The sequence below is a fragment of the Eucyclogobius newberryi genome, unplaced genomic scaffold (assembly GCF_026437365.1).
Source record: "Eucyclogobius newberryi isolate DKJ021-1_F unplaced genomic scaffold, fEucNew1.0.hap1 SCAF_14, whole genome shotgun sequence".
Taxonomy (NCBI): domain Eukaryota; kingdom Metazoa; phylum Chordata; class Actinopteri; order Gobiiformes; family Gobiidae; genus Eucyclogobius; species Eucyclogobius newberryi.
Window position 1 is genome coordinate 26974687 of NW_027315768.1, and position 72089 is coordinate 27046775.

Consider the following 72089-nt stretch of genomic DNA (forward strand, 5'->3'; position numbering starts at 1 on the left):
ATCGTACGGATCACACCGGATCGTACGGATCACACCGGATCGTACGGATCACACCGGATCGTACGGATCACACTGGATCGTACGGATCACACCGGATCGTACAGATCACGCCGGATCGTACGGATCACACTGGATCGTACGGATCACACTGGATCGTACGAATCACACTGGATCGTACGGATCACACTGGATCGTACGAATCACACTGGATCGTACGGATCACAGTGTTTGGATCACATTGTTTTAAATTGAACACCTTTGTGTCCTGAGTAGGACGTTAAAACTAAAGTGGTTTAGTTGAACTTGGTTTAGTTCTGGGCTGGTCCTGGTCTAATGCAGCAGGATTTACACAGGATCCACAAACTGTGGGAAAGATTCAATCTATCGTGCTCCGCGCACCTCCGAGCACCTCACACCACTAAAGCACCTCACACCACTAAAGCACCTCATACCACTAAAGCACCTCACACCACTAAAGCACCTCACACCACTAAAGCACCTCACACCGCTAAAGCACCTCACACCACTAAAGCACCTCACACCGCTAAAGCACCTCACATCACTAAAGCACCTCATACCACTAAAGCACCTCATACCACTAAAGCACCTCACATCACTAAAGCACCTCATACCACTAAAGCACCTCACATCACTAAAGCACCTCATACCACTAAAGCACCTCACATCACTAAAGCACCTCATACCACTAAAGCACCTCATACCACTAAAGCACCTCACACCACTAAAGCACCTCACACCACTAAAGCACCTCACACCGCTAAAGCACCTCACACCACTAAAGCACCTCACACCGCTAAAGCACCTCACATCACTAAAGCACCTCATACCACTAAAGCACCTCACATCACTAAAGCACCTCATACCACTAAAGCACCTCACACCACTAAAGCACCTCATACCACTAAAGCACCTCACACCACTAAAGCACCTCACACCACTAAAGCACCTCATACCACTAAAGCACCTCACACCACTAAAGCACCTCATACCACTAAAGCACCTCACACCGCTAAAGCACCTCACACCACTAAAGCACCTCACACCGCTAAAGCACCTCACATCACTAAAGCACCTCATACCACTAAAGCACCTCATACCACTAAAGCACCTCACATCACTAAAGCACCTCATACCACTAAAGCACCTCACATCACTAAAGCACCTCATACCACTAAAGCACCTCACATCACTAAAGCACCTCATACCACTAAAGCACCTCATACCACTAAAGCACCTCACACCACTAAAGCACCTCATACCACTAAAGCACCTCACACCGCTAAAGCACCTCACACCACTAAAGCACCTCACACCGCTAAAGCACCTCACATCACTAAAGCACCTCATACCACTAAAGCACCTCACATCACTAAAGCACCTCATACCACTAAAGCACCTCACACCACTAAAGCACCTCATACCACTAAAGCACCTCACACCACTAAAGCACCTCACACCACTAAAGCACCTCATACCACTAAAGCACCTCACACCACTAAAGCACCTCACACCACTAAAGCACCTCATACCACTAAAGCACCTCACACCACTAAAGCACCTCATACCACTAAAGCACCTCATACCACTAAAGCACCTCACATCACTAAAGCACCTCACACCACTAAAGCACCTCATACCACTAAAGCACCTCATACCACTAAAGCACCTCACATCACTAAAGCACCTCACACCACTAAAGCACCTCACACCACTAAAGCACCTCACACCACTAAAGCACCTCACACCACTAAAGCACCTCACACCACTAAAGCACCTCACATCACTAAAGCACCTCACACCACTAAAGCACCTCATACCACTAAAGCACCTCACACCACTAAAGCACCTCATACCACTAAAGCACCTCATACCGCTAAAGCACCTCACACCGCTAAAGCACCTCATACCGCTAAAGCACCTCATACCACTAAAGCACCTCACACCACTAAAGCACCTCACACCACTAAAGCACCTCATACCACTAAAGCACCTCATACCACTAAAGCACCTCACACCACTAAAGCACCTCACACCACTAAAGCACCTCATACCACTAAAGCACCTCACACCACTAAAGCACCTCATACCACTAAAGCACCTCATACCACTAAAGCACCTCATACCACTAAAGCACCTCACACCACTAAAGCACCTCACACCACTAAAGCACCTCACACCACTAAAGCACCTCACATCACTAAAGCACCTCATACCACTAAAGCACCTCATACCACTAAAGCACCTCACACCACTAAAGCACCTCACACCGCTAAAGCACCTCACACCACTAAAGCACCTCACACCACTAAAGCACCTCACACCACTAAAGCACCTCACACCACTAAAGCACCTCATACCACTAAAGCACCTCACACCACTAAAGCACCTCACACCACTAAAGCACCTCATACCACTAAAGCACCTCACACCACTAAAGCACCTCACACCACTAAAGCACCTCACACCACTAAAGCACCTCACACCACTAAAGCACCTCATACCACTAAAGCACCTCACACCACTAAAGCACCTCACACCACTAAAGCACCTCATACCACTAAAGCACCTCACACCACTAAAGCACCTCACACCACTAAAGCACCTCATACCACTAAAGCACCTCATACCACTAAAGCACCTCATACCACTAAAGCACCTCACACCGCTAAAGCACCTCATACCGCTAAAGCACCTCATACCACTAAAGCACCTCACACCACTAAAGCACCTCACACCACTAAAGCACCTCACACCACTAAAGCACCTCACACCACTAAAGCACCTCATACCACTAAAGCACCTCATACCACTAAAGCACCTCATACCACTAAAGCACCTCATACCACTAAAGCACCTCACACCACTAAAGCACCTCACACCACTAAAGCACCTCATACCACTAAAGCACCTCACACCACTAAAGCACCTCATACCACTAAAGCACCTCATACCACTAAAGCACCTCATACCACTAAAGCACCTCACACCACTAAAGCACCTCACATCACTAAAGCACCTCACACCACTAAAGCACCTCATACCACTAAAGCACCTCACACCACTAAAGCACCTCATACCACTAAAGCACCTCATACCACTAAAGCACCTCATACCACTAAAGCACCTCACACCACTAAAGCACCTCACACCACTAAAGCACCTCACACCACTAAAGCACCTCACACCACTAAAGCACCTCACACCACTAAAGCACCTCACACCACTAAAGCACCTCATACCACTAAAGCACCTCACACCACTAAAGCACCTCACACCACTAAAGCACCTCACACCACTAAAGCACCTCACACCACTAAAGCACCTCACACCACTAAAGCACCTCACACCACTAAAGCACCTCACACCACTAAAGCACCTCATACCACTAAAGCACCTCATACCACTAAAGCACCTCACACCACTAAAGCACCTCACACCACTAAAGCACCTCACACCACTAAAGCACCTCACACCACTAAAGCACCTCATAGCGCTCCCCGCTCCCTCATCTGAGCCCAGCAGCTCTGGTTCAGGCATCTGTGTTTGGACCTCGTCCCACTGTAGGACTTTGTCCCACTGTAGGACTGCGTGCCACTGTAGGACCGTGTCCCACTGTAGGGCTGCGTCACACTCTAGGACCTCGTCCCACTGTAGGACCGCGTCCCACTGTAGGACCGCGTCCCACTGTAGGACCGCGTCCCACTCACTGTAGGACCGCGTCCCACTGTAGGACCGCGTCCCACTCACTGTAGGACCGCGTCCAACTGTAGGACCGTGTCCCACTGTAGGACCGTGTCCCACTGTAGGACCGCGTCCCACTGTAGGACCGCGTCCCACTCACTGTAGGACCGCGTCCCACTGTAGGACCGCGTCCCACTCACTGTAGGACCGCGTCCAACTGTAGGACCGTGTCCCACTGTAGGACCGTGTCCCACTGTAGGACCGCGTCCCACTGTAGGACCGCGTCCCACTCACTGTAGGACCGCGTCCCACTGTAGGACCGCGTCCCACTCACTGTAGGACCGCGTCCCACTGTAGGACCTCGTCCCACTGTAGGACCGCGTCCTACTGTCACATCCTGTTGATGTTGATTAAGCCCTAAAAATAAAAATAAAAATAATTTCAAAGCAAATGTAGAATATATTTTTGGATTCATACTTTTTCTTTTGATTTGAACTAGGCCTACGGTTCATTTTCAGATAAACGCTGCCTTTTGCCACATTCCGTGCGTCTTAACTCCCGTGGGGGAGGACACTTGAAACATTCAGATTTTAGGGCATTTTATTCAAATGAGGCTGATTTTAATCCACCACATTTATCTCCAGAGCACACACCACTCAAATATGATATATATATGAAGTAGGTTCATATGTGTGAAATGTTCAAGTCAAAAATGCACCAATTCCCCGGGTGAGTTTTGGTGCCTGTGGAACTCATTTTCTTTTGTGATCTGAAGCCGGATGTAAAATAATACAGCAGATGTCCTCGCTCGTACAAAGTAATCACTATGTGGCTGTTAATATCACAAAAAAACGTTTGCATTAAGAATGTTTGATTTCATAAAGCTAATCACATACTCTTATACAAACCGTTCATTTTAATGTAGAAAAGCTGCTCCATCACCCACTGTTCAAGTCTATTTATTACTCGTCATATACATAAACACACAGTACAATATCTAATGACGTAACATACAAACTCATTCATACAGTATCAACAACTACAATATGTACCAAACACAGATATGAAGACAATAAAGATGTCCAATGGCACAAATTTGTAGAAAAATGTAAGTCTGCTAATGGTAACTACACGCTACATGCTACTGCAATGCTGTGTCAACAAAATATGTCAAGGCTAAATTATGACTCAAATTAGTTGTTGAATGAGTTGTGCTTGTAATACATAATGGGATAAACCTCGTGCACACTGTATATCATCAACCTCGTCACATGCTTAAAATATGCTCACACTTAAACACATCTTGTCCAAATAAAATCGTCGCACAGCACGACCCAAAAAGCTGTGAACTGTAATGATGTGTTTTAGAGCGCTCGGTGGGAACACTCTGGCAGCTGATACACTGTGGAGTCTGGTGTTACTTTGAGATGAACTTAATGACAACCTCACTCGCTTCACTCCTGTCTCACTTCTGCTCTCATTTCAGCTCAGGGAAATGTTTCAGTGTGGAAGGTGCAGACAGGGACAACGTGACGAAAGGATCGTTAAATATATCAGACTAAACTTCTGAAGATCAACCGCTGATAGGACCAGAATCACATTCTCCTCCTGTGACAATGATCATAAAAAGTACAAAAAACCTCATTAGTATCTGTAGAAATACAAAGCATGAAGAACTGAAATACATACAGGAAGTGGCGACTCATTCATTGTATTTGTATTTTTCTAACATTTTAGAGACTACGAAGTGACTGGAGTGTCAAAGTGTTAAAGTGTTTTATAAACATGGTGCACTGGTACAAATCTATTCTTTCACGATTGACTGTGTTGCCTCAGTGCAGAGCTCAGTGCAGAGCTCAGAGCTCAGTGAGCTCAGAGCTAAGAGCTCTGCCAAAGGAGGTTCCAGACGTTTGGAGAAATGTGAAATGCACATTATGTGTGACAGACGTGTTTTAAAAAGGCCCAGTGCCAACACGAGGTTCATCTCTAAAAAGGAGAAGAGAGGGTCAGCCTCTGTTTCCCCCTTAAACACGTTTGTCACGGGTTTAGAACATGTCACTGAATGCGGAATATGTGCTCTGTCCCTTAGTGCACCTCTGTCCCTCCTCTGTCCCTTAGTGCACCTCTGTCCCTCCTCTGTCCCTCAGTGCACCTCTGTCCCTCCTCTGTCCCTCAGTGCACCTCTGTCCCTCCTCTGTCCCTCGTCTGTCCTTTCTCTTTCCCTCCTCTGTCCCTCTTCTGTCCTTCCTCTGTCCCTCCTCTGTCCCTCCTCTTTCCCTCCTCTGTCCCTCGTCTGTCCCACCTCTGTCCCTCCTCTGTCCCTCTTCTGTCCCTCTTCTGTCCTTCCTCTTTCCCTCCTCTGTCCCTCCTTTGTCCCTCCTCTGTCCTTCCTCTGTCCCTCTTCTGTCCCTCTTCTGTCCTTCCTCTGTCCCTCCTCTGTCCCTCCTCTGTCCCTCTTCTGTCTTTCCTCTGTCCTTCCTCTGTCCCTCTTCTGTCTTTCCTCTGTCCTTCCTCTGTCACTCCTCTGTCCCTCCTCTGTCACTCCTCTGTCCCTCCTCTGTCCCTCCTCTGTCCCTCCTCTGTCCCTCCTCTGTCACTCCTTGCAACCCTCCACTGGCCCCATCCTTCAGAAGACTTCAGGAGCAGTGGACTTGGGGACACGTCTCCCGGTCTTTGTGCCTTCTTGGTCAGGACATGAGCTGGAGGACTTTACCTGGTGCATGTTTTGGTTTGAGACACAGAGAGAGACAAACTTCACACAGAAAGACCCGCGAGTCGAATAAATATGTGTCAATTTGTACAACATGATTTGGTCGAGGCTGTGCACAAAGTGTTAAGCACTTTGTGGGCTTCTGTGTCAGTACATTATAACTAACAAAATGTCAATTAAAGAGTGCTTTATTAATTACAGTTATTATTTATCATTGTGTCATGTGTCATGTGTCATGTGTCATGTGTCATGTGTCATGTGACATGTGTCATGTGTCATGTGTCATGTGACATGTGTCATGTGTCATGTGTCATGTGACATGTGTCATGTGACATGTGTCATGTGACATGTGTCATGTGTCATGTGTCATGTGACATGTGTCATGTGTCATGTGACATGTGTCATGTGACATGTGACATGTGTCATGTGACATGTGTCATGTGACATGTGACATGTGACATGTGTCATGTGACATGTGTCATGTGTCATGTGTCATGTGACATGTGTCATGTGTCATGTGTCATGTGACATGTGACATGTGTCATGTGTCATGTGACATGTGTCATGTGACATGTGACATGTGACATGTGTCATGTGTCATGTGACTTGTGTCATGTGACTTGTGTCATGTGTCATGTTTCATGTGACTTGTGTCATGTGTCATGTGCCATGTGCCATGTGCCATGTGCCATGTGTCATGTGCCATGTGCCATGTGCCATGTGCCATGTGCCATGTGACATGTGTCATGTGTCATGTGTCATGTGACATGTGTCATGTGTCATGTGACATGTGTCATGTGACATGTGTCATGTGTCATGTGTCATGTGTCATGTGTCATGTGTCATGTGACATGTGTCATGTGACATGTGTCATGTGACATGTGACATGTGACATGTGTCATGTGACATGTGACATGTGTCACGTGTCATGTGACATGTGTCATGTGACATGTGACATGTGTCATGTGTCATGTGACATGTATCATGTGACATGTGACATGTGTCATGTGACATGTGACTTGTGTCATGTGACTTGTGTCATGTGTCATGTGTCATGTGACTTGTGTCATGTGTCATGTGCCATGTGACTTGTGTCATGTGACTTGTGTCATGTGTCATGTGTCATGTGTCATGTGACATGTGTCATGTGACATGTGTCATGTGACATGTGACATGTGACATGTGACATGTGTCATGTGTCATGTGACATGTGACATGTGACATGTGTCATGTGTCATGTGACATGTGTCATGTGACATGTGACATGTGACTTGTGTCATGTGACATGTGTCATGTGTCATGTGACTTGTGTCATGTGACTTGTGTCATGTGACTTGTGTCATGTGTCATGTGTCATGTGACTTGTGTCATGTGCCATGTGCCATGTGCCATGTGCCATGTGTCATGTGCCATGTGCCATGTGCCATGTGACATGTGTCATGTGTCATGTGTCATGTGTCATGTGACATGTGTCATGTGTCATGTGTCATGTGTCATGTGACATGTGTCATGTGTCATGTGTCATGTGACATGTGTCATGTGTCATGTGACATGTGTCATGTGACATGTGACATGTGTCATGTGACATGTGTCATGTGACATGTGACATGTGACATGTGTCATGTGACATGTGACATGTGTCATGTGTCATGTGTCATGTGTCATGTGTCATGTGACATGTGACATGTGTCATGTGTCATGTGACATGTGACATGTGTCATGTGACATGTGACTTGTGTCATGTGACATGTGTCATGTGTCATGTGACTTGGTCATGTGACTTGTGTCATGTGTCATGTGACTTGTGTCATGTGTCATGTGTCATGTGCCATGTGACTTGTGTCATGTGTCATGTGACTTGTGTCATGTGTCATGTGACTTGTGTCATGTGTCATGTGCCATGTGCCATGTGCCATGTGCCATGTGACATGTGACATGTGTCATGTGTCATGTGTCATGTGTCATGTGACATGTGTCATGTGTCCTGTGACATGTGTCATGTGTCATGTGTCATGTGACATGTGTCATGTGTCATGTGACATGTGACATGTGTCATGTGTCATGTGACATGTGACATGTGACATGTGACATGTGTCATGTGTCATGTGACATGTGACATGTGACATGTGACATGTGTCATGTGTCATGTGTCATGTGACATGTGACATGTGTCATGTGACATGTGACATGTGTCATGTGACATGTGTCATGTGACATGTGACATGTGACATGTGACATGTGACATGTGTCATGTGACATGTGACATGTGTCATGTGTCATGTGACATGTGTCATGTGACATGTGTCATGTGACATGTGACATGTGTCATGTGACATGTGTCATGTGACTTGTGTCATGTGACTTGTGTCATGTGACTTGTGTCATGTGTCATGTGACTTGTGTCATGTGTCATGTGACATGTGTCATGTGCCATGTGTCATGTGACATGTGACATGTGTCATGTGTCATGTGACATGTGTCATGTGTCATGTGACATGTGTCATGTGACATGTGTCATGTGTCATGTGTCATGTGACATGTGACATGTGTCATGTGTCATGTGACATGTGTCATGTGTCATGTGTCATGTGACATGTGTCATGTGTCATGTGACATGTGTCATGTGTCATGTGACATGTGTCATGTGACATGTGTCATGTGTCATGTGACATGTGTCATGTGACATGTGACATGTGTCATGTGTCATGTGTCATGTGACATGTGTCATGTGTCATGTGTCATGTGACATGTGTCATGTGACATGTGACATGTGTCATGTGACATGTGACTTGTGTCATGTGACATGTGTCATGTGTCATGTGACTTGTGTCATGTGACTTGTGTCATGTGTCATGTGTCATGTGTCATGTGACATGTGCCATGTGCCATGTGTCATGTGACATGTGTCATGTGACATGTGACATGTGTCATGTGTCATGTGTCATGTGTCATGTGTCATGTGCCATGTGACATGTGACATGTGACATGTGTCATGTGACATGTGACATGTGACATGTGACATGTGTCATGTGTCATGTGTCATGTGTCATGTGACATGTGCCATGTGTCATGTGACATGTGACATGTGACATGTGTCATGTGTCATGTGTCATGTGACATGTGTCATGTGTCATGTGACATGTGTCATGTGTCATGTGACATGTGTCATGTGTCATGTGTCACGTGGCGGTCCTGTTCCTTCTCTGATTAGATCAGACATGAGAGGAGGGTGAGGCTGTTCTGATGATCAGCACTAGTCCAGACTCTCTTTGGCCCCGGGGCCCATCACTGTCTGAGAGCTCTGTAAATGATAGGCCCTAAAAGCAGAACTCCAGGAGGAGGGCGTGTCTCTGTGGGAGCGGAGATGCTTGTTCTAGTGATGGCTGAATACTGTGAACAGAGATAATGGTGCAAAGGACTATTCAAGCTAAACTAACCATTTTCTACAACTGGTTATATGAAGGAAAAAAAAACGAAAAGAAAAAAAATATGAACAATGAAAGAACCAGAGAATTCTGTGAATATTATACTTTGAGTCTAAATAATTGCAAATCTTAAGCTACATTGAATATTAACAAAATGTTATGACTCTGGTCTCAGTATTTTAAGATATGTGTCTGAGACAAGATGTCAATGTTTGTCTATTGTTCAGTTCAGAAATAATGATTGTAAAGTCACAGACACAAACAAAAAGACCCAAAACAACAGTTAAAGCAATGTTTAAAAAAAACTGCATATGCCTAATTACAGTGAATGTGAAGTTTAAAAGTAAAATGGCAGAGGAAATAAAGTAATTGGTAAATGGATTTGTTTTCCTTCTGGGGCCAAGGTAGCGCCCCCCAGAGGGCAACAAGGAGAATCTCTCCTTAAAGGTGCCATAACATGCTTTTTTTCACGTTTCGTAGTCTATCCTAAGTGTATAATTGATAATAATAAGGGTTGAGCAACACCCTTAAAGGCGCAATGGACGATTTTTCGGCGATTTGAGAACTCAGGTGGAAGTGCACATGCCACTCCCCCGTGTGGACTGATACAACACACACGTGCGTTTGTTTATTAGCGCAACGGATCGCATCGCATCTCTCGTCTCCCGTAGATTTCTGTCCACTTCTGAGTCAGCTCGAACTGTCTTTCTCCGTCTTCATTTTGCCCCGTACACTGAGGGAACTATATTATGATAGATCCATGTGCTTAGACACGCGGAAACGTGGGACGAGCCACACGAGGCTGCAGGTGAGAGATAGGTGCGTTTTATGATTGATACGTGGCAGGACTAATGGGCCGTCCACACCACGAGGAAATAAGACTTAGATTTGTGCCAAAAAAATTGTCCATTCAACCTTTAACATAATAGTTAAGAAATATCACCCAGACCTTGGACCCCCTCACCAACCCGGAAATGCAAACGGCTTGGTTTGATATTCGCCCCCACCCTTGTGAAGAGCGATCTGGCTCCCCCGCCCAACCCGTGACGTAGTCTCAGAGAGAGCGTGTGTGCCCCGCCCCCGGGTGAGGGGGGATGATGACGCGTGCTTGCCCTTATGACGCGGTCTTGCCCCACCCCCCGTCAGTTTGGAGATTGGAGGAAAGGAGGTAGTCTGTACTATAGCTAAACACTGTGGGAATCAATCAAAAAAACACTCTGGGTACATATATCAAGCACAAATAGCAATGTAAGAAGGTTAAAAGCTCTGAAAAGTTGATTTTGCATGTTATGGGACCTTTAAGGGAGATATTCTGCCAAATCAAACTTTTTGGAGCTTTCTACAAACGATCCTGGGTTTTGTACAGGTGACAGTCATGGATCTATTCAAACACCTGTCAGAACTCACAGAACAGACAGTGGGAGCAGTGCAGTGGTTATTTAAACTACTTTTCTTTTTGGCTCTTTATTGACAAATGTGTCCGGACAGAAAGTACATTTGGATGACCAGAAGGCACGGTTTTTCCACTCTTCCCAGAGACGAGGATCATGAGTTTAGTACTATTATTTATAAATAGTTATTTTACTCAAATTTACTATTTTTACTTTGCCACACCTTTTAATCCATTCATTGCTAGGACCAAGAATTTCTGTAAGTGGACTTCAGCCCTCGTTACCCTCCATCTGTACTGACCATCACTGACCTATAGAAACCCAGAAATAACTAAAACACAGACTCTAAAGAAGAAGTCCAGTGAGTAATATTAGTAACTGTGAGTCCTGTCCCAGTGGTGAGCTACAGCACGCAAAGAAGTCATTCTCGGGGTCTTGGGTCTTGGGTCATTTCCCATCTCTCAATGCATTTTTGGTACATTTGGGGGCGCTGACGCGCCAATTTTTTTAATTTTAGAAAAGGGAAATAGCCAGAATGTAGAGAGGCACGATTTTTAGAGGTGTGCAAATTTTTGTGACTTTTCGTCAATGTTCACTGGGTGAAAAATGGGGGGGTTGGTCCCGAGAAGAAGAAGAAGAAGAAGAAGAAGAAGAAGAAGAAGAAGAAGAAGAAGAAGAAGAAGAAGAAGAAGAAGAAGAAGAAGAAGAAGAAGAAGAAGAAGAAGAAGAAGAAGAAGAAGAAGAAGAAGAAGAAGAAGAAGAAGAAGAAGAAGAAGAAGAAAGAATAATATTCCGATGCGAAAACAATGTTTCCCATTTGCGAGCGCTTTCCTACCTCATGGTGTGGGTCCCTGGTCACTGACGGGTACTTTCGATAATTTTGAGTGGGCTCCGCCCACTTTGTGTTTTTGGCCCTCCATACAGTAATAATGTTCGCGGTCGTCATCTCAATGTAAAATGCTCGTTTAGTGCGCACTTTTGCACGGGCTTCGCCCGTTTACAACGGTAATGTTCCATTTTCCTACTACTAATTAGTATGCACGGGGCGTGCATGAGTGAAGGAGTGCGTTAGTGAGTGTTTGGAAGTGGCCGAGCGCTTCGCACGGCCTTACGAGATTAATAGGCCTCTCGCCAGCTTGTGGCGCTCGGGCCTAATAAAAAAAATAATAATAATATTTTTAGCAAAAACAATATAGCCGTTTCCACTATAACAACAAATGATACATCGTTTGAAAGCTCTAAGCCTTCCCGATGCCGCCATGGGGTGGAATCATCATTACGAGCGCTTACGCGCTCGTCACTCCCTATTCCGTCGGGATGCCCCGCCCACTCCCCATAGACTTCCATTGATTTGAGCAGATACAAGCATGGCCCATGCCTGCGGCATGGATTCTCGCGTACGGGACGATGCCAGGAGGGTTTTTGGAGGAATGCAGCGCTTCGCGCTGCTGTAGTCAACAATTAGTGAATGGGCTACGCCCATTCACTAATTGTTGACTATTTCTGTCATAGCAGGAGTAAGTATGCATGATCCATGCCTTCGGCATGGGCTAGTTCACTGTACTTGCCAGGGGCGACGGGGCAAACAGCGTTGCAACTGTTTGACGGGTCAAACAGTTGCGGGAGCAATAGGCCCTCCGCCCTGCTGGGGCTCGGGCCTAATAATATTCCGATGCGAAAACAATGTTTCCCATTTTTCAAATATCATAAACTATACATTTTCGCGCTTTCCTACCTCATGGTGTGGGTCCCTGGTCACTGACGGGTACTTTCGTTAATTTTGAGTGGGCTCCGCCCACTTTGTGTTTTTGGCCCTCTATACAGTAATAATGTTCAATTTTTGCATTACATGCTTATATGCATGGAACATGCAAGAGATGGGGAACGTATTCGTGAGCTACTTAGCGCAAATGAGTGCTTTATAAAGTGCTCGTTTAGTGCGAACTTTTGCACGGGCTTCGCCCGTTTACAACGGTAATGTTCCATTTTCCTACAACTAATTAGTATGCACGGGGCGTGCATGAGTGAAGGAGTGCATTAGTGAGTGTTTGGAAGTGGGCGAGCGCTTCGCGCTCGATTTCGTGCGCACTACGTGCGCACTCTCGCAGCCGTGCTTCGCACGGCCTTACGAGATTAATAGGCCTCTCGCCAGCTTGTGGCGCTCGGGCCTAATAAAACAAAATAAAGTAAAGTAAAAATAGCTAGCATGAGACTAAAAATACTAATACTAATGGTAAGTAAGTAAACAAAACACTCTAATTTACATCAGTTGTATCAGTTGTACAATGTCATTAAGACTATTTTCTTTGATTGACAAACCATGAAACCAACAGATTTGAATAAAAACACTTCAATTATTGCAGACGTTTCGAATAGCCGGAACTTAAAGTGCTCTTTAACTACTTTAAGTACCACAGAACAACCTTATCCTGACTATCATATAATCAGAGTTGTACTTCATGTTTAGCAGTGGTACTGAGTCCACGGCTGCTGTCCCACACGAGACGTATCACCAAATGCCTCTGCTGTAACAGGGCGCCGTCATTTCCACCAAATGTCCAGATTTGCTGTTCGCCGGAAAGGCATCAGGTTAATGAAGCCTCGGACACAGAAAATTAGCGGCCAAACGAATTGCACCACTAAAGCGAGGTCGATTTGCACAAATAAATCCATGAAGAACGCCGGGCGCAGCGTGGAGTGTGGTGCGCTGCACTGATGAGCAGGTTAATTACCCATTCTGTTTATTGTGGGAACCAAGGCTGAAAAGCAATTTGCCCCCAGACGCATATCACGACCTTATGTACCGGAACAACATAGACAATAGAGTAAATGCAAATGTAGACAAAGAAAGTAGAGATGACCAGTTGAAACAGGTAGAAGGTATGAAAATGGAAATTGTTGCTTGCTGTGGTGTATTTTTTATAATAAAAACGATTGAATTGAAAAGCTCACAAAAAGAGCTGGAGAGATGAAACGTATTATGTCGTCTTCCAAACAATAAGTGATATATCTGTTCATTTTTGGTCCATTTTGTACTATACTTGAACCTCAGCTATTGCCAAGAAATTGACTGAATCTCATCATCGGGATTATCCAAAAGTATTTATATACTCATTCACAGTCAATATTGCCCGCCCTAATGGTAGCTGTAATATTAGTGTAATTACAAATGACAAAATAGCAACTGAGTATTTGTTATACATGGAATACATTGTTATATTATGAAGTTTAAAGGTGCTGTACCTGATTTACTGTTTTAAAACATGAGCAACAGTTCATTTTAAAGTCTTTGCCGCATCTGGACATCCTAAATATTCATTAAGTTTAAAAGTTCTTTTCACAACTTTCAGAGAGAGCGAGCAAACAAAGCTAACAAACATTAGCATGCTAATAGCACAAGAATAAAACGCTCTATAATTAGATGCAGACAGACTCATTTCAAATAGATGCTTTTATAATACATCTGTACTGGGGAAAAACAGATTTGACTTCATTACATGAAGTTAAATTAAAGTTAAAATAATAATTTCATTGTTGATGTTATTATAAATTTTACAGTACTTTATTTTGAATTTGCAACACATTTTACTATTTATAGTAGACTCTAATCCTCATATATTGACCCATATTTGTTAACATGTTATAGTTGTTGCTTTTAACCTTCAATGTTATTGTTTTTTTGCACATTTATTTGATTATGAGGTTTGTAGTAAATCATAACCTTGGCTGATTATAATGATGAGCCTTTTATAACAACATCACTGCTCAACGTATTACGCCACATTTGTTTACACGTATTACTTTTGCATTTAATCAAATCTTTGTTTGTTTGTTGCTGCATTCTTCCTGGCGTACGGCGTTGTATTGCACCAACTCCCGGGCTGATTCTAAAGATCCCATCTAGTCTTTATAACCCCATCACCGCTGAACGCATTTTAACTACATTTTTACAGATGAACTGGATGCCAGATGTCAGTTGCTTCCTAATAACTTTCCAGAGGCTAGTTGTGGTCGCCGTGGCAATTACCTTCCCGTCAGGTCTGAGAAAGATGTGTGCGCCCGCGGGACGGCAGACAGACGCTCTGATTGGCTCTTTACAGATGGACGTCCAGCCTGAGCCGTCCTAGTGCGGCGCTCGACTAAGAACTCCAGACTGTGAACGGTCGGACAGATGCCACGTCGAGGATTCGGTTATAAAGCGGTACAAGGATTTACAGATGACAAGGAACTAGAAATCACTTTTACATTCATTTGCAACAATAAACGACATGGTACGATTATGAGATTTCACAATAATGACAATATCGCTCGATCAACGCCGCCCGCCGCCATGTTGGTTCCGGTTGCTAACGTGAACAAGTGTAAACTCCAAAGAAAACGTGCACTAACGGCTCAAATTATCTGTATTTAATCAGTTTGTGGTGATTTTTGAGGTTTCAGTTTGTGGGTTATTAACCGTCTCTCGTCAAAGTACAAAAAAACATGGAAAAGCCGTTATATAGAGCGGTTTGTTGGCAGAAACTGATAAATGATAAATGCCACAATGTGTTTTGGGTGTTTAATATAGGTTTATTTTACATGAGAGGAGATCTTTTTCATATTTTTTGTAGCACACTATAACATTAATCACATAAGTAACTTCCCTGATTCCTTACAGACAGACATTTAATTATTTGTGCTTTTAACAGTATTGTACGTTTCAATGAGGGTTTACTGGAATCATTTTTGCTTTTGGTTTATTTTGTCATTGTGGCATCATTTAGTTATTATTTTTTCATATTATTCCTTATCGAAACATTTTCTAAAACAGTATATCAAACCTCAAGATGTATTACTGTTGTGTTGTTAATAAAGCCCAATTGGAGAAGTTTAGTTTATACATCATTAGTATATTGATCTAATTATTAGTTATTAAAGGTGTATTATGTAACTTTTATAGGTTACATGTTGCTTTGCCTGGAACATTCACCAGTGTTAAACTTTTAATTCTAGTTCTTTAATTTATGTTTTTATAGCTTTAAAAAAACTCGCATTCTTACGCATCTGTAACTTGGGCATCACCCGCTTGTTTCCACGGCGACAGACATGTTTAATATCATACTGTGGGACATTTTTCATGGACACGTCCTCCATCAGAAAGGTTACACGGTGTGTCTTTACATTTCTGGATATAATAATCACAATAACAGAACCACATTGGAAGCTTTGCATGCCACACCACAAGCCCCAATGTTTCCTCCAAAGAAAAAGACAAACACTTTAAAAGAAACATCACTTTCTCTAACAGCCTTGTTTACTTCAAAGCTGTACTTATTTTGTTTTTTTATGCTGTACAAACGCCTCCAATTCAGGGCACTTTTAGGAGAGGACATTGCATTTTGAATAATAATATTTTCCAGTTTGATTCACACAGAGAGAGAGAGAGAAAGTGAGCCGTGAATGCACTTTTAACACCGGCACAACAAAGTAATGCTATAATTGTTGATGTATGATGAAAGGCTGGAAATACGGTGTTTTTTCCAGATCTACCTGTGAGTTTGTCTGAGCACAAGAGGAGGAAGTACGGACAGTACCAGACCATACGTACAAGGCGGGTTCTGTGCTTTTGAGCCGTGTAAAGATCTGGGGGATTGTGTTGTAGTGATTGTTGTCGTCTGAAGAGCTGGAGCTTGTGCGTTTGTTGTGTTGATTTTGCGACATTTTCAAATCAAGTCAACAATCAGCATTTGGTATGAAGAGTTCAAACATTTGAGGAGTAAACTGAGTATTTGTTGTGTTTATTAAATTGAATGTTGCCGTCTACTCTTTATTTGTCTTTAATGCGACAGTATAAATAGATAAAGATATAGATATAGATATAGATAAAGCACAATGTTGCAATTTTCTTTTGTCGTTAGTGATGATTACTTGTCATTACGCATAATATATGATTCAGACTGACTGAATCATATAATATAAACCCAACGTCTTGTACTGAGAATATTATATTATAACAATATTATATATTATATTATAATATTCTCAGTACAAGATGTTGGGTTTGCAAGAAATACAAAGCAGTACAAAAATGACCTCTTTGCAGTACAAAAACTTTTATTTATCTTCTTCTGCTTATTATCGCAGTGACTTTGGGCCTTAGGCGAGGCACACCCTGGACCTCATCGCAGGGTTAACACAGAGACTGAGACACACAGATGAACGTTTCCTCTCACATTCATTCACTAAGGTTAATTTACAGTTTCCAGTCTACCAAACACACCCATGATCTCCTTATGGTAAGGCTAGAGCTCTAACCACTCTGCCACCGTGCACACCAGCCTTGCTAAAAGGTGAAGGAGTTACCTGTATGTACAGCCTTCATTTTTGGAATCAGGAAAAGCTTTATTGCCATTAAAGCAGCACTAAGTATAATTGTCACCTTTCTGAACCTCTTTGTAAGTCCTGTGATTGATGAATATGTGTCTTTGGGGCGTTTGAAGTGGCAGTCGTCGTCGCCCCCTGCTGTCTCTGGGTGGAAAATGTTTGCCGACATCGACTAAAAGACAACTCTCCTGAGAAACCCTGACTCTTTTTTTTTTTGGCAATGCTAAATGTTTTTGTGTGTGACTCGACTGTCTTATTATGATTTGAAAAAAAGTAAAAAAAAAAAAAAGATTTTACATCTATTTCCTGACCATGTGAGCTGCAGGGGGAGGAGCTCTTTTGTCACAGTCACTTAGTGCTGCTTTAACAAAATTCATTCATTAATAACAAACTATTATCAATATTCTATGGCTGTTTAATGCAGATAATAATAAAATGTGGGTGAACTGACTCTGAATTGAATCATATAGAGAAAGCTGCATTCTATACACAACTCCAGTAATTAACCTTTCTTACACCATGTATTTGAATGGTTTGAAGTATAAAAGTAGACAATAAGTATCAAGGACAAAAGAAAACCTTCGTTCAAATTCAAAATGTAGTATAAGTGCAGAAATAACATTTAAATGGACAAATCCACCACTCATATAGGCCATTTCTTCTTGGCTTTGTTTTTTTTTTGATGCAAATATGAGTTCCAAATCCTGTAGTTTTGTACGTGTAAAAGTGCTAGAATATTTATTGAGTTTTTACAAGTGGATTAAGTCTCTGTCAGCACAGAGACAGATGTGTGAAGCAGTGTGGAGCAGCACCACACCTGTCAGCACCGAGCCAACCACTCTGATTTATTAGCACCCCAAAAGGTATTAACTCATGTAATTTAGATTTATTAGACAATCAACTACAAGTGTTTGTCATTTAGAGGAGAGACGTGATTAAGGAAGCAACAGATTTACTCTCATTTACACATATGTTCAAGACTGTCAAGTACCATCTCAGAAAGTGTTTGGCTTTAAAGCAGAAAGGACTAACAATACACCAGGAGTGAAGCAGGAAATATGGCTTTTAATAAAAACAGGACCGCAGTAGTACAACTGGATACTTTACATAAGTGGCTAAGTTTATAAGCTAGATTTGGATATGTTTTGTTGTCCTTTTGGTTCCGGACGAAGCTCTCAGCAGCAGTTAAATGAGCCACACGTAGGTAAAAGAACCAACGCAACACTAAATAAGACCAGCGTGTTTGCATAAGCCTGACTTGGTTTCATTCATTTAAGCTGGATTTTGTCTTTGAACTTGAATTACAAATCTAAACACATTTTCCAGAATGATCTAACCCCATGGATGAATTAAAATCCTCAAAACAGTGACATTAACAGTCAGTTTTGGCACAGATTTTTCTTTGTATTGGTCCAAACTTAATTTCCCCAACATTTTCCTCACATCCTAATTGTGGATTTTTTGTTTTATTATTTTGAAAAGAATCTTTACAAAAACACATCTTTATATTACATTTTCTAATTTTATACAGGAAATGTTACATACATTGCTGCAAATGGAATAATCACTCACTATAAAAGCCAATTCAGACACATTCTAGATTTTTTTTTTTTTTTTTTAAACATTCAGAACCAAAACTCTAATAACATGTTATCGATTTATAAAGAATTCAATTCTTTCATTTGAATTATTCAATGCCCTTAAACTATACCATAGGTCAGTGTATTTAAAATGTTCTTCCTATAATTATTATATTTTTTAGAGTGTGTAATTATATTTGATTTATTGTATCTTTGTATTTGGATATGAATTGATAACACTTCTCGGGTTTAGTCCCAATTATGATGTAGTGAATGAGCAAGTGTATATATAAAAACACATTTAAACTGAATACACAGGGGGAAATGGGTTCACCCTTTTTAAAACGAATAAATCACACAGTGTTGCCAGCCCGGTACCGCAGTTTGAGAACCCCTGCTGTACTCTGAGCACTGTGGCTGTGCTTTGGGATATTTTGATGTTGGACTAAGAGGAGTAGAAACAAACCCGCACCCGTCGTCTCTTTGCCAGGCGCTGGTGGAATGAGCTCCATAAGTCTGCAGTTATTATCATAATAACGTCTTGTTTCAAGTCGCCCTGAAACGCCTCCAGCACAGCAGCCGCGATTAGGAAATCTTAATTAAGCTTTTGTAGATTCTCCTTCATCAGACCTTGCCTCATTTCTCCACACACTTGTTTTGTACTAAACTCACTGGTTTTGGAGCCACAGCCTCCTGTACATTTGCAGACAGTAGTTTCACATTTGTGCATCGGAGATTTATTAGAAAATGTCGGATTATAAAAGATTTAGTGGGAAATCTGTAATAGTCTGTTATCTGGAATAGGGATGGACGGAATTTACAAAAATGAATATCATTTTTTTGTCTTGATAACTATATTCAGGTGATATTTTAAAGAAGCTTCCAGAATGTGCTAAACATGTGCCTGTAAATGTCTCGATTTAAGTTCAAGTCTTGCTCAAAATGTGAATAGACCATAAAATGTGTTAAAAAAGGGCAAAGATGTCACGTCATACACTTTTTTGAGAATTTACACTTTTAGTTTTTTTTTTTAGGTTAATTATCTCCAAAACAACAATTCTGAAATGACACTTTTTTGAGATTTCAGTCCCGTCTAATCTGAAAGGTTTTCATTGTTTAAGGATTGTTTTACATTGAATCTGCTTTTTAAAAACGCTGTTATACAGATTTTCTGACTTCAATATGTGCCATTCTCAAATATCACTTTACAAAATGTTTAAAGTTGCCGTGGGTAACTGGCCATAGAAATGTCTCTGCTTTGTTTACCAAAACATGTATCTTGAGTTGTTTACTATATTCAATAATTATTAAGTGTATGGCTGTGCAATGAATCAGATTTCATTTGTTATTCGAAATAATGCTCCAATCATCTACAAAAACAAATAACTAACAAATGAATGTATGACCATCGTTCAGGCCAGACCTTCATCTACACTGACTTGTAAAACAAGAATCACTAAAAATGACCAGAGGATCATTTTAAGTCGATGCATCCTTTGCAGCTTATTGTTTAAGAGTGAATAAATGTTTGAAATAGCAGTGATAATAGTAGTTTGAGGTAAAGCGACTGTACAAATATGAGCACTGGCCTCAATCCTCTTCTGGTACTGCTAAGACGCAGAAACAGTAGTATAAGCGGCTAAAGTCGCGTGCCTTGTAGGAGCTTTCAAGTCCCCAGTGCGTCGCATTAGATCCTGGTATGAGCCCCTTGTTGTCACGGCAATTTCCCGAGTTGCTCATCACGCTTAAACTTCTCATTTCCATTACAATGGCTACATGCTAGGCTCACCTGAGATCCGCTCAGAGGACACAAGCCTGTGCGCTGGGGCTTTGCTGGTCTGAAGCGGCGCGGGATGACAGCACGTGGAGAGAACATAAAGCTTTAGGGCAGAGCAGGGAGAGAGGGCCATGTTAGCATTAAAGTTATGGCACTGAAATCTAATTAACACACACGTACGTACAGCTACGCACCGTGAGATGTGTGTTAAGTACACAGTGATTAGAGCTCCCATCAAAGGAGGCTGAGAAAAGATTTAAGAAGAGATTGAATTGCTTTGGGATCTTTTTCTGTGTAGTTTTCTTGAAAAATGTGTGAATTAAGTGAAAGCGTTTGATCAGTAAAGTTTGATTGATTGAAAGGTCAGACACATGTTTGTTTCACGGAGCGTTTCGCATTATGACATTAAAGTGCTCCATCTTTCAATTATTCAATTACAGTTTTTCACTCAAACAATACACGGAAAAACATGGATTCTCTCCATATGTGACCTGTAATTCTCCAAAGAAAAACCTTCAAATAATTTACCGTATTTTCTGGACTATAAATCGTAAATTTTTTCATAGTTTTGGCCGAGGTACGACTTTTACTTATATTTATACTTATATACTTATACTCCAGAGCAACTTATATGTGATATTATTTGTTATTCTCACACTTGCAACCGCATTTCATACTCCAGTGCAACTCATATATGTTTTTTTCTTCTCTATTATGCATTTTTTGGCCGGTGCGACTTATACTCCGGAAAATACGGTATTTAGAAAACATTTTTCAGTCACAGTTTAACAAGTGCACTCTGAGCCTGATCCTCACATTGCAAATATAATCACAAAAAAAACGCAATTACATTCCTTCTGTAAAACTGTGCAGATCTAAAGGGCGTGTTCACCTGGTGCACAGTGGAGAACAAAGCACAAAGGGAAACATGTCACTACCGGAGTGCATGTTCCACTATCAACCCACATGTTTTTACCTTTATAATACACTTTATTTGCACCTTTTCCACCGTTTTGGCACACGTTTTCAGCCTTAGAAGAAGCACCGTCTCATTGTGTTGTTCACAAGTTGACCAGCAGCCAATCGGAGTGGTCCTTACGCACACAACTGAACACCAAAACCTTGAAGTGGTTTACACGTACCACGATAATCCTCCATCATTTGTTGTTCCTTCTTTGAGGTGCCGCTGCATTTGTCACACCGCATTACATCTCAATGGCGCTTGTAAACGTGTAATGAAAAAGGTTTATGGAAACTCAACCCGGCGTAATGCGACGGCGAAACAGATTGTGCCAGACAGGCCCCGGTTTGTCAGCTCCGCACGCGCGCTCAGAAGCTCGGAGCAAAATTATAATTAGTCTGGTAATTTTGCCGCTCGGCGTAAACTCGCACACGTGCTTCCAACATCTGCGCCTCTGCCTGATCTCTGCAGCCGGGCCGGAGGAAACGCCAGCTCGACTAATTACCAATAAAAGTGGCTAAGCTCATCGCGGTGAATTATTAAAGCTCCATCCGAAGTGGACGGGCTCCCGAAGCCGAAGTGGCTTTGAGGCGCTGCACTGGCCGGATTAAGCTCTCAACCTCGTTTAATTTAGCGAGTCATTAGAGTCACTTTAACCTCTAATATATTGCTACATGTGGTACAGGTGCTCGCGTTATGACCGGTGCTGTTTTATGTGAGAGGTCAGACTCGATAGAGGTGCATTTGAATAAGGTTGTACTCTGATGCGGCGACAATCACACACATTTATACACAGGAGAGGGAGATGGTGGAATTAAAAATGGATATGTTTGGGAGCAATGCAAAATTTAAATATCAAGTGTAATATTTAAATATTTAAAAAAGCTAATTAAAAATAGATAATTTAAAAAACATGCTGTGGAAGGGTGTATTACGTGATATCCAGTCACTTTTGTGTGTAATTATACCCACGCTGCATTATTTACTGTCATGTTTTAGCACATCCGAAATACTGACGATGCATTCATTTTCATACATGAAAGTGAAGTGGTTGCTTTAGTACACAATAGAAGTGTACAAAACTGGAAACAAAGAAGATTCACCACGAAAATGTCCAGTTAGATATATTGAAAAAAGTGTTGTATTTCAATGGCTGTTTTGGAGTTTTCTGAAATAGAAAAAGTGTATATTCTACAGTTAAAACTAATAAAAAGGACATTAAAAAAGCAGCAGAACCTTTGGTGTGATCTCCCAAACAAGGGAATAACGCAATATTTCAGCATTTGTGCTTCATTTTACGATTCATTCATGTTTTGTGCAATACTTAACCCTTAATGAAGACATTTACAGACACATTTTAGCACTTTCCTGACGCTTTGTTAAAATACTGACTGAAAATCATTCATATCAAGAGATCAAAACTATACATTTTTGTCAACATTGCAGAACCTTACGTGCAATCCATTCATAACAGTATAATTTTTTTAACACTATAACAGCAAAACGATTAGTTTTTTAATCATGGAATGCGTTAAGCAGTTCAATATCTGTATCGCTGAGATTGTCAAACGGCAGGTCAGGGCTCAAAAGTAGGTCACATGAAGGTTCAGTCAATGCAACGTCACAATTGAGCTTACATACTGAATAATTGCATGGAATTGTGAACAGATTGAAATATACATAAAGGTTGTGTTTGAAAATGTAGGTCACAAGAAAAAAGATCAAACACAATTGCCCCCCCAGAGTTAAAACGACGTGCATTACTGTATCGCGTTCAGCAAAATGCAATTCCGACTAAACCTCTTCTCTCTCTTATTTCCCAGATCACATGCAGAAAAGTGCACGCCGGAGTCACGCAGCTGATCGAGTTCGGCGACCGTGAGCAGAAGATGTCTCCCACGGGCGCCAGTCCCCGCCTCCTGAACCCCCTGCGCCTGTTTGCTCGCGCCTCCCCCGGGCTCAAAAGCAACATGCGGGAGCTGACTTATTTACAGAACATGGAGGACTTCTGGGACTGGTTATCTAATCAGACAGACACCCAGGCGGTGCAGGCCCGCTCCAAACGCCGGCCCATCGTCAAAACCGGAAAATTCAAGAAGATGTTCGGATGGGGGGACTTCCATTCCAACATCAAGACGGTCAAACTCAACTTGCTCATCACCGGGAAGATCGTGGACCACGGAAACGGGACCTTCAGCGTTTACTTTCGCCACAATTCCACCGGCTTGGGCAACGTCTCGGTCAGCCTGGTCCCCCCGTCGAAGGTCGTGGAGTTTGAAATCGCCCAGCAGTCCACGCTGGAGCAAAAAGACACCAAATCCTTCAACTGTCGCATCGAGTACGAGAAAACGGACCGCAACAAGAAGACGGCGCTGTGCAATTTCGACCCCTCGAAGGTGTGCTACCAGGAGCAGACCCAAAGCCACGTGTCCTGGCTGTGCTCCAAGCCGTTCAAAGTCATATGCATCTACATAGCCTTCTACAGCGTGGACTACAAGCTGGTTCAGAAGGTTTGCCCCGACTACAACTACCACAGTGACCAGCCCTATTCCTCCACAGGATGACACAGCGCCTAAAATACACAACATCATCAACGAATGCTAACGTACAGTCGATCTGCCTGCGAGTTTAAAGGTGCACTGTGACTTTTCTGGTGGGTGGTCCGCTGCCCGCTTCTCTCCATGGGGATGTTACAGCTTGGCCTACGTGTTCCATCGTGTAGCGGCCACGTTTTCCCGGTGTTAACACGTTCCCCGGTAATATGTGTGCATTTTAAGCAAACACTAATTCAAGTCGAGTCACATCGGAGTATTATTGGAGGTTTCTGACGTGACGTTTCCTCAGAAAAGTAAAGGAAAATGCTCTGTAGATGTTGAAATAGGCTACAGCAGGCGCTAGCATCGTGGTAGCATTTAGCCCGCTGCTGTTGTTAGCATCCATGGATATTTATACAAATTTGGGCCGTTGGGAAACTTCATTCTCGCCCGTGTCTTCGTGTCCGTATTTGGTACAAAATATCTCTTAAAGTCCGTGTTTGCTCTTGTAGTTGTTGAACGGTGTTAGAGCAGCTCCTCTACATTGAAATGAATGGAGGTCCGTTAGCGGGCGAATACTGACCGTATCTATGGCCTTGAACTCATCCTTCGCCGTGCGTAGACCATCAGAACAGTTTACAGGTCAGATCTGTGGAGAGGCGACCCCGGCTCACAGTACGAATGCATGTTTTTCCGAGGCATTTTTTAAGCAAAGCGAACACGGCGGAATCACGGAGACGAGCAGGCGGCGGACTCTCCACCAGGAACGTTACGTAGTGCACCTTTAAAGAGAACAGACATCGTGGAATACGTTCTTTATCCAAAGGAACGGGTCAGAAAAAGGAGTCAACTCGGGATTCGAAGCTGCGCGGCCCAACTCCATCACCACAAAGCACATGTTCACCGTAAACCAATTGCCAATTAGTATCTTGTCCAGATGTTTCCTTCAAGGCGACGCCGCGGGCAGAGCGTCTCCCAAATGGTGCACAGTTGCTTTGGATGGCGGAAAAGATGATGTTGTGTATTAACAAGGTTGGACTCAAGAATTATTTAAAAAAAAAGAGAGAGAAATGTTTCGTGGCAATGTTAATTCACGGTCAAATTCTCTCCGCAGACTCGTCATATTGCATCGTTTGTTCGCGTTAACGCCACGAGGATGAGAGCGCAGCTATTACTTCAAATTAGCGTGATTGACTGAGTAATAGGCTTTTACGCTGCGTCGCTTAATCAGATTTATAATTACCTTTCAAATCGTACATCTCTAAAGGAAGTGGCGCTGATTGACTGCGAATAAGAATTACGTGGCAGTGAATTGTTCAAATCAAATGTCGCAGAATTCATTACACAAGGAGCCAATATGGATCAAGTTTCCATCCGAGAAATCAAATCAATATTGTACACGTAAAAAGTAGCGGTCTGACTATTTACTCACATATGATATTTGTTTTAAGTAATGGAAATTGAATACTGGAAATTGAATAATGCATAAATTCTAGTAATTCCCAATGATAGAGCACAAATCATATCTGGTGTGTAAGAAACGCAAAAGTCATATATAACTCATATATATTTTTAAAAGTGACGATTTTGTTCCTAGCATTACACACAATTGAAAGAAATTCTAAAACTACTTCAAGTACGTGTAAAAAAAAAAAAGAGCAGTGCAATGAAATGACTCTCTGAAATGAGAATTGTATAACTAACTGTGTAACTGAATGATTGAACTCCCTTTTGTGCACCAACTCTCCTCAAATGCACTCTGCAGTCCAATGTTTAGTGTGTAATTTCCCCGCAGCACTTGAAGGCGTCGTCAGTGTGGACTATAAGGATCAGGGGCTGTGGATTGAGGTGTCGAGGGGGGAGCAGCCGAGGGGAGATGCGTTAATTACAGGACAGGAGGATTTAGTGACTTTGGCAGACAATTATCAGCACTTTGTCATGCTCCTGCCACCAGCCATGACATTACCTGTCTTTAATAGGCTTTAATGAGGCCGGGAAATTTTCATTTACCAAGAAACTCCGAACGCACTAGCACAGAATCCATCCTGAATTTTAATGAGAAATGGGACTGAAATTCAAAATGTCAGACGTCTCCCAATTGTATAGCATTTACCCAGTGTGTTTTGTGTGAAGAGAAGGGAGTTTTTATGAAGGTTCAAATGAGTGAATTTGAACATTGTGTTAAAGTTCTTGTGCTGCACCTAAACGAGGTCGCGCTCACAAGCCGGAGGTGTTTCTGCATCGCGGCCCGGACACGAACACAGGAAAACAAGACAGACACTCACTTCCTCTGCGGTCGCCCCGGGCCTCATCTGCCACACTGGCCACTCCAAACACAATACCACATTTGTAATGAGGCGAGGTGGCTAAAGTGTCTGGCTCAACGGCACGACAACGGTACTGTAATCCCACCGTGGCCATGGAAACCATCTGCCAGGACAGTCTTGATAGAGAGAAAACCAGTTAGATATTAAAGGTAGTGTCAGAATGTCATTTTACACAAGAACGTTTGATGTAAAGTAGCATTTTATAGCGTTTCTGGTGGACGTTCGCCATCACCTCGTCTCCATGAAGACGTTATTATGTACAAAAAACACAACGTGATAAATTAGGTATTTCCATATTGTGACACATTCTATTAACAGTGATGAGAATACTTTAAGAATGGATTTAGAGACAGAATTAGACCATCTGTTCTGTGTATTCTGAAAACAAACCGCGACTATGGGTCATCAACAGGTTTTTATTGGTGCATTTATTTTCACTGATTAGAAACGGGAAACTCTGACTTGAAGCCAAAGTTGCATAATACCACCAGATGTAACAATAACTGCACAGGAACTATACAATTATTCAGAAAATAATTGCCCACCCCTGCTCTATGGAGACGAGCTGGTGGCGGACTCACGTAACATGTTACATATTACACCATCTTGTGGCTAAAATAATCTTTTCCACAATATTCAAATGTGTAGTTGTAAGGCTAAAATGTGTATTGTGCTTTGACATAGCGACCGGCAGCCCAAACTGCTTCGATGACTACAAAACGTGGAGTATGGAGTACCGAGGAGTGTATTTAAACCATCCATATCTGAAGCTGTGTAGTGCATGTGCTACTGACAAACTGCACTGCAATTACCCCTTATTTTTGACAGTGTTAAGTCACCCATCTGCTGTAAATGTAAAAAAATAAATAAATATGGGGCACAACGGGGCGGGGCTTGTAAGATAACTCTGAATCATCTATGTTGATATTTTAGTTTGTGCCAAAATTATGTGTATAAATGTGTAAATCAGTACAGTGTTTACTTGGCTTACTTGAAATGATGTCAATTTGGTTTTCCAGACAAAAGATATGTCAATAGTTTGTTGATTATAGGCCTAATAGAACAATTTGTTACCCTTGGCTCTTTTCATTGACGTTCATCCTCTTGTAAAAAAAAAAAGTTGTGTGCAAAACCTACTCTGGACTGAAAAAAAAGGGGGTTTGATTTTGTGAAAATTGTAAAGATGAATTGAGGTTTTTAAAGCATTAAACTTATTTGAACTGGGCTTTTTGTCAGCTTATCCTGTCTGTTTTGCTTTCCTTCCTTCTACCTGCGTCTACACACCATCTCACCCGGATAAACAACCATTTTAAGAGTTACGTTTCAGTGTAGCTTTTTAATGGCCAATAAATCTTTGTCTCCAGGCGAGGATGATAGCAGAGGTGGACTTGGGAGAGCACATCCATTCTGCAGTGGCCGTCAGGGACAGCGGTCTCTTTCATTCTCTTCCATTACTCTTATCTGATCAGACGGGAGACTCCTTCAGCATCAAGACAAGATGCTCAACGCTCCTCTCCAACACGACCCAATAGCCAGCTACGCAAAAAAAGCACAATGTTGATGCGCATCTCAATTTTAATTAGAATTTCTAGACACTGCATTTAATAACAGGCCACACACAAAACAAATCTGATTAAATGAAACGTCTGGTTGTTTGATCATAAGTTGCCGTAGTGTTAACGGCACAGAATCAGCGCAGTCCTTCTGAATGCGTTCATCAGATCTCTTTATAGTGCCTTGTTCCATCAACAATTCTTTTCACAGCTGGATATGACAGGTTCACAGCCCTTCACCAGTTTTGTCAATGTGCAATCAGAGAGAGAAAGGAATCTACCCAATTTAAAATGCACAGAGCTTAAAAGTGTATCTCTGTGTAATAACACCTTCTGGGTGTATCATTACAGATTAAAAGCAACCCAAATCTGTCCCATTTTGCAAAGGATTTAAGTCAAGCAAAGCAGAGCAGTTTTCTTACAAACACAGCTGCTATTGTTTGGAACATAAATGTGGCTATAAAAACTCAGGTTTAGAGAGAAACGTTCCCATCCATTTGGGCCGTCTCCCTAATCGTGTTTGCATCAGTCCTCAGTAAAACAATAGTTGGGATTGTAATGATGTAAGTGCAGACATTGTGTAGATGAGGCGCTGAAGTTTAGTGGGAGAGTGAGATAAAGGATTGAGAGGTGAGAGATGGTATCAGAGTGCACAACACAACTGCACAATGACAAGCGTCAGCCAAACGGCAAGGCAGACAAAACTCATGGTTTCTTTAATTAAAGCTGATGCAGATTTGGATCTTGGAACAAAAATGCTAAAACGTGCAAATGTTACCTATGATCGTACAGTTAATATCTATAATCTATAGGGAAAACATGACGTGCTCTGTGGATCATAAGCCCCTGGTCCCATTAAGAAACGAGCAGCCTCAGGTGCTGGAAAAGGTTTTAATGGGTTAATGCAGGCATTCTTGCAGACAACAACTTCATCTTTTTTGCTTTGAAAAAAACAAAAGATGTCTCAACATGACACTGCCCGGTGAGTAAGATCATGTAAAAATGATGCTACTCTGTAATTTACAAAATCCTTGGAAGTGCCAGTCACACCACGCCACATACAAGACGGACTGAAGAACGTGACAACCCCCAATCAGACACAACAACATCGCCAGTACAGTGATGCTCAGCATCCTACAAATATCCAAGCATGTTAGGAGTTTTGCACATACTCAATTCATTTAAGCAGTTCAGAGAATTCTGAAGAAAAAAAAAAATTTTTAAAATAAAATTGGTACTTGGACACTTTCTTTGACAATAACATGACCATGCATTAGTCTTGCCACTTTTTGTTAACCACAATATATTGAGAATATATAATATTTGCAAGTTGGCAATACTAAGGAAAGTAATTCAAGATTTTCTCTAAACAGTTCACAGACGTATGATCTGGATATTCAAATGGGAGATTGAGTAAATATTTCCATATACTTGTTCCAATGTTACCATTTGATCGGGCCTTAGACACTTGTATTTTTAACATCACTGGATCTTCAAAATGGCAGAACGCGCTTCCCCCGGCGCTAAGCCAAAGAGCAGACTTTCTTGTGTACTGGTCTTAAGGTGGTTCAGCTGTCACTTACATAGAAATGGTGCCATCAATATGGGGCATAGGCATATTTAAAAAGTGTAAAGAACTGACCTTGCACTGAAAGTGTTCATGCTCTTGAATGTCTAGTCACAAAACGGGCTAAACATTACAAATATATAATATTTCCCATTTAGTTAAACCTTTGTTACGTTCCTATGGAACTCCATATCAAAATGACTATTCATGGGAACTAGTGCAACCTGGAGGAGGCCTGGTCTTTGTGACAAGGCAGGCACAGCGTAAAGACAAAGTTCTCTAGAGCGGCTCCAGAGCAATGGCAGATATATTAAGGCCATTTCAAAATCACAGGAAAAAACTGTAGCAGACACTTGTCTTGCGTCCATCCGAGCTGAAGCCGGGTTCAGCCGAGGCAGCAAAGCGGAGTGAAAACCTTTTTCCCGTTCTGTTGTCCGTCGTCTACGTGCCAGCCTCCCCACATGCCGGGCCAGTAAGCGCCACTCTCTTGTCCTATTCAAGTGTGTTCAGTTCTGGTGGAAGTAGAGTGGTACCCTCGAGTGTCCATCCTCTGTAAACCCCACACTTCACACCTCCAAAGAATCCAAAGAGCGGTCAGGACTGTTTTAGCCGTTTCCGGGGGAGACCAAAGGGTGGGCATTGTGCGGACGCCAAAGCACGGAAAGCCTCTGCGACCAAGTGAGGGTGCGACTGGATCATTGACTTCCAGCCGGCAGTCTCCATTATGTCTGTAGCATGACTGTAAGCACACACACAGACACACAGACACACACACACACAGACACACACACACACACACACAAATACACACACACACACACACACACACACACAAACACACAGATATTAGTGCTCAAAGTTTGGAAGTGCACATTAAAAATCAATCAGCTCAAATGAGATTGTAATGACGATGCAAATAAAGTGGGTCACGACAAAAGGAGCATTTTGGAGCTAATAAAAGAAAGCATCAAGTGATTAAATCAACTTTGCTCTTAAACAACCAATTCACTGTGTTCAAGGATTTGTCATCAGATCATATCTGATTTGTCTTGCATCTGAGGCAGATATCATCGCTAAGATTTTAGAATCCATAGCAAGGCAGACATTTATATCAATTTATATAAAGTTCACGAAATCACTTTAGGAAAAAATAAATAAAAAGAGAATACCATTAGCAGCATTGATAGTATTAAAATACAGCCATAATTGTAGCCCAATTGCTGATCTATTTTAATGACTTGTCCATCCCAAGTTAGCTTTGTACCATTAATAAATTTTCAATTACATCTATTAGATCCAAAAACTAAATATTTGAAGTATTGTAGTTTTAGAATATTGTCTATAAAGTATTTCGAGGTATCAAAATCAGAATTGAGCCTTTTCCCCAGAATTGAAATGTGAGTACCATGATAAAAATAACACACACACAGTTTCAATGGTCTAAAAAACAAAGCCTGTGGCGTTTCGCTTGACGGCAAGGGCACTGCATTTATTCAGAAATCTAAAAAAAGTTCCGCTTAGTGTTTCTCAAATATTCGTGTTCAGGTACAAGTCTATTAATAACAGGGATGCGCAGATACGGCGCTTCAAACTGAAACGCCCGGGCTAAAACAATGAATTCTAATGCATCTGGTCGTGGACGAGATAAGAGCGCGTTATTAATCTTGTGTCACTTGTATCAGCTAATTACATACTTGCTATTCCAGTTCTTTCCATCTTTACAGCCGAGTTGTCTCAGGACACTGCACCTATGGCGAGCAGATAAAAGGTAAGCATTCAGCGCTGGTAAACAGATATGGCAGCACAAATTTATCACTGGAGGTTTTTTCTAGTCCTTTTTTTTTGTATTCGTTGCGATACTTGCCTGTTGATAAAATCTATGGCTTGTGCTTTGAGCTGCTCCGCGCTGTGCAAGTCTGCGAGGATGAGAGTGTCGGCCACGTTCTCCACGGAGAGGCTGTTACAGAGGGCCTCTTCACACATGACCTTTAAACGTTCCAGAGCGTACTGCCACGGCGAGAGAGGAGGGACAGAACACAGCAGTTTAGCGACGCCACAGGCACGCTTTCAGTTCAAGACCACATTTATTTGGATCTTTTTATGTATTTAAAAAAGGAAAAACTGAACAAGACGCAGAGGGAAAATGCTAAAAAGTAGAATAGTATAAAGACTGTTCCCTTTCGAATCTGTCCCAAACGTGTCCATTTTTATACATGTTGTACAAATGCTCAATGCTTTTTCAGTCCTCGACAGCGGGGATCCATCTATTGTTTCCATTGTGGGAGTTTTATATCCAAAATGCAATGTTTTAAGGGCAATGTATCCAAACAAAACTGCACTCAACAGACTAAAGATGCACAGGAGCGCATGCAAAAACAATTACACAGGAAAGTACTAATAAGCAGTGCATTTATATGTTCGAGATGTATACAAATGAGATTAAACTCATAAAATCGTCCTCTAACTCACTAAATATCTTCACATTTTTGCTGTTGTAACACACAAGTCCTTTTAATTAGTCGACTAATCAAAATGTTGGTCGACAAAGACGCCACCGGCCGATTAATCAACAAAACTAAAGGATTATACATTACATTGACAGCCACATTGTCTCTAACCACTAGCATTTCCCTGCAAATAATGTGCTTTATATTAAAAACTACACTTAAGCTAAACATCCAGCTCCTTCAGGGACAAACAATTGTGCTTTTATGTACAAAAAAACAAAGGGATAATAAATAAAGCTCCCAGTACATCCGTATCTGCATTGTGTGGTTTTTCTAAACAGAGAAAAGAGAAACTCATATTGCTGCGAGTAAGACAAGCCGCAAAAGGATTGTGCAGATTACAAAGACGTCAGATGAAGGATTAAATATTTCATTAAACTTCAGTTACATACAAACAAATGCTCCACCACAGAAGGAACAACTGTATTCGATGCAGAGACACAAAACGCACAATTCAATAAAAGGGCACAGACGGCATTACTTCTTATCAACAACTAAATTAATATGGAGGAAAGTGTTGCACGGAGCTCTTTTCCGCAGATGCATACAAATTAATAACCGCTTTAGAGCACTCACTTTGTCTGCGGCTGCCAGCAGGTTATCGGCCATTTTCTCCAGGTTTGGGGCTTTTCCTGTGTAAATGAAGCCCATCATTTCCTTGAAGACTTCTGGTTCCACGTCGCTGATGTCCACGCGGTTCTGAAGGCAACAAGAGCAGGATTTACAAAGACGCAAACGATCAAATCGAAACACGGCGAGGTTAGAATTATCGTTCTAAATAATCCAGGGATTCCCAAATGCAGTGCGACAAAGAGAATTGAGTTTGAAATCTTTGTATTACTTCTAATCCGCATCAAGTGAACAGTAATTCTTATTTGTAGGTTTTATTTACACACGTAAGAGGATCAAGGGAAAAAATAAAATGATTCGAGTGTAAATTATTATTAAACGGCTCTTGTGGGATGTTCGTGACAGACTTTGGGAAAGGCTGCTCTATTCAATTTGATGAAAAACGTTCCGACTTGGTGCTTATTGTAAAGACATCTGGAGTAAATGAATCACAAAACTTTAATGATGAATGTTAATGGTTCCAACGCATCATGTTTTCAATTATTCAATATTTATTTTTTGATTCCACTTGCAAACTGTTCACCGCCTTCTTTTCTTTCTCTCACTTCTGAGGACCTGTGGACCCAGATGCCCCTCCCCTGGTGAAGTGGTCCCTGCCCTGTGTGGACGGTCCCTCATCTGCCTGAAGAGTGGCTCCAGTTCGCCTCAGTCGGTCCCTCATCTGCCTGAAGAGTGGGTCCAGCTCGCCTCCGACGGTCCCTCGTCTGCCTGAAGAGTGGGTCCAGCTCGCCTCCGACGGTCCCTCATCTGCCTGAAGAGTGGGTCCAGCTCGACTCAGACGGTCCCTCATCTGCCTGAAGAGTGGGTCCAGCTCGACTCAGACGGTCCCTCATCTGCCTGAAGAGTGGGTCCAGCTCGACTCAGACGGTCCCTCATCTGCCTGAAGAGTGGGTCCAGCTCGACTCAGACGGTCCCTCTTCTGCCTGAAGAGTGGGTCCAGCTCCAGTCTCCTCGTGTCCGTCTGTCCGTCTGTGAGAGTCGGATCTCTCCTTCACTGGAACTCCTCCAGGTTTCTACGCTTTTTTCCCAAAGAGGTTTTTTTTGTAGTTTTTCCTGGCCGAGAAGGAGAGTCTAAGGACAGAGGACCCTGGGACATCGTCCCTCGCCACCACAGACATTGTCTGACTTCATCGCCACCACAGACATTGTTGATTCATTTCTCCCTGTGGCCCTCAGAGGCAACTGTTGTTGTGATTTTGGGCCTTACAAAAATAAATTGATTTGATTTGATTATTTTTCACCGTGGAGAGACTATAAAAAAAGTGCACTCACCTTTTTACTTTCCTCCATTTCGTGTTCAAACATTGCGTTGAAGACTGGTGACCTCGCTGTTGACAAGAGGAAGAATAATAAAATAAAATCAGTAGGACATCTGCATCAATATTTTATGGCTGTACAGAAGACGTCAATGGAAACCACCGAAGTCGAGCGCAGCCATAAATGATCTGTGCCGCTTCCACATTTAGTGTTTGCTTCTGACCGGTGCAGCTGTCTCCACCTTGTTTAGTGCAGATAAGCTGAGAAATAGCCAACCCCTCAGCCTGGCCGAGCCACGGTGATCTGGGCTGAGAGGGGCCGAGTGGGGCCGAGTGGGGCCAAGCGGAACGAGCAGGTGGATTAGTGCACTGCCCATCGCAACAGTGGAGAACCAACAGGGTGTAATTTGGGGGAAATAGTGTATACGTTTCAAATTCAATCCAATTAGGTCCATTCACAGCCTAGATATTGTACAAATATGTCAAAAGAATAACTATAATTATAATGCAGACATAGTATAATGTCGCTTTACAATTTGGTTTCATCCGGTTATTGGGATTTTCCTGGAAATGTTTTAATACCAGCCCAAAAAGAAAAACACAGGAACTGCAAAACAGTGCAAAACACAGAAGATCCATCAATGCATTCGTCTTGTATAGCGTTCAGGGCTGGTCAGATACGGTCAGATATTTTAAAGCCGATACAAATATTTTGCTTGCTGCTGAACGGATATCAGCCAATACTGATAATTAGATTGTTAAATCCAAAGCAAGGCCCACAAATGAATCTTAAGGTGAATTAAAGATTAAGGATGCCCCAATGTATAGGCTCAACACCAGTATTGGCTGATAATAATATCATTGAATAATATCGGAATCAGCCAAAAGCACCAATATTAGTCTGCAGATATTACGCTCCGAATAATGAAAGCATCAACTCTGCCGTACCTTCAGAAACAGGAAGTAAACAAGGAAGAAAACCACAGCTCCGTGGAGAGAGAATATACTATAACAGAACAGGCTGTACACTTTAATCCAGTCTTTATTCTGAGTTCTGAGTCAAAAGACAAAGACAAAGTTACAGACTTTAAAAAGTTTTAGGCAAAACTCACTATATAAGCTCGACAAATTCACTCGCGATAAAGGCAATGTTTTTTTGACTCGTTTTTCATCTAAATGATCAGTTCAGACATGTTTAGTCAAAATAACTTGAGTGGTTTTCAGAAGGAGAGAAGACCGAGTGTGTGAACAGTCTGAGGAGGAGAGACTGTCGCTGCTGCTGTTACAGGAGGCGCCGCAACACGAGGATGACACAGACTTAAGTAAAATAAAGTGTGATGGCTGATTTTATTACATATATTTTTAATATCAAACTTTTTCTTTTCCCCCCTTTGACACATATAATATTTGACACACTAAATAGGATGTCACAATATAACATTTTAGTGAAACGATTGTGAAAATAAACATTACGATATAACAATGATTCTTCACGAGTATTAACAGCATGACCCTAAATAATAACTTTTTTCTCTCGTTTTCCAAACACATTACGGCTCCTCATTATGTGTCCTGCTTTATGAAATCAAACTTTCTGAATGGTCAGGTTGACATAAACAGCACGATATAAAGCACTTTATCTTTGAGAAAAGAGAGCTTCATTTTGCTTTTAAAATTATCCAATTTATTTTAATTGAACTAAAAATAGTTTTAATTTAGTTCGAAAATAGTCTTAAAAAAATGTCACGGTTATCATTTTTACAATTATATTTTTACCTTAAAAATAATGATTATCAATTATCCTAATAATATTGACAATCACACATTTTATCAATTAAAGAGTTTCAAGTCAACTTTTTTTGCCTGTCCAGTAAAGTTTCTGTCTACCACTCCCTTCCAATGAGCTCCCAGCAGTCTTCAGTGAGAAGCAGAACTTCCCGAGCACTTTGAGAGGACTGTGGTTTGTCCAGAGCGGGGTGGGGGGGACGCAGCAGGGGGGGGGGACGCTCTGACCTGCCAGGATGGATTTGTGGGCCTTGAACTCCTGCCCTCCGACGTAGAGGCTGCAGTCGGTGAAGCGCGAGCACTCCCAGAGGTTGCCCAGGTCGTCGGACAGCTGGCACTCCGGCACCTTCAGCATGTTCATGTTGGACTGACCCGAAATGTTCACCGAGTCCTGGACAACGCTCACCTACAGACAGGACGGAGGCGGACATGTACTGATGAGAAGATGGTTATTTATATGACCCATATGACAAAAATAACACCGACTGATCACCATTTTTTTTTTTTATTTCAAGTTTTTCTAATTAAAAATAAGAATTGCCTGTATTGAACAAAAACTTATTGAAAAATCACCATCTAAAACTAAAAAGTAGTAACATCCAAACGACATGCTTTTACGGATATAGTATTGGCTTTAGACCTCTCGATTGAAAAGACCAAGCATTCAATTTATGATATGAAAGAATCTCAATCTAAATTTACTGCACAGCCTTGTTTAAAATATATATTTCCATAAACGTTCAAGAACCTGGGGCTGGGAATGAATCTCATCAAACGGTTTCAAATCAAAGTCAAATCATTAGCTTGGTGATTTTTAAACAGAGGTCTGAAGTCATCAGTCTTTCATGTTCTAGAAAAATCTAATAAAAAAAATCTTGGTCAATCAATGTGAGAAATGCCATTGTGATCTGATATTTCACCATAAACACAATTAATCAGAAATGTGATTTAAAAAGACTTAAGAACATTTTTAATTCAATAAATGTAATATTTTATTTAATGTATTTTTTGTGCGTATCTGCCATTTATTTTTTCTATGCACAGCTATAATATGCTTGTTATTTATTCATAAGGTGGGGTCTTAAATATAAGCGCTGTTGTTTTTTTGCATCTTCCTGCACTTTTTAAAATCCTTTTTGCTACACATAATATAAATAATATATTTACCCAGCCCTAAAGAACCATCATATTCCATAAGAAATCCCACTATAACAAATCAATGCAATGTTTTATGACAAGATCTTGAAAATAACCAGCCACATCTAATATTTAAATCTTATAAAAACATTGTCACAGTCGAAGTCTCCTGTATTTCAGCTTCTGCGAGTGAACAACATTTCTGATAAACATTACGTCTCACTAAACAAAGAGTTACATTCAATAAATAAACCCAATATAAGCATGTGATACCAGACAAAACTTGGGAACACCGCGAGTACGACAACTGTACAATATGCCAAAATATGCAGACACTAAAGCGTGCCAATTTGCAACAAAACTTTGTTCTGATCCACTCGCCGACAATACCGGGAAGACAATGAAAAACTGCTCAAACTAAATTAATTGTTTGCTACGGCGGCTAATTGATGGAAAATGGCATTACGGGTTTAATTCGAAAGTAATTTGCCAATCAAGGTGGCAATTTAACAAGAATTGCCAAATCTGTCCTGATAGTCGGCGTATTTGGGATCTCATTTACACAAAACTCATTGACACTTCGTTTAACTCGTCTCCGAAGTACGACGCGCCGCGCAACGCTCACTCTTCCCGACACGCCAGATTCAATTTATTTGGAACACGCGCTGATCCGGCCTTCGAGCGTGAAATGTAATTGGGAGGAAACGCCATCAATATTTGGAGTATTTGAAGACGCACTTTCGAAACGACCGCGTTGAGATTTGAAGACGTTTGCCGAGGCCAGAGTCTACGGTTTTAGAAGCGCTCGGGCCCAATAACGGGACGCAATAACAACAAACATTTCTGCAGGAGTAAAGTCTAAAGTCTAAGGAGTAAAGTCTAAAGAATAAAGTAGGAGGCGCTAATGTAACACTTGGATACAAACCGCCATAAAACACCAAAGAAGAAGAAGACACGATATAAAAACTAGTTTGTTCTGTGCAGGGGCCAAAAGTAACCGATTACAAATACTCAGGTTACTGTAATTTCATAGTTTTTGATGGGCAATTGTACTTTTTTGAGTAGCTTTCTAAACATGTACTTGTACTGGAGTCAATTCTAGCCATGCATATGCAGATTAGTTGCAAACAAAACTCATTACAGTACAACACAAGTCCCGATCGTTCCAGAGCACAGTTGTTTTACGGCTTTATCTGCTTCTTTCTAAACTCAAAAACTCAAGTACAACATCTGTTAAATCTTCCAGCACACCATTTATTTTAGATATAAAGCCAACTAAAAACTGGGAACAATTGAAGCCGTCCAAATCACTGATCGTCCATACTATGATAACAACATACAAGAAGTTAGTTTACAAAATGAGAATTTGAATTGTTAACACTTTCATAAACTTATTTGCAGCAAATAACAAAACCGACAAAAACAGTTGTCACAGAGCGAAATTGTAGCACTGCAATGGTTAATTTAACATAATGACACAATCCATTTTAAGAAAGATTAAGCTTTCAGAGTACCACTAGAGCTAAACCAGGTCTGTCACAGGACTACCAGGTCCAAACTAGGGCTCAACCTGGTCTAGAAACAAACTAGACTATAAAAAACCTAGACAAAATGTACTTTTTACTGTGCATTTCAAAGTATATGAGCATTAGCCACCTATCTTTGTTTTAATTGTGCGTTTGATGCTCTGTGCTTGTAACTAAGTGGAAACGCGGCCGCTCTGAAAAGTCTCCACAGTAAAAGTCTTACCTCACAGAACAGAGTGAGTTTGTCGTCTGGCAAGAGTCCATTAGCTTCATCAAGAAGAAAATCTCTTCGAATGAATTTTTTAAACCCCCAGTCTTTGCCTTGGACAAATCTATACGCTCTTTGGCTTTCTGTTAAGACATAAAAACATGACAGTGGTGAACAAAACTGTTGCGATTTCAAAGTGTAAATCTGAACTGCAGTGAAACACAGACAGCAGAGGCTTGTACAAACTCACCCATCGCTTTAGTCTCTTCTCTTTTAGCGTTCAACAAAGAAAATTTGAACTTTGCTCTTACTTCACTTTTTGGACAACTAACAAGAAGTAAATATAATGACAGATAATCTTTGCTTTCATCGTCAAGTCCCTTTGGATTAACTCGCAAACACCTGGAAAGTAAAAAGATAAACTCACATCAAAACATTTGAATGATTTAATTTGCTTTTTAATTGGAGACTTTGTAAGTAAACTGTCAATGCATAATACAGTGCCTATATTTCAATATTGAAAAATGAAGTTGACTCTAAAAAGAGATGGCTGCTTCTTCTTTAGCACTAAATGTGGTTTGGACTAATCCTTGAGACGATTTGGTTTGGTCATGTGATGCGTGTGTCTTCACTTAATAACAGTGTTTAATAATAGTGCATCAGTGCCAGATTACTGCAGCAGATGTGCACTTCAACCCCCACAAAAGGACAATCCTGATTGACATAACATGTTTGACATAACATTTCAGCCATTAATACAATAATTACAGTTGAAGAGAAGGATTTCTAAGCATCATTGTGGAAAACAAACAACTGTGTCTGGCAACGAGGAAACGGAACATACCATTTCATCTTGTCATTGGGCCCAGACGAGAAGGTCGAGCTTTTCAAAACTTCACCCATTTCTTCTCGACAAAAACTGAAATTGTTTATGGTCCACATATAGGAAAATTTGACCACTTTGACCTGTTGAAGGAACAAGACAGCATTTGAACCATGAGTGTGATGTGATCTACCATTGTGAGCATGTCCATACCTGTGTGTAACACCAGCTCTCTGCCACAGGTCCACTGGACATCTCCCCAGGAGGGGGAGGGGTGGGAACCCGTGACATCACCGCCTTAAGTCTAACAGTCTCGTCCTCAAAGCTCTAACAATCACACGACAAAACAAAGGAAACACAGGTTTAAAATCTCACAAATAAAGTGACAAGCAGAGGCAGCGGCTACAACTGCAGCGTAATGCCAAGATCAACAAAATGTAAACGGGAACACCCAGATTTACTTAAATGAGTCACAACTTTGGGAATAAGTTTGAAAAGGATTTGGTTTCCATTGTTAGACAAACAGTTAAGTACAATGCAAATTATAAACAAAACTGGTTTACAAAACCGAAATTAGTTTGGAAAAGGAAAACAAACCACAAGAATGTTCTGTGCCACAAATCACTCTGTGATGAGTGGTGTTTAAAGTGAATCTGTAAGGACAGGTAGTTCTTGCACAGGCCCATAACAGATGTGGCAATGTGCTAATCAGAAACTTCAGCTGGAAAGAGACCATTTTTCAATTTGCACAGATCGTAGAGAAATGACAGTTGAGCAAACAGAAAACAAAAATCAAAACGGAAAAACCCACAGCGTTCTTTCTGGAACTGCTCCTTGCAGATTGGTGCCAAACCAGACTGGCTGTGGAAGCTGTTCTTACTGAAACATTGTATTCTCCTTGACTTACTTTGATGTAATGTCTAAGAAAATGTGTGTAGCAAAAAACCCTCTAATTTACCCAAGTTGGAAAGTAATTACTAGTTGGTTAAAATGAGTAATGGACTTTAAATGTGACTCGGCATCTTTGTACTGCCAAGTAGTACACCCACTGCCTTTTATTTCAATTATTCAAACTCAAATACTTTCCAGTCATGAAAAGTTAATAAAAATACACACGGGGATTTCTGAACATAGCAACTCGTAAACTGGCTAAACAAAGGCAGCCTAGTTACTGCGTTTAACCACAAGTAGTGCCAGGAACATTTACAATTCATAAACTGCTTGAACTATACTATAAACAAACAGACGAGAGACAGAGCAGGGCTGTGGGAGGAGTGTTACCAAGTCAAGTTTACCTTTCACTTTGTGGCTAGTGCTTATGGAAATACAGCAAAATACCATCTTTTATGGAAAACTCAACAATAAAGTCTTTCTTAAAACATCAAATATTCAGTGATTCTATTCAAATTCTGGCAAGAACATGAGAACACGAGGCTGCAGCTCCAGGCTAACTATGGTAACCACTTTATCTACCAAAACGGCTCGGACCACAACTTACATTGGACCATGTTTAGTAGCCAAATGAAACAAGAGAATCAGCCAGGGAAATAATATCTTAGTAATCACCTTTTGAATAGTTAGAAAATACAGTTAAGGTGGTAATAATCTAAGTTACCACAACATCCTTCATAGCTCCATCTTCAGATTTCATTCTAAAAAGGAAACAAACAAAGAAGTGTTAGATTTTGAGAATTGGCTTCATATATAACTGTAAAGTTATCAGGTCAGGCAAATTTCCTTAATTTTTCATCTTAATATTGCAAGTCACTTAATAGCCTTAGTTATTTTGTAATTTTGAGCCCAAATGGCTGTTAGTAAATTACTACATCTATATTGTTTAATAAAAAATAATAGATAGGACAATGTCTTTTGGGACTTAATATTATTGCGCATATTATTTTCATTGCATTAGTGGACTGCATTTTCTCTATGTAGAACTATGAGATTTGAATTGTATTAAAAGGGGTTAAAGAAGTAACTTCTATGACTTCTATAACTATCTGATTCTGCTATTTAAACATTTCAGCTATTTTATGTTTAGAGAAAGGTTTACTGGGAACGTCCTGCATAACGTTTATTGTATCAGTGGTATAAAGTAATTTTATTCAATATCATCATTGATCATGATAATTTCTGTGGCAACACATTGCCCCTGTAAATGTGTTATTGTGACAGGCATATTTGGGGAGGACCATAATATCCTCAATTAATGAAACACATAGGCAAAATAAACAAGGGCTGCAAAATGAAATTTCCCCATGTGGGACAATAAAGGAATATCTTATCTTATATTAAAATATTGCAATAATTTATATCACAACAAACTATATCGCAGTAACACCAAGCTCCTCCATCTGACAGAAATGTACTGTTTTAATGACCGAAATGGCAGATTTTTAAGTCACAATTTTAATTTTAAATTAACCTCGATTTAGTCTTGGTTTTGTCTGCATTAAGTTTTGCATTTGTTTAATTTGGAATGTAATACATCAAGGCATACACACATGCGGTTTAATACTGCAATTATTCTGTCCAAAAGTATTGTTAAATATCGCAGTGACATGAATATTGCAGTACTCAGATGTCCAATATCAGCTCTAATATAAACAGTTTTGAACATTTAAGACGTGTCATACACAATGGAAGACCCACCCAAAGGTCTCAGCCCACCGTTTGCAAAACTCCGGCTTAGTGAATGTTGTAGTCACACATCAAATGGTTTCAATTAAACACAAACACACAATCGTCCACGTATCACGCTCCACAGATGTGTCAACAATGATCCAGAACTCCTGTCAATGCCACATTATCATATTTTCCAATTCGACTGCCATTTCGGACGCAACTTTAACGAAACCTAACAATTTAGAGAAGTGGTCAAAGCCTTGAGATTATGGCAGAACGCAAAACTCGCATGTGGGACGGCATGTTTAAGATTTAAGGCAACTTCTTTGGCGTTAGACCGCAAACGCAGCTAACATGAAGCAGCGGCTAGCCCAGAGTATCCCGTGCACAAATCGCTCCATACATTGTGAAACACGCAGCGGTTGCTCCAAATACACACGCGTGTGGCTGTGCGGACTATGGAGGGATTGCCAGATGTGAAGTCAGTCAGCTGCGGCGTGGACATGACATTAGCCGGCGAGAAACAAAGGGCCTTGTATGGTACATGTAACAGGATGCTAGCAGCCCGAGCTAACGCAAACTGCTAGCCGAAGCTAATCTGTGCAGTGCTTGCTTACAAAAAAAGTTTAAAAAGACATGGTGGCGGCGTACCTTTTAAATCCATTCTTCCAAATCTATCGAATAAAATATGTAGCTTTGTACCACAGCCACTGATTTCTCTCCACGTAACTTTAAAGTCGTTTTCAAGCAGTCTCTTCGCAGGGTTTCTTTGTCTTATTTATATCAGAGCTAGCTTACATCTGACTAGCAGCTCGATAGCTTCACAAGCTAGAAAATATATCCACGGCGCATGCGCCACTTTTGATAACAAGATTCTCCAGCAAAGATATTCCTGCATAAACCTGATATAAATGCTTGGACAGTGGAGGAAGAAGTGCTTGATTTTCTTACTCAAGTAAAGTATAGATAGGGTGAATATGGGTAAAGTGGGTCACTTTTTTAAAATTCAACGTTTTTGTTAAAATAAACGCCAAAGTAATACAGAAATATATATATATATATATATATATATATATATATATATATATATATATATATATATATATATAAAATAATACACATTGAAAAACTCCAGATATCTATCAGAGAAATCCAAAATAATTAGAAATATTACATTTTATATGGAAGTTGGTATTCCCTTTCTAACACTTTCTAACACTCCAAAATCAGAAGTTGGACACCTGTCAACTATTTTATGGTGAAAACACAAAAATACTCAAAATGTAATATATTTTATTTTGTTAAAGAAGCTATAAATTAAATGCCTAATTTGAAAGTGAAGTAGAGCCATGTATGAACGTCTGTGTGACTCTGGAACCTGCAAGTGACTACAACCCAATAAAGTCTTTTGCCTCTCCCTGCTATTTATTTTACACGTTTACACCGTTCTTTTGGAGTTATACACTGTACTAGTCAGGGGGCATTACATTGCTCAATAAAGATGCATAGTGTCATTGTGTCCTTTTGCAAGACAACACATAACTATGTGCCTGCGTGGTTTGTGGGAATCAGAGCAACTGTTGGCACCTGAAGGCCACTACATCTTTGTCAGTCTGCCCCAGGGACAAGAAATGCCTGCATAATGCAATGTAAAGACCTAAGTGCTATAAACATCCTTTTGACCATTTTTTAATCAAAATTAATTAAATGAAAAATGAAACAAATTATTAAAAATCATTTTCCACCTGCTGATCAAAACATACAAACTAAACAAAGATGTTAAAATCTTAAATTGGTTGGCTTATGACCACAAATATCACCGACCTGAGAGTACAAAAGGTAAACAAGTTCTTCACCAGATTGTAAATTGATATATATTATAGACGGATATAGACAGCTACTCAACTAAATACATTACAAACAAACAGGAAAGAGAAGCCAACTAAATTGTGTGCAGATCCCAGTGGAGGGCCACAAAATCACACGTCACGAGGGAATATTGTGTGGGAAAATGTGTCACATTTTTTCATAACACAATGTGAAAGCGGCACTTTATAATGCATTTATACTGTTTATCACAATATGACGTGCAAGTGGTAGTAGACTATCTGTTTTTTTTATTGTTACAAATGATTGTTTATTGAAAATATATTGACAATGCATTGATAGACATGTGACATATTAAGTCTCCTTTGAATGTTGGTGGTGGGCGAGGGGCAGTATTGTCTACACGTCACACAAAGATGTCAAAATTTATGCATTTTATGATATACAAATAAAGTATTAGGCAATGATAGAGTTGAAAATCATGAAACCACTGCACAAACATTTGATTGGGAAAAAAAAGGCTGCAGTGTCATCTTAAAAAATAGAAAAGGGCAGGCCTGAAGTGAGATTTTTGTATTTGTATGTATGATTCTTTCAGCACATTTCCAATGGATAGCAAAAAGTATCCATCTAACTATCGCTAAAGAAACCCCAAAACTAAAAACATATCTATTTTTCGCAAAAACAACATCTCTATTTTGGAGAGGAGAGTTCTTTTCAAGTAAACTGCCATGTGAGTGGTGAGCCCTTGCATATTCAGTGCAGTATAATAGCTGGTCTCGGGCAGGGAGCCTTATTTATGCAGCAAAATGGACAGATGAAACCTCTTATTGCGGCTCATTCACTGTCGGCCTTCACGTGTCTCCTGCTGCTGATGTTTCTCGTCCAGCACACACAACGCTGCCGGGGTAAGCCATTCTCTGAAACAATAGCGGGTAATGGCTCCCTGTAGACCGGTGATAACTAATTCCCTTTCAGATGAATGGACAGTCTTCTGCAGAATGAATGATAAATAGCTCCTTTTGCACCAATCAGTCAACATTCATGCACAAAATATTTCTCGGGCTTTGATAGTTTTTCTGTCGAGACAACAAACACCCCCAGCACTCAGATATATTGTGGAAAAACAGCATGGGAAATGTCACGTTTTCACACAGATGCCGACTTCAAATGCTTTTAACATCTTATGGTGTTGCTCTGACCTATCTTTAAGGAGGAAAGATGAAGGATAAGATCGCTGCTGAAGAGCTTATCAGACAGTTAATTTATAACATTAAAGGGCTTTTTATCGGAAAGCTCCTTAGAGAGCAACAATTGAAAAAAAACAACCAATAGGCAACACAATGGATATTTAATTTGATTCTTTCCAATATCTTTCACATTCTTATTTGAGTAATAGTGCAATTGTGCCCTATTTAAAAGAAATTGCTTCAATAATGCAAGTATCTCCTTAATCAAATCATGACAATGGTACAAAATTCCATCTATAATACTGTCATAATTGTAATATAAGGAATGTATATTACTTCTGTCAGCTATTGAAGAGGTCTGTAATGAAGACTGATATGTGTTGAGTTATAAGCGCAGTGAAAGGGACTGTTTGACAGGACTTTGACGGGAGCAGGCTTCTGTGCTGACCTTATCCCAACACGGCCCACCACGGACGTCAAGAAGAAGAAAATTACACCTGACATCAGTCACACACTTTCTTATGGAGTTTGAGAAAGAAAAGAAAGTCATAATATTGAACAATGGAGTGCTACAGAAGCTTCTAGGATTAGTAATATGATTATGTATTTATGAGTTTTAAATAGTTTGAAATATGATAATAGACAAAAGTATATAAGTGCATTGATCAAAAGATATGAACATTTCTCTAATTTAGGTGACAAAGAATATTCAAAATAATTTCATTTATACGATAATGGGTTTCTTATACATATTTATGAGACCAATGTAATTTTAGTCACAGAACCAAACTTTTAGAATATATGAAATATTGTCCATCTTTTGCAAATGCACATTCTTGTACAAATGATGAATAAAGATGAAGCTAACGAAATATCTTACATTTCCCATCTTTATTTGTGCACAATCTTGGTTTGGATTGAAAGCCTCTTCTAAGACCATTTGAAGTCAAACTGTGTGACTGTTGCATATCCTTCTGCTGGTGTTTGTGAAACTTCCATAGTAGTTGTGAAATGTCTCGGAGCCGGACAGAGCCTGGTCAGTTTGTGGACGGGAGAGCGCTGGAAGACCAGGTGCCACAGGGCAGCGAATATTAGAGGAAACTGCCACTGTCCATAAGCAAGACATGCTACCCACAGTGGTTGGTGGTGATCGGACGATGGTGAAAGCCTTGTTTCCGTCAGTCTGCCCCAGGGCAGCTGTGGTTACAGTAGTCACTTGCCCCCTCCAGGTGGGATGTGAGCTCTTTGAGTGTTTTGAAAGGCGCTTTTTAAATCCAATGAATAACTAATTCAAATCAACAATGGGTCAAACGTTTGCTAAGGATGTATAAGACACACAAGGTCGTACCGTTCTGCACAAAATTCACATTTATTTAAGTAAAATACACGAGAACCCATTTGAAAAACATGACCTGGCAAGAGGCCCCAGCAGAGAAATACTCACTCAAACTCTATTTAGGTAGTAGAACATCTAACGTTAAATGTTTCCGCTTGCATACTGGAACCACTCACATATTGTGACACTGCTAAAGCACAGTTTGCTCAGTGTCTTGCCCAAGGACACAACAACTGGTGAGCAAGGAATGAACCTTTTGTGTTTCATCAATAAACAACAAACTATTGCTGTCATAATCATAACCACAAAGCTATTAGTACTTCCATTCCTTTATTAAACTGTTGTTATACACTTTCTATCGCACTTACTTTAGAAATTGTGTCCAGATCAGTAAAAAGAATCTCATTCAAATATTTGTGGATTGATAGGCATTGTCGCGTTGGCAAATGAAAACTGCTCAACCTGCAGGACAAGATTTCCACGATATTTTCCTGATTTAACCTGTCTAAAGTTTCAAGGGTGTGAACATGATTTTAAAGAGCATTGAATAAAATATCCTTCATATCATAATAAACATTCAGCGTACATTTAGCTACAGTATGCATGGCCAAACAAAGCTCATCACGTCTGCACGCTTCACCGGAGGCAACGCGTTTGTCATTTGTAAACAGCCTCTCCTGCGTTGGCCATGTTTAATGTGATTGGCTGCGAGCTGAGGGTGGAATAAGACACTATTATGAGTGGATTGGAGGCGTCTCATTGTTGAAGCCTCGCGCCGCTGATAACCTGTCGTTCTTCTGGTCCGCTACACCTGCTTTCCTCACGCGCTGCTGGGACCCGCTTTCTTCCTGACAAGCTCTTGTCTTCAGTGCCCTTTCATCTCCTCGCTTCACAAAAGAGAGTTTAGAAGTCTTTTATCTGAGCCGGAGGGTACAGTGTGGTGTCTGCTGGGAGAGGATTCAACCAATTAAGAAGCTGCTGCTATGCTTATGAACCATACATCACAGGGAGGTTTAAATGTTTTTCCTATCCCACTTTTCATAATTGGCAAATCCTCTGCAAGTCACTATACTATTTAACCTATGTGTTTAATGCACATCTTGTTTTGAGCAAATTTGTGGCGGAAAATGTATTTGCACCACGTTGTTTTTGCCTTCAGCCTTCTGGAAATGTCATAATTTAATTGTTGTAACTGTCTGTTTAGATGGAATAGGACATTTCTTTCATGCGTGCCAGTCTTCAGATGTTTCATAATAAAGTCATCATACCACAGGGAAATAGGCAAGAACTTGAGAAAAATACTTTCAATGCTAAATAAAATACATTGATGGAAAGTTGTAAAATATTAGAAATCTTTGAGGCTATTATTACTGTTAGGTTTCATCATTATGAAGTTTTGTTTTTAAGAAATATGTATGATACTGTAACTTTAAAACGACATGTAAAGGTTTTAAGTCGAACCTGAAACCACATCAAGCTGCATCTAAACGTATTTGATTTTTTATTTTTTCCCCCGTCATGACACTTTCTCAAATGAGTATCTAGTTAACATCAAACAGCGTCTGTGAAAAAGGCTTTTGGAAAACCTAAATAAAGTACACACTATAACCAATTCAATTCACTTAAAATGCTGCAAAACACTTCCCCTTTTCCTTGTATTTATTCTTGGTGCATTATGCATTTGCTCATAGCCGTGCTCTGAAGAGATACCAGCGTGGATGCATTATGGAGCGACTGGCGTTGAGCAATTGCTGATCCCTGGGAGTGATAACGAGAGGCAGCCTGTCTGAGCTGAAAAAGGAGGAGAGCCACGCAGCACAGACCAGGAAGGTCACCAGCTGCCAACCAGGGCCCGGCCCAACTGAACAATGTCCGCAAGTTCTCCTCTGCTGCTGACAGTAATGATAATGCTATATGTACTATCAGGGCGCGCAAAAGTACTATCGGACAAAGAGTATGTATCATAGTAGAAGAGGTAATCAATAATAAGTAACTGAGCATTTTTATTGCTTGAAAAACATGCTTTCTTACTGTGAGCAGGAACTTTTTTGGCATGTCTTTTATTTATTTATTATTGTTTCTTTCTGTTGCATCATATCAAAAGCTTCTTTTTGTTCACTGACATTGGCATTAAAACGTCTCAGTGATTCTTATACAAGCAGGTGGCAGACCCTCCCTCAGAAAAGTTACGTAGTGCACCTTTACTGTTGTATTGCACATGTTTAAGAAAAATGAAAGTTACAACTCTATTAATAGTACCAATGAAATGCGAATATCGAAACGGTGGCGCAGTGATCTCGTCCTTTAGCAGCGGAACACAAGAGTGGAACGATCGGGAGATATGCGAAGGCGATAATCCGCTGGACCGTTCTATCACTAACTTTGCATATGGTCATTTTAAGGACACGCTTATCTCTCTGGCACCGCCGTTTACCACGCGTATAGATTTATTTACCTTCCTCCTGACACCCATTTGTTTAGCGGTGCAGGTATAAAAGTCACATTCACCGGGCTGAGACTTCAAGATGCATCCTGTGGTAGATTTATGGGGGTGAGACTCGTGGCCTCTGAAGTTGTTGTTCAGCTTTGTGTTGGCTGCAACAGTTGGTGTAAAGAAGTATGGGTTTATGTTCAGCCTGTACTCTTCGCTTTTAGAACATATTTCACGTATTTTTTCAAGTTGTATTGTTGTATTAAAAGGGTTGTTTTATGCTAAATCAACTTTTGTGAGCTTTTAGGCATGTTGTATTGGTGTAGTTTACTCATATTTGTATGTAGATTGATTTGTGCATGTTTGAGTAGTGTCCTTTTTACTATGGCCCTGTGTTGAACTGCGTTTATTCAGACAATTTTGGGCTAGAAAATGTGTAACTGGTTTTCAACAATAAAACAAAAAATGAAATAAACATCCACCACTTTCTGCTTTGAAATGATTTTGATCTGATCTTGCTGTATGTATATATTGTATGTATATGTCATAGCTAAGGCTCTTCTATACAACATTTTTATTTTGTGCATGCGTGCCATTTTTTATGTCATAGTTTAAATGTTTTACTATTTTTATTTTATCATTTATAATTTTACTATGTATTCATTTATTTGACAGGAACAGTACAATTAAACATTGCCACCAAGCAGGTGACCAATGTCATGTACTTCAGGATGTCATGTACTTCAGGATGTCATGTACTTCAGGATGTCATGTACTTCAGGATGTCATGTACTGCAGGATGTCATGTACTTCAGGATGTCATGTACTTCAGGATGTCATGTACTTCAGGATGTCATGTACTTCAGGATGTCATGTACTGCAGGATGTCATGTACTTCAGGATGTCATGTACTTCAGGATGTCATGTACTTCAGGATGTCATGTACTTCAGGATGTCATGTACTGCAGGATGTCATGTACTTCAGGATGTCATGTACTTCAGGATGTCATGTACTGCAGGATGTCATGTACTTCAGGATGTCATGTACTGCAGGATGTCATGTACTTCAGGATGTCATGTACTGCAGGATGTCATGTACTGCAGGATGTCATGTACTTCAGGATGTCATGTACTTCAGGATGTCATGTACTGCAGGATGTCATGTACTTCAGGATGTCATGTACTGCAGGATGTCATGTACTGCAGGATGTCATGTACTTCAGGATGTCATGTACTGCAGGATGTCATGTACTTCAGGATGTCATGTACTGCAGGATGTCATGTACTTCAGGATGTCATGTACTGCAGGATGTCATGTACTTCAGGATGTCATGTACTTCAGGATGTCATGTACTTCAGGATGTCATGTACTGCAGGATGTCATGTACTGCAGGATGTCATGTACTTCAGGATGTCATGTACTTCAGGATGTCATGTACTTCAGGATGTCATGTACTTCAGGATGTCATGTACTGCAGGATGTCATGTACTTCAGGATGTCATGTACTGCAGGATGTCATGTACTGCAGGATGTCATGTACTTCAGGATGTCATGTACTTCAGGATGTCATGTACTTCAGGATGTCATGTACTTCAGGATGTCATGTACTTCAGGATGTCATGTACTGCAGGATGTCATGTACTTCAGGATGTCATGTACTGCAGGATGTCATGTACTGCAGGATGTCATGTACTTCAGGATGTCATGTACTTCAGGATGTCATGTACTTCAGGATGTCATGTACTTCAGGATGTCATGTACATAATTAACCAGTGGCTTCTAGCCCTTTGAAGCCTCTGTCCCTGATTAGGCTTTTAAAGGAGGTTAGTAAAATAAAGAACTACAAAGAAAGTATAAAAAACACAGATAAGAATACATAGAAATGTTGTTATTCACTGGTGTTTTTTGTGTATCGCTGATGCAAGTTCCTAGTTTCCTATCGACGATCGCAATAAAAAGGTTTATTTTGCATTTTTAACAGGAAGTCATTTTGCACTTTACAACAGACAAAATGCAAACTAATGATCTATGTATTGTAGAGTTTATTTTTAAGTCCTAAGAAAAAATACACATAACATAATATGTCTTCTATAGTCTTTAAAAGTCTTTAATTGCAGGAAATCTTCTACGCCGATACAAATGAACTAGTCATTTTTTAGATTGTAGACACTTTTATCTGCTGAATGTATAGAGATGTCAGCACTTTATACACTTTATTTTCTTTATATTTATTATTTGGCCCGTAGGCTTTATTAGACGGGATAGTATAGCATTGAAATGGGGACGAGAGCGGGGAGGACACTGCCACAAATTGTCAAAATCCGGATTCAAACTCATAACATCCACTCGACCACAGAGCGGCACAACACTTGATCTATTTTCACAGCAGGAAACCCCACAGTATATGTCTGTAATATACGTCTTCATGTAAATCCGTGTTAAATCATCACTGTCACCGGCGCCTGTTCCTTATCAAACACCGTGTTCCATTTGACAGAGAAACTGATTGCACTCAAGTCAATTTCACCTGAGAAAATTGAATTGTCTCTCTGCCATGTACAAGTCCACGGTATATACTACAGTATGTAAATTCTGGATTTTCAATATAATATAGTAGTAAAAGGTTTTCATGTTATTAGGTGACTGCATTGCCCACATACATTTCCCACTAAACCGACTGCTCTCTGAACATCTACATTGTGGCTCTATGTAGCAGATTTTCAACCGTGTTTGGTCAATTATTTATCGGCAGGCTTCCCCCAATCACATTTCTGGGCAGGTGCATCATGGCTTCCCTCCACAAATTACATCCAGGATAATTTCATATTGATTAATGTAGCTGCGTTCCTCCTGGCTCTCCATTGCGTGCCTGTAGTCTATTTGGTGTGAATTACTGAGGCCATTTCGCCGCACAAAGCCAGCCCTCTCCACTAAGGCGCGGGCTCATGTGTGGACTGGGACCCCCTAACTACCCCTCAGAATGCAGGAACCACTAAAGCTTTTAATTGCCTTCTGTGCAAACGGTTCTCCTGCACTTGATAAAGACTGAGGAGAGGCAGAGGCAGAAGCTGGAGGAGGATGCACGAGACGGAGCTGGGAAAGAAGACGAGTGGGGGAACCAGATTACAACACAAACGTGCAAAAAGATGAGTAATCTAACCGTTGAAAGGTCTTTCAGGTTTTTTCCCCCATTCATTTATTTACCGTTACAGTAGCCTTATACTTTTTATTATACTATCATATGTTTTAAGGCATCAGTCAGTGAGAATGGTATGGCAAGTAACATGCACTTAGTCTCTCTCCCAAGTACACAATGAAAACATGCACTAAACTGAGCAGGAAGCAACACCAACCAAAGAAAAACATTTAATACTATATTAATTATGGACAGATTTACAGATATGATAGTTATATCTACCGGTAACCTGGCAGAAGCAAGGTAGATATGTGTAGAACTGTTGGTTTCAGTTCCACACATTATCTGGGATGAATCTCACTGAAAACCATCTGGAAACAAAATAACATTTAAACAAGCTCACGCTGACTGGGTGAAGTCACAACAGTGGAGCCAGCAGCAAAATCAAACTTTTGTTCAATCCAGTGGAGAGAAAAGCTCTTTCTCTCCACTGGATGCACAAAGCGTTTCCCTCTGCATGACTTCTTAAAACAAAATAGTCTGTTTTTCCTTATAAAATGTGCCTATTTACTGTACGTTAGCATCACCTTCGGCTATGACCCAAACCTCAACTGGTCATTCAGCTGCTCGAGGCCAAACGCAGACGCAGGAGCAGTACAGAGCTCGATTCTTGAGTACTTAGATTACATTACCAGCTGCTATCATACTACGACGGAAGGCATTTTGCCCTTCCTCCTCCAAAACATTGAGTGAGTGTTGTGTGAGATACGATATGTAACATTACTGGTGACTCCTACACCTCCTATCACACCACTATTACCAGCCGTGTTGAAGCCTCCTTCATGACCACCTCCCCACTCAGCAGAACGAGCGTGAAAAGGCTTGTTTGGACCCCTGGATTATTTCCTTGTGCGTGCATTGGCTACAGTAGGGTTCCCGATAACCCCTGCGCCGTGATAAACAATCAAAGCGCGACTTCAGTGGAAACGATTGCATTCTGTGGACTGCCCCAGAGATGGCGGGCCATTATTAACGCCGCCCCTGTCCTGACAACGCTATTTTCTAAAAGGTAATTGCAGATTCAGATCTCTGAGAGGGGCTTGACTGAGAGTAAATGCCACCCCTTTAATTGCGCTCTTCTCTATTGAGCGGTGGCAGCGGCGGAGATGTCTATCGCTCCACGGGATCCAGGGCAAAATGACTGTAATGGGAAATGACCAGTGTCTGGGAAGCCGGCTCAGATTAGAAGCGACATTTTCTAATTGATGGCTAAAGAAATCCCCCGACCGGATGACTGCGAAAAGTCACTTTGGAGGAAATGTAATTGGAGTGATAGGAGTTCTAACAGGAATTGCAGGGATAATCTCCACTGATTTGAGCGTGTGTGCCACAACAAGGAGCAGGAGGGAATCATAGAGTCAAGGTGACACACACTGGATTCTCCATCAAAAGACTCAATTCACACCTCTTGTTTTGACACGTAAAAATGGAAAATTGAACACTAATGGTTGCATGGTATTAGCGTATCTACTAGAAACATAAGTGGCTTCTCTTATTGTTGAGAATGAACAAAGTGATGATTAAAACATGCTTTATTTTATTATTATTAAAACTTTGTGAAAAAAACTGGCTAAAACCTCAAAAATACGGAATTAAAATAGTAATTAAAAGTAATACATTAATAGGAGATAAGACACACTGGCAATAGAGCCAACTCTATTAATGTTTTTTGATGCAGTAAACATCCCGTGCAAAAGTAGTGATAGCCAATTTAATTTGGCAGTTAGTTAAAGTACCAATACAAAACAACTGTGCTGAAATACAAATGATGCATGAGATTATGTCGATTAGAAAGAGAAATGTTTATTTTTGTACTGAGGAAGACTTATCTATGAGTATCTGCGTTTAATCTATTCAATGTTTTAATTATGAAGTAAAGTTGTGGTATGGTTTATTGTTTGCTGCAGCTATAACGACAACGGGTCTATAGCAACTTCAGCAACGTCACCAACTGCACTACATTTATTGACTCTTAAATCAATAAATTCTTAAATCATTATCATAGACTATAATCATTTGGACTTTAAATTAAACTTGAATTGGGGGTTAGTTAGACTGAGCGGTAATTAAATAAATATGAAGAACGATTCACAGTGAAAAAACACTGTGGAAAAACAAATACGCTACTTAAAATACTGTTAAAATCATAATCTTGTTGCTTTTATTTTTTTCAGTTTTTGAATAAAAAAACAACAACATAACACACAGAACATGACACATAGAGGGAAGAACATAGGTGACTGTACAAGAGATTTAAAAAAAATCAATAAACAAATAAACAAACAAAAAGTCCAGCCTTTAATTCCCGTTTAGTCCAAAGTCTGTTAAATAACTCCTTTATACTAAAATACTTGTCTGACTAATTACTCATTTTAAATGAAATTCAGACAAATAAACAAGCAAAACAATCACCATTTCCACCATTTTTCACATATGTATTTTTTGGAAGACTTGTATTTACAAATGACAGAATCTTATTTAGTACATATTCCATTTCCTGAACCAATCAGAGTCTCTGATCTGACAACAGAATACTTTTACATTAAGTTGTATTATATTAAAATGTAAAAACGCAGAAGGATTACAAATATCTTAGTGTTTGTTTGTAAATGTATTCATTTGTGAAAAAAAAAAGAAAAAAAAACTCGCACATGCTCAAATACCACAATATATATGTATTCCTTTGATTTCAGAAAAAATAGCTCTGAATTTGCCAGCGAGCGAAAACATTCTTGTAAAATAAATTGGTTTATTTACCAGGCAAATTCTGAATAGCATGACAACTTTACCAGATCAGATTTTTTGTATTTTGCATTTCCTTCCCATGACTGTAGGTCGACGTGGCTCATGTCAGGGTTTCAGTTCAGTCTCTTTGCTCTTGAATGCGTCTCGGCTCCTGTCAGGTGTTACAAATCTGCTCCTGTTTCCGTCCGTCCGGCCATTAGTCGACATTCAGCTCTGAGGCCATCTCCGAGCTCCTCCGAATGCCGCCAAATGCTGAAATGACACAGTAATAACCACATCTGTCTTGTGTCCCGGCCTATTGACATAATATTACAGGCAGCAGATTGTTTGTGTCGTGAAGTGTGTCTCTCTGATACCAGCTCATGAGACGGGATCAGGGTTTTTCTGAGCCGACGCTGAGCTGCCATGACAGATCTCTGCAGCCATAACTGGATTTGTCAGCAGACATTTGGACAGAAAATATTGGGTTGTTACCTATGTGTACCGGTACTCTTAAAGGAAATATAGACTTACTGCTTAATATACTTTACAGACATTTTACCTGATGGTTTTAAAGGGAACATATTATGTCAAATCAACTTGTAAACATGTTATAATTGTTTCTTCCCTTCTCATTTACCCATTCAAAGTCGTATTTAGAGTGATTCATGCACGCTTGAGTCATTTTCATACTCCTGCGATCAAGACGCAGCAGTTTTGCTCGGAAAATCTCAGTTTTTTGCCAATGCACAAAGCGCGCTTCAATTAAAAACATAGAATTATTGCATGTATCGTCCCTCAGTCATTGTGATCAGGCCAACAGCATGGTCCGGCTGCACGGCTCTTAGTTTGTGATGACGATTACAGTGACGCGCTGCAGTTTTCAAACCGAAAATCAGACTATTATCACGTTGTTTTAAATCAATATTGCGATTTAAAATGGATAAAATCTTAAATAAGGATCCGCCGACTCAATAGCAAGAAAAAGCATAATATGACTTCTTTATTTGAGGAATTGTGAGATTTATAATTGGGAAGAAAACCGCACATCTCAACCTTTTGTCATGACACAAAGTAGTGTCGGTACGTTTGTAATGCTCCATCAACTTCTCGTGTAAATCTTGTTAGCTTTTTGTGCACAGTTGCGTTGGCAATAGGTCACGGCAAACCTTCATGGCAACATATACACTTCTCCCCTTTTGAATTGATTTATCGGTTTGTGGAATTCCTCCCCCCACTCATCACAACAACTCAAAATCTTGGTGACATTTTGCATGTTCCCGCTCTTCAAACCTCCTCAAATGCATCCGTCTGTTTTTGTTATCCGTATTTTCCAAGTCAAGCAAAGACAGGGTTGCAATATCTTGTAAACTCTTCAAGTCTCTCAATGTGAAAACACAAGGTTACTTTGTCTATTTTAAATAAACGAAAACTGCTTTTTTTCTCACTCCCAAAAATTGCAACTCACAACCTCCCACACATTTTGTAAAATTACACGCACTTCTTCTCGCTTCAAAGGTCAACATTCACGTTCGAGCCAATGAGTATTTTCTGACCTTGTCACCTACTTTGTATTGTTTTGTGGACAAATGAATTGAGATTGGCGGCGCTTGTGTAATGGAAAAGTGTTTTAATTTCCTCCTGACATTAAGATGTTGTGCCTATAGGCATTTGGTGGCACATTACTCAGCGCTGGCTCTGTGGCTCCACCATGTAGCGCTTAAACACTTCAATCACAGGCAAAGATCACAGCAGCTGTTAAACTAATCAAGTGGAGACAGGAGAGACCAAACCGCCCTGTATACTGTGTTTTTCCCATTAGCCCACACTCTTATGACCCCATTAACCAGAACTGTAAATTCAAAAAGGAGGATTCTGACTCAATTGTCCACAACATATACAGAGCAAACAAATGGCTGTGTTGTCCCCACGAGTTGCATTATTGAACATGGAGAAAATGATCCTGGGAAAGAGTCAAATGATAAAGAACACGTTCACTGACAAGTTACAGTGTCATCACAGTCAGCCACAAGGGGTCAGTATGCAGTGCTCTTGGTGTCAGTCCAAAGCTTTGATTATTAATAGAGGTGTGCTGAACATGTCAAATATAGATTACTGCACACTCACAGCTCATTTGCTGCATGTTCTGACAAACTGAACAATGCTAAATGTCTGTTTGGGTCAATTATGCAGCAGCTCGATCACATACAGTAGAGTTTGGGGAGGATTTCACGTATTACGATAATAAAATACAATAAACTGATGCCATTTGTTCATAATGTTTGTATGACCATTGTGACCTGTTGGTTTTGTTGCTTGTGCTATTGCCATTCTTCCCTTTTTGTAATGAAATGTATTTTATTATACAATCAGGTTAACCACAAAATGGCCTCAAACACCAAAAATGTCACGCTTTTCCTCCACTTTCCAAATAGACTAGAGTCGACCATCCCCCGTCTTCATGACTTCTAAAGGCTGTGATTTACAGGCTGATTAACCAATCAGAGACAGACATGGTCCAGAACAAAGATGGCAGTTTAAAAGAAAAAAAGAAAGAAAGAGGCAAAACTTTGGCTTTGGCTGTTTCTTTGCATAACTGCAACAGCAAAAAACACAGAGGTAACTACATAGACCATGATCCTTTTCAATTCAGACAACAAGACAGCTTGATAACTGTTATCAAGCACTTTTATATTTGAATTATTAAATGATTCACATAAAATACTTGACAAGGCATCTAAAAGGCAAAGACTCTCTGCATATCGTTAAATCCTCCTGAGAAACATGGATTTCAGCAAAGTGAACCAGCAAAGCCCTAAAGTTTGTAAATCTGAACTCAAATAGATTATGACTGACAACTTTAAATTGGCCATCATTCAGCCCCTTCTTAAAAAGCATAACTTGGATCCACTTGTGATGTTATAGGCACATTTCTAAATTGTGTTTTATGTCGCATTCCACTCCCCCGTGTGGACTGATACAACACACACGTGCGTTTGTTTATTAGCGCAACGGAGCGCATTGCATCTCTCGTCTCCCGTAGATTTCTGTCCACTTCTGCGTCAGCTCGAACTGTCTTTCTCCGTCTTCATTTTGCCCCGTACACTGAGGGAACTATATTATGATAGATCAATGCGCTTAGGCACACGGAAACGTGGGAACGAACTGCACGCGGCTGCAGGTGAGCGGTAGGTGCGTTTTATGATTGATACGTGGCAGGACTAATGATTTATCCACGCCACGAGGAAATATGATAAAAAATTTGTTGAAAAAAATCGTCCATACCACCTTTAAACATAGTACAACTTGTTAAAGTTACTAATGATTTATTAATGTCGACTGATCTCAGAGCTGCTTTTGATACCGTCGACCATGACATTCTCCTTGATTGCCTTGAACATTGGTTTGATTTCAAAGGTAAAGCTCTTTTACTTCTCAAATTGTACCTTAAATCGCTCTTTTTTTGTGACTTTCAATAATAGGCACTCTACACTTTCCAACCTTAAGTATGATGTACCCCAAGGGTACAACTTTTATTCTGTATTTATATGACGACACCTGGAAAACTAATCCAACCCCATAATGTGTCTTATCACTCTAAGATAATGACACAAATCTACCTGCCAATTAGCACATCAAACCTTGCTAGCACCCACAGCCGTCTTCGAGACATACAGTGTTGGCAGACACAGAACGACTTCTGTTTTAATAATAACTAAACTCAGATCATCCTGATTGGACCTCTGGAACTCAGAAGTGAGGTAAGTGCTGATTTTAGGGACCTGGCTCTTAATATCAAACCTACAGCCAGAAATCCTGGTGCGCTCTTTGACTCCAAACTGTCTTTTAGAAGTGTTTATCACCTTAAAGTCATCGTTCTTATCTCCTCTAGACCTACAGACAGTTATTTGTGCTTTTATTCATTCACGTCTCGATCATTGTAACACACTATATGAAGGTATCAACTATAATTCCATTCATAATCTCCAAATTGTCTTCTCACTGGCATTAACAGTATATTGAGCATATTTCCCCCACTCATACTGGCTGTGATTAATTGCCTTTTGACTTTTAAGAAGCATTTGAAAACATTTATATTAAAAAAAACATTTAGCATTTTGTAATAATTTGTCCATCTGTCTTTTAATCATTTCTAACCTGTGTTACGTGAAATCTTTTGCAACTTGTTCAGAAAAGTGCTTTACAAATAAAGATGTATTATTATTATTATTAGTGGCACAGTGCATTTACTGAATCTCTGACAAAATAATAAGATAGACTCAGTAAATTGTAATAGTTCCTCTGTCCCAGTGGTAGTCACAGAAGGGCACGGGTCCACACAGTCTCTTTAGCAGGATAACAGTGAGTCTGAAGGACACTCACACACTGCAGCTCAATAAGACACGGCCAAGAACCCTGCGCCGCTTTTCAGAAGCTCTCAAAGACGCCCATATTGGATAATAACCTGTTATCAAACCTGGAGAAGAAAGACTTACATTTTGGTGAAAAGGTCACTGAGGTGGGCTCCTTTTATTTTCCCCAGAGTGAAGAGGAAAACCTAACATGTTACACTGGGTTTCAATCGAAGAGGTTTTGAAGGACTGAATGTGATGTGCACTGTATAAAGATAATATTACTGCACATTTACCAAGAACCTTCACCTCAAATTATTCCACAACTTAACTATACTCATGAGGACAAAATGGATGAAGTATTGTGGTAAATTACTGTCGTGCTCACATGCAGTTCTATGCACATTCATGTGCATAGAACTGATGAGAATAGAGTGTTTATTTTTCCATTATTAGTATTATTATTAGTATTATCTTGTCTTACGTTAGCTGTTTTTTATTTTTATTATTTAAGTATTTATTTATGTATTTATTTTTTTATTTATTCAGTTATTTATTTTTTTATTTATTTAATTTCTTTATTTTTATCTTTATTATTTTCCCCTCCATCCCTTGTTGGGTAATGGGAGTTTTTGTTTATAAGAGTTTTGTTTATAAGAGTTCTTCTATTGAGAGTGTTTTTTAAACTTCCTATAAGTGATCTGTCCTTTTCCTCTGGATCTACTGCGTTGCAACTATGAAAGGATTATCTTATCTTATCTTAAATATTTCTGTAATTTCTCTGTAGAATGAAAAACATTCTACATTTCTCTGTAGTTCTTTTATTTTCTGTTGTGTTACATTTAATCTCTGAAGTTCTTCTCCAGAGGTTTAACACTGGACCTGATTGTACTGTTAGATTATATCTTTTAAGAAACATCCCCAGCAGTTGTTCATTGTTACATGCTTTAAGTGACAGTAGATAATGGCCTCCTGTTTTGTAAATTGTATATTACATTGTTTGTCCCTGTTTAAAGCTTCATCAAGCTCCATCTATCATTACATCCGAGTGCAACCTACAGTATATCCCCAGTGTGAGAATTCATTTAGTTTTAATGTTGCAATGTAATGTAGTGGAAACAGGGTTAATTTGACAGGTTCTACAACTAATTAAGTGTTTTCATTTAATGGGCTAAATAAAGCATCCAATCAGCGAATATACGGCACACACAAATAAACATTGACAGTGGAACTGAAATGAAGCAATTAAAATCGCCAAAGAGACAAACCCATTAGGTTAATGGGAAAGTTGTGTTAGACAGAAAACAAAGATGATGAGGATGATGCCTGAGGTGGTTTTTTGTTTTTACTTGTGATGGATGGGTCTGCAAACATTCAACATGAATATTGAAATATATGTCATGTATAATTATTGGAATAGTCTTCTGAAAATAAGATGACGGGATAGGAATGTTTCTGTCCACTTTTCAATCGCACCCTCTAAAGTGGACAAAGGTAAACTAAGTCAGTGGAAACTTTTAACTCCTTTTGTCCACACATGGACATTTCATTGTTGCAAAAGAACAGATCACTTATAGGAAGTTTAAAAAACAATAGATATAGAAGATCTCTTATAAAGAAAAACTTCTATAGATAAAACCTTTCATTTCCTAATAAGGACTGGAGGGGAAGAATAAAGATAAAATAAAATAAAAACAGCCAGTGTAAGACAAGATAATACTAATTATAATGGTAAAATAAACCATTATTATTATACTATTATACTAATGACAAGATAATACTAATAATAATAATGGTAAAATAAACACTCTACTGTTGTAAAAAGTTTGTGTAACTTTTTTTTTACTGTTACACACACTTTTACTGTTCAGTGTTATCTTTTCAAATGTTTTATAATCGTCTTCGTCTCGTATGTGTCCCCTGTACTTCCTGGCAGGGACGACTGTGATAATCAGATAGAGACACTGTAACTGCAGATGTTTATTACGATGCCTTATCAAATAAATACATGTGAAATGTGTTCTCCCATGATCCCTTTTGACAAACACTGTCACTGTTTGTCCGCTCATTGGGGTTGTGTTTGTTTCTTTCATGTGTGTTTTATGTGTTTAATATGGAACTGGAATCTGAAAAAAAACAGATTTAATTTAATTGACAAATGAATTGGAGAGTAGGGAAAGACATTCAGCACTCTGAGAAATATGATTTGTGTGAATTCAACAGAAAAAATAAATAAGATACACATGATATACACATGATGGGATAAAATAATACAAAAACGTTCTTTGTCAGACATAAATGCAGGTTCATGTGCATTTGTGGGGCTGTAATTTTAGTACAAGAATCGTGAGTTCCAAGGAAAAAAAGGTTTGGAACTACTCTCCCATTGAGATTAGTTATCTTAATTTTGTTGGATTATTTATTCTATTATCTCCATTCTAAATTCCACCAGGTGCCCTTCCTTCCACACCCCGTCAATCATCCTGAATTGAGTTTTTAAATGTATTGTTCTATACATCACCTGCCAAGTGAAGGGAACAAACACACTCAATTTCCCTGTAACGCTTCCATATTTTCACACACATTTGTCCGTCTGTTATTGGAAACACAAAAGCAGTACTTATTTTTCCGAGTGAACACTTTCCATTCGAGGCAAAACACTGCCAACAACAAAGCACTCGAGATAAGACTGATTCAAAGAACTGCGATTTGAAAAAAAAAAATAAAGCAGCAAAGCGAAGTTGGTATCTGATCACGGCGAGGAGGGAAAGTATCTTCTGACAAGGCACATAAACTCCTCGTATCAGTTCTCTTTGAGTCTCCCTCTGCCAGGGCTTTCACCGGGAAGTTAATGACGCTGGCAACAAGATGAATCACCTCAGATGGCACACAGAGCGGAACCGACAGGTGAGCAGAGCCGGCTGACACCTGCGAACGACACAAGAAAGACTAATAGTCATGTCATCCGCACCTGTAGGAGCTCGCCGCCGCCTGTCCCTGGGACGGCGGAGGGAAAAGGGATGCTGAGAAGATGACCAAAACATCCAAGTCATGTTTAGTGGCTTGAATAATGGGCTGCAAGTGGGTGCATTTGCATCACACACGGGAGATTTAACGGTTTAGTTTAGGAAAAGGGGAAATAACACGTGATGTGACTGAGTGAAGCGCGTGAGATGTGTGAGATGTCCAGGGTTGGATTTGAAAAGGAAAGTTTGTGCTGCGGATCAAAAGGCCTCGTGTCGGACTGAGCAGCTGAAGGACTTACGAGACATGAAAGAAGAAAGATCTGGACCGGTGCAGGGTTGTGTCTGTCGGGCGTACACAAGATGGGAGGTTTGCGTCGGTTCGAGGGAGTTTTTGGAGAGGACGTGTGATAAGTGACTGCCGCATCAAACAGGATCTGTGTTTAAAGTGCTTCTTTAAATGCAATGTTAATATATAAAGGTGATGTTTAAGGCTAAGGGACCTCGTCAAGTTTCAGGGAATCTATTTTAGATTGACTGGGGAAACATCAAGGTCAAACTGATGTTACGTAAAGCGTTAAGTAAAAGAGTAAATCATATAATGTAATAATGCTGTATTTGTATCTGTAGTGTGGTTATTAATACCCTTATCGCTATGTATTTTTGGTTAAATATTATTGTATTGTCTCTGTTTCCTTTTAATGTCCGAGATTACGGCGTTAAACTTACATATATGGAGACAAGCTGGTGATGCCATGAGGTTACAGGTCAAATCTGTGGAGAGGCGACCATGCTCACAGTAAGAAGGCCTGTTTAATTGAATCAATATGTAAAACCATGCTGTGGAGCATTGCAGGAAAAGCCAAAATAAAAAGTATGGTTAGGGTTAAATGCGTGCACAGTACATACATATAAAAGTTCCATTGATTGGTCTTCACACTTTATAAAGAATGTGGAACTGTAATTACTGTGAAAAGTTCTGCGAAAAAGAAAAGTCTGGAGCTTTTATCCATCTATAATTTGAGATAAAACGTTGAGTGATTGTCCAGCGTGTGTTTAGTGCTTCTGTGCTAATCCCCTGCATTTACGCCTCGATCTCATTCACAACAACACGTGAATCTATGGCGGCTGAAACAGCATCCAGGTGCTAATGAGCGATCCCCGCGTGTCGCACCCTTTAACACCCGCCATTAGGAAGCGCTGTGAAGCAAAAGGCGCAGGATTGTCTCCAAACACACAGCGGCGGCCTCTTACGCGTGATGGACGAGCCAAGGCCAGGGATGCTTCAGTGATCCAGCTCTGATCTATCACGCAACTCCCCATATTAATGATGAGGTCAGTGCGTTGGGGGTCACGGTGTTACTGAGGAAAAGCTGCAAAGGGTGTGATTTGTTACGAGCCCAACTTGACTGATCATAACTCTTTGGATGAAAAAGGGAGACATGGTTTGGCACCCTGACACAGACGAGTTTCATAGTGATATTCGGATTGGTAACGGTCAGAGGCGTCGCGCAGGTCGCTCAGGTCGCTCAGGTTGGTCTTTGTGTACACGCATTGTTTGCTGATCACTGTTGTTTCGTGATTTAATGCATCGTTTATGTTTATGGGAATGTTGGAGGAAGATCGTCCATAATGTTGGGATAATAGGATAGTACACGGATAGAAACTCATGACCAATCAGAGTGTTTGACGTCACCCTGGTCGGTCCGCTGCCTATTACACGTCCAGAAACTTCTCCTCCGAGACAGAACTGTGTCCTTCAAGGGCTGATGACACTCTCCAGATTAAAAAAATATATAAAACCGACAGAAAACCACCAGCTTTCTGTAGGTGAGGGGTAGATTGTTGTGTACTGGGCTTTAAAATGCTTATTTAATTACAGAAAACAATGGTTAAAAAATTATCTTGTCCAACATCTGTCCAACGTTTTAGAATATATGTACTGTAACTATAACAAATACTGGAAATGTGAGTTGTATTATGGATAAAAAGGTTGAATTTAATTTAATAATAAAATGACAAGGACATGTTGCTGCTTATTTCTTGTATATTTGATTATGTTTGAGACTTAATATAATATTTTACCACAAAAATAAAATAATCAACAAAATGCCACTAAACTATCTTCTGGCTGCATGTTTCACACGGCAGTGCTGTTCCTCAAAGCTTTTCGTTGTGTAATTTACATTCATACATCCTTAGCCTTCTTTGAGAGCCTATTCCTTTATAATCCCATGCTATTCTACTACTTTTCTATACTTTCAAATTGAAAATCGGAAGGCTGAACTGTATGTTTAGTGGCATAATAGACAATCTATAGTAGGATACATGTTCAGAGGAGGAACATACGTTATAGTCACCAATGTCATGACAAGGAAGTTTTTCTTGAGCATTCCAGTTTCTGTTCAAATGAGACATTGTTAGATAATATACCTCTATGAAAATCTCTATGTAGGATTAAAGTATTTTGCATCACAATGGATGGTGGGACATGATGAAATTTCCCCATGTGGGACAATAAAGGAATATCTTATCTTATGTTTCAAAGGCAGTGAAGCGTTATAACTGAAACCTGTGCTTGTTTACTTTTGGATTGTTCTATCTTATTGTCTTCTGACCGCTTGGAGGGAAATGCATGGACATCATGATTTCTAAAACTGTGTCCAAATGACAACTTAGAGAAGAAACCTTTTCTATGGACCATTCTTGTAAGAACGAGGGATTACACTGACCTATTTGAATGGATGCATTACCTTGGTTCTGAAGCAACAGCACTTCATATAGTGGCATTATACTGTTTTACTATATAAATATACAGAATATGATCAAGGCCTAAACATGAGGGGTTCAAATGTTCAGGGATAAATGGTTCACTGAGCAAAAGTGTGTGTAATACCTTGGAGAATGTACTGAAACGTTTGACAATGTTATACCTTGTCTTTATCTTTATCATTTTGTGATTCTAAAGCATTTTTTCCATATATATATATATATATATATATATATATATATATATATATATATATATATATATATATATATATAGATAGATAGATAGCTAGATAGATAGTTTTTAGTTTTAGTATTGATAGCCTTTGTGTTTTTACATAATTTTGAGGTATTTTTAAATCCAACCCTTACTGAAACTAGTGAAATAAATATGCTAACTAAATAAACAGATATAAAATGTCTTGTTAACTATGATGGTAATAGGAAAAACATTTTTAATGAAAGCATTTCCCACTCGTCTCCTATAGATTACACTGCCTCTCATGCTTCCTGTGCTGCAGGAACTGTAGGTCAGCTAATATCCACACTGCTGTTTGTTTCTAATGAAAAGGATGAAGCTCGAGCCTTTCTAATGGCGTCTGTGAATATCAGCAGGGACCATAAATTAAGCTGCGGCCGCGCCCTCTGACCTGCAGGGGTGCTCTTTCCGATCGCTCACTCACACAAGAGGAGCACGCTGCTCTTTGTACACATTAACTCATCGATGTTTACGACACGCGTCTCTCAATACTATCGCCTTCACTTGTGCGGAGATCGGTGTAGCATGTTGAAGCATTACAAAACCCTCTATTGAGCTGTTTGACATGGCATCAATTTCAGCACATGCAACATCAGATACACAAAGGTCTGGTGACAAGATGACAGAGGAGGGGGACTGCCATGGACGACCAGCCGTGCAGTCATTTGTCCTCTCCAGTATGGTCCCTTTACAGTGTTTTTGTTAAAGAAGACATACTATGCTTTTTCTGCTGTATCATTATAATTTCTAGATCATTATGAAATATATTGCACTTTAAAATGTCCATATTGTGTGCTGGCCATGCAAGAACTGTGATGTTTCAGCTTCCAGGAATTGCGTACAGGTCCTTGCAACATGGAGCCGTGCATTATCCTGCTGCAACATGAGGTGAGGGCTGTGGATGAATGGCACAACAATGGACACGTCACCCGTTGAGCTTGTTTGGGACGCTCTGAATTTGCCAGTATCCAGCACTGTGGTATCTTGATATGCCACAAATGTGAGGTGGGCGGCTTATTATTATGACAGATTTTGACAAGATTGTGGACAATATTTGAGAGAAATGGGTCTTTTGTGTTTCTAGAACTGTTTGAGTTCAAGTGGTCGAGCCCTCTACACATAAAGCAAAGCAAAGTCTAAACTTTGGGAAAAATATGTATTTTATTCCCCCAACACAGGTTCTATTAAGCACTTTGAATTGCCTTGTGTACGAACTGTGCTCTACAGACACACTTGCCCTGTCTTGCCTATTTAACAGAAAAGGACAGAGAAAGAAATTAAATTTATTATAAACTTTTAATTTATTATAATATTCGCAATACGTTGAACCTCAGTTGCACATTAAACCTTCTGGTTTCTCAATGAAACATCTTAGAGTGTTAATGATTGTCCATCTCAACCCCCAAATTGTCCCGCAGGCGGCTCAGAGAGCGCACATTACACAGCTTGGAATACTTCCAACATTTGGGGCTGCGTCATACTGCGCTCATCAGAGATGGATGCGTTATGCCACTCGCAGAACCACACAGAAGGGAGACCAAACATCCCGAGGTTTTTGGGATGACACTCACATCCATAACACAGGAGGGAAACTCTGCAAGGCGAGTCTCACGCTGTAAGTATCAATTTCAATCAGATTAAGTGGACGGCCGCAGCTCACCACAAATGCACGAAAAGTGATCACGGGTACATGATGCTTGATACACAATGACGACAGTTGCTTATTTTTAGTTATAATCGAGGTTGCACTGGGCTCGTAGCAGCCATGGCTCTCTCCTGCTGGAGCCTGACGTCAGGGGGGAGAGGTCAGGGGGGAGAGGTCAGGGGGGAGAGGTCAGGGGGGAGAGGTCAGGTGGAGGGAGCACTTCATAGTGGAGTGGAGGAGCACACATCGCACATCCCACTACATCAGGAAAAGTGTAATAACTGCTGACATGTGCTATCACTCTTTACAATTGCATTGCACTCAATCACTAATCAAAGTCACACTAACACATCGACACAGGCTAGGTAAAGTGCCTTGCCCAAGGACACAATGACAGCAAACTTCAGGTTAGTGAATGACCAATTGAGCTTCTCCATAAGAGGAAGAAGAGAAAAACACCAGCAGGTTTATTTTAATGAGCAGCATTTGTTTTACCGTTTTCTCCATTGAGAGTGTCGGATAATAAGCTGTTTAAACAATAGCCTGTGAATCAAACTGCTGCATGTTAGACCTTGTAACAAAAACCCACCAGGATTAACCAGTTTTCCCCCTACAGTCTGCAACATAACACCTGGATTAGCCCGACAAACTTCCTGAACGTTACTTGTGGAAACAGTGAATTAATTTGTATTCCTTCCCATTTCTCACAACGCATCTCCTGAAATCCTACATATACCAGACTCTCTACTCTCCGCAGCTCTCTGTCTAATCCACGGCGTTCTTCGGGGGGACTAAGTGAACGAATCCCCGGCATCACCGCAATCAGGGCCCGCGCTGAGTGGCACCCGTCTCCGCCCGGCCGCATCCACCCGCTCCTTATGCTTCATTTCCGCGCACATTCGGGCCGGGGAACTATCTTCGCGGCGCAGGGCAGAGTGCGTCCGTCTCTTCCTCGCTTCTTCCCCCCACCGCCGCCTCTCGCTGCGCCTCGCTCTGCTTTGTATTCATTAGCAGGCCGGTCACAGCGGAGCGATGGAGCGCGTCCTCTTGAGCGCACCGCGGGGACTGTCGGCGCGCTGACGGAGACGGATAGCAGGTGGAGCAAGAGAATGGACCTGCCATAGATTAACTCGTCTGCCAGCAGGGGGACTCCACGCGGCCATTTGTTTTCCGCCGCAGCTGATAATTTTTCTAATTAACCTTTAAGTGCACGGCTCGATGTTGCGTTCGCGGGAAGACGAAGTGCCACTGGACGCTTCCAGTCTCCATGGTTGTTTACCGAATAAGAAATGTAGTCATGGCTCCTCTGTATTCAAATACATGCATTACTGTCGTTTACTGCTTGACTTATGTTTTATGGGACAGTCAGTGGTTATCTTTCCTGCCTCGGTGTGAGAAGTGGTCTAATTTCCAGTGACACAAAAACACAATTAGTCATACGGAAGCTCATGTTGCATCCAAACGAGTCTATGAAAATAAATTCCAAGTTATTTGACTCTTATTTGAATTAAATGCGAACAAGTTTGTACTGTCCTGGCCACAAGGATGCTAAATGTACTGTAGTAAGGTGCAGTGAGTTTTAGCATGAGCAAGCAGACTTGGGGTGTTCATCAATATTTAGTGGATAACATTTGCACGCAAAAGTAAAACAAAAAAAAAACTAAACAAGGTTGAGTTTCCTACGTGAAGGGTTAATGCCTGAGCTTGACTCCCATACCTGTAAAAACTGCTGAATGAATCAGTTTGTTAGACAAATTAACGCTCTGTATTATATTTCTACCCAATGCTTAATCATCAGAAACATAAACAGAGCCTTAGCTAAAAACAAAAGACTTGTCTCTAATAGATAGTTTTTAAGTCAGATGTTGAAACTTGGCGCTGCTGTTGCTCTCTCCTCTGCACATGCTCAGTTAGGGCAGAACCTGCAAACATCCAGGATTCCCACAGGTTTATTCAGCGTGGTTTGAGACTGTGTGGTCCTCAGAGCACATGTAAAGACCTCTGAAACAAGCTGCTGTCCGCTCTGGTTCTGAAAGCTCATGTTAGAGAGCGGAGCATGAATGGGTCTCTGAACACGGGCACAAAATAAAAAGGGGCGGGAGAAGAAGAACCAAGCTTCCTGCGCAGTAATGCTCAGTCACCTGTAGAGGCCACTAAAAGACACAGTGAATTCCAGCCAATCTTCTGCAGCAGAAGTGAGGAAAACAGGCTTATTTGGATGTATTTCGGACCAATATGAATATAATAGTGACACAGGGTAATTTTAGATTTTATTGGTCAACCACTGCTGGCTTTAATTGCCCTGACCACACACCACTGATGTACTGGATTGTACCCTTATTATGTTTTTCTATTTGGAACAATGGGCAAATTCAAGTTGTTCCTAACAATAAAGAATAGGGATGACATTTTATTTGGTATTTAAAAATCTGCTTTGTTTTTGTATATTTACAAAAAGAAAAAAGGCAACATGGGATAATCCACAGTATAACATGTGGTCACATGCATTTTGTGCTGGTTCAAAGCCTGTATAAAAGGATAAACGGTGTCAGAATTGCTGACTCTTCCCCAGAAAAGAAAGAAGAAATATCAAATACAAACATAAAGATAACAATTATCAGAGATGAATAAAGGCTTTGTGAACCTTTGCAGCTCCTATTCAACTTCAAGAATGATATTTATAATGCCTTTTCAGTGTTTACATATGGTCTGACTCACTAAATCACAATACATACTAATATTCATATTTTCTTCACCTTTTCATCAATAACCTAGGCTTAATACTGCAGACGTCTCTCAGGAAATAGACTCCCAGGAGGTATTGACTAGATTGAATTTGTCTGGTAAATATTTTGCACCATGTTTACACAAGAGTCTATTATTTATCCAATCAAACATTCCCAATGCTAAAAGTGTATATTATGACTTATCTTTCGGCGTGTGCCCCATGGACCTCGGTGTCAAATTGTGTATTTACCATCACATGTCGCCTGGAGGGTTACACAGTCTCCTCTGCTAAATAAATCCAAAATGGCTACCCCCAAAAAGATTTCCCCAAGAGGGTTAGATTAAAAATGTGTATTTTGTGTACAGCCATCTGGCCCGAGAGAGCCGGTCACATCTTGGAATGGGCTATTGCTTTCCAAATGGCTCCGGGCTGTGTCTCCTATATGTCTGCGGTATAGCATTAGCTTGTTTTGTGTCTCCTCTTCCATCCTTCCTTGCAAAGTTGAAAAAGTAATCTTCTCTCGGAGCATGGCGTTTTTTTGATAAGGAATCTAAACTAGGTCAAGGACTAAGACTAAGTCACGGAGCAGTAATTAAAGCTATAGTGTTCTTTGAGATAGGGATCCATGCTAGGATTTGGAGAGCCATTGTTTCACGTTCCTCATGAGTAAAATCATTTCCCTGCAATTTTTTCCCTGTGAAGTTGTAATTAAGTGTGCGCCGTTATCGAGGCAGAGAAGGCGCAGGGAGAGAGCTATGTTCTCCCGTTCTCCACAGCCGCCCATTTAAAGACGTGGAGGTGCATTATGGACCAGACTGAATGTAAATATGACTTGAAACAGCTGGACAAAACTGTTTGCAGAAAATGTGCAAACAATGTCCAGTTCAATCTCTTTCCATTGTCATTAAAATCAAACAATCCATCTTTTCTTTTCTTTTTTCTCATCATGTGGGCAGCACTGAGACGGACGTTTTGTTTCCTTGACTGTTTCATTGTCCCAGGATGTCTATGGTGTACCATCAAATAGAACGCTACCACTTTGAGAGGACCATGCAACTAATAAATTGCTATTAAAGGAGCAGTCTTCCCTGTGTTTGAAGAAAGCAGTGATTACAGCTTTGCAAGAAGTGAGCGATGGCCAAACGCTCACACTGTGAGCCAGTGAGCATACTACCTGTAATATTAAAAGACCAACTGCTAATGGATCGTTTAAATTACACTCTCTAAATCCACTATATATAATTAGGCTTCAGAAAACACCATTTTACAGAGACAGTACTGTTTTTTTTAATGTATGTGGTATTTTCAGACTTGAAAAAAGCATTGGACCTGGTAAACCACATTGTCCATTTGTCCAAATAATGAATCATAATCACTCAGAAGGAGCAGCACTAGTTTTGATCATACTGACAAGAAAGAAAAGAAGAATCAAGTGCACAAGGTCCGCTCATGTTGACTGCTTAGTTGGGGTGCATTTCAGGCCCCCTCTTGGTGTATATATGAATGACCTTCAGGCCATCTGACTGGTAGAGAACACAGATATATCCATGCCGAATCTAGCCAGAAAAAAATGGCCAGCAAGAGGCATCTGTGCACAAATGGGCAGGACATTTGCATTTGTATCATACTGTAAGTCTACACCATTGCTGGGTTTTGGAAAACACCACAACATTCATACAGACAACCTTCGAATGAAATCATCATGTGGAAAAACTAATTATGGGGTTTACAATCATTACATTAAAATCTGAAAGCAGCAAATAGTAATGTCCCACAGCCATTCTGATCATAGATGCATTTGTTTATGAAGTATTTTCCCTCTTTCCTTTTAGTTTTTATAATTTGAAGTCACCACTGCAATTCTGTAATTAATATAAACCTGATTTAGTAGATGTGGTGCAACCCTCTACATTTTTCAGAGCCTGGCATAAACAGTACACTGCCCGGTCACTTGATCTTACCATCTGAAGAACACAATTTCATGTTAAAGTCTTTACCAGACCGAGCTGCTTAAAGTTCTGAATGTCAACGACTGAGGAAATAAACAAAAGTAAACGCAGACACTGAGAACAATCACTGAACTAATATTCTCACCATTGGGAGTCACCATTGCCTCGTGAAGTTCTTAATCCCACTCTGTAAAGGGATGATATTTGGCAACCACCTCGCCGCACTGTTACAACGCGCCTGTAGTCTTTGTGTTTCTTTAGCAGCGCCGCGAGCAGAGCATTTGAAGTTTCTAATCTGGTGCTCCAGAGACTGAGGTCACCTTTCACTACAC

The 72089-nt window shown here is 40.5% G+C and overlaps 2 protein-coding genes across 4 annotated transcripts in view; one reads left to right on the top strand and one right to left on the bottom strand.

The window, feature by feature from the left end:
- The window catches only part of nxph2a (neurexophilin 2a), a 39708-nt gene extending 15203 nt beyond the window's left edge, over positions 1 to 24505 (top strand). The window contains exon 2 of the mRNA XM_072444072.1: positions 23733 to 24505. Within this exon, the coding sequence (XP_072300173.1) occupies positions 23733 to 24473 (741 nt within the window). The 3' untranslated portion in view covers positions 24474 to 24505. The remainder of the gene's footprint in view (positions 1 to 23732) is intronic.
- Positions 24506 to 29200: 4695 nt separating this feature from the next.
- Positions 29201 to 43235, bottom strand: spopla (speckle type BTB/POZ protein like a). Of its 3 annotated transcripts, none has more exons than XM_072445160.1 (12): positions 43039 to 43235; positions 41329 to 41414; positions 39976 to 40089; positions 39784 to 39905; positions 39190 to 39341; positions 38955 to 39082; positions 36297 to 36474; positions 34300 to 34355; positions 32974 to 33096; positions 31755 to 31897; positions 31585 to 31638; positions 29201 to 30629 (listed from the first exon to the last, which is right to left on the bottom strand). In XM_072445160.1, the coding sequence occupies exons 3-12, from the start codon at positions 40051 to 40053 to the stop codon at positions 30485 to 30487; spliced, it is 1179 nt and encodes a 392-aa protein (XP_072301261.1). In that variant the 5' UTR covers positions 40054 to 40089; positions 41329 to 41414; positions 43039 to 43235; the 3' UTR covers positions 29201 to 30484. The 3 variants fall into 3 exon arrangements, with proteins under 3 accessions (XP_072301261.1, XP_072301259.1, XP_072301260.1); XM_072445158.1 differs by having other exon boundaries at positions 41378 to 41414; positions 43039 to 43220; XM_072445159.1 differs by lacking the exon at positions 41329 to 41414 and having other exon boundaries at positions 43039 to 43219.
- Between the last annotated feature and the right edge of the window lie 28854 nt (positions 43236 to 72089).

Coding starts and splice junctions, on each gene's coding strand:
- spopla (XM_072445158.1), bottom strand. CDS start 41,413: ATGAAATCTGAAGATGGAGCTATGAAGGATGTTGTG. Junction 36,475..38,954: donor AACTCACTCTGTTCTGTGAG/GTAAGACTTTTA, acceptor TCCTGTCTGTAG/GTGAGCGTTGTCCAGGACTC. Junction 31,898..32,973: donor TGCTGGCAGCCGCAGACAAA/GTGAGTGCTCTA, acceptor TCGCCGTGGCAG/TACGCTCTGGAACGTTTAAA.